Here is a 72,089-nt window from a genome sequence, read left to right as displayed (position 1 = left end):
AGTGATAAAACATTAGATATGTTGGGTTAAATAAAATATATATTAATTTCAACTGCTTCTTCTTACTTTTTTAATATGGCTGCTAGAAAATTTAAGATTCCATATGGGGATAGCATTTGTGGCTTACATTATACTTCTACTGGACAGCACAGTTCTAGACTAAGTTTCCTAGAGAGAGTAGGATGTCAGTCTTCTCACTCCCCAGAAGGAAAAAGACCATCATACATACTCAAACGCAAAAAAAAAAAAAAAAAAAAAAAAAAAAAAAAAGCAGATGCCAGAGCCAGGCAGCTTTGTGATGGCATGAGAGTCATTTTCTGGCCAGATGTCCATATTCATTTTTCCAGAGGTCTGAGGCCTGGGACTGCTGTCCGAGTCTAAAGAGTAATAAATAAACAGTGTGACTATTACCACAGCCTCAGGATCGCTGACCATCTTAAGCCCCAAGCAGGAAAAGTGCCAAGAAGTATTTATCATATTTTGATGTGTGAACAGGAAAAAAAAAAAAAAAAAAGGAAGTTCTTTAAGCAGGAGCTGTCATGATTTAACTTGTATTTTTCTATCATTGCAGGACTCATTCATATTAATGGTTTATTTGACCTGGTGTCTCTAAATGGGCTAGTAAGTATGGCTTAACTGATTCATTATCAGCTTTGGGTACCATTTGCAGTGATGATTAGGCCTAATTTCTTACCCAAACAAACAAAGTTTAAGATTAACATATAACCAAAGGAATCCCTGAAGACAAAAACTTTGACCATCACTTTGCCTCCTCATCCTAAGTAAACAGATTCTGCATACCAACCTAAGTGAGCCACGTGCACTCCTGGGTAGAAAAACGGTAGAGTTGGGAGGTGGAGGAGGATAGCCTGAAGGTGAATATGCCTTGTATCAACAGAAATTTCTTTGCTGTAATTAACTTAGCCCTCACTTACGTTACACTTACCCAAAATCTCAGGTGGTGTATTTGTTATCTATGGCTGTGTAACAAATTACCCCATAACTCAGCAGCCTGAAACAACACACATCTATTATCTCACAGCATCTGTGGGTCAGGAGTCCACATGTGGCTTAGCCACATCTTCCGTCTCACAGCTCTGCAGTCAAGGTCAACAGAGCAGTCATATAAAGTTTCAACCAGGGCAGGATCTGTTCCCAAGCTCACTCACATGGTAAATACTTTGCTGTATGTACCTATGTACATATGATAATGAGACAATTCTAACAAACATTGCTAGTACCTTTTCTAGTAACTGGACAAATGACTCACCCTGAATTTACATCTGCTCACCACTCCCCTTCCCTCCCTTGCTGCTCCCTCCTTTTCCCCACACAGGCCTTCAATCAAGGATAAATTTATTTTTATTTTATAAAAGACTGAGTCAGAAGCTTATGTAGAACCGGCCTCCCTGTATCACATGTGAGTTCTACAAAAAAAAGGAAAAAAAATGCTTGTAATACAATTCTTTGTGAGTTTTCACTTGAAATTGTACTAACAGATTAAAGACTAAAGAGGGAGCAGTCCCTTGCACAGCAGAATGTCAATGGCCTCTGGACACTAAGTCATCAATCTCTCCACAAACAGGTGTCCACCCTTTTGCCAACCAATTCATTCCACCCAAGAGATCGCCGGAAGAACAACTGGACTAAATGAGAAGCCGCAGCTTTTGAAATAACAAGGAAAGGCAAAGCCTCTTAGGACAAGATGTGTTTTATTTCTCCCATACTTTTCTGTTTGTTGAAGCTCATCAAATCCCTCCACCAGTCAAAGGACCATGGAGGTGGACCTGGGGATTTGCGGCAGCATCATTCAGGACAGACATCCTGCAGATGAGTAATGTGGCAAGTACAGCAGAAGGAAGTCTGGGCCCCAGGATGAGCCATGTATGGAAGTTTCTTCCCTAACCCACTGCCCCCACTCTGGCCCTTTTGCCCAATCATGAGGGAACTTCCACCAACATTTTCATTCCCCTGCCAATGGCTGTAACATCACATTTTAGTTTTACTGAAAAACTCATTTCTGTTTTATTTATAAAACCTACTAATTATTTCTTTGACTAATTAGGTAATAGATCTGATGGTCACATATAACCTTTTACTGATGACTCAGTCACCAGTGACCTCAGGACCACTGAGTGTGTGGGCCTACTTGTTCCTGGTCAAAACGGCCTCAAATTTTTGTGCCAGTATGCTCATGTACTACTTCCTATAGATTTGTGCCCGTCTCTCAGAACTGGGCTTTGGCAGTCATTTCCACATATGGTTAATCCACCTGACTAGAATTCTCTCCTGTATGCAACACACAGATATATATACTCTCACACACTTCTCATGAATGCAGTATTTCCCATCAGATGTGGGCTTAGGGTGAAATACACAACAACAACAACAACAAAAGATAACTATGCAAAATGAGTTTAAAGGTTCTAAAGATCTCACAGTCTCTCTCCTATGATTTTCCCATCTTTACCTTTATTATTAATTTGCATGGATTCTTACTTATAGTTAAATAGCTTTGCTCCTAATAGCAAAAATAGGTGAACTCCTATTAGGAGTTTTCCTAATAGGAAAAATGCTGAACTCTGGATACGTGATTAAAGTTCAATTTATCCCTTAATTTTATGTGTATCTAATAGAGGTTGGTGTGTGTAGGTGTGCTGCTTTGTGTTTCCTCTGCACATCTCCCACTCCATCATCTGGGATAGGAACACTGAAGACATTACTGACTCATCACCCTCCCTTACTCCTCACATCTGATCAGTCACCAAGACCTTATGATTTCACTTAGACTATTTCTCAGCTCCATCTCTCCTGGCATATTCTCTTGGCTACTGCTACATGTATTAGTTTGCTGGGCTGCTGTGATGTTTAATTTTATGTGTCAACTTGACAGTGTCATGGGGTGCCCAGATATTTGGTCGAGGACTATTCTGGGTGCGTCCCTGAGCATGTTTTTGGAGGAGGCTAACATTTGAATCGGTAAACCAAGTAAAGTGGACTTTCTTCCCCAGTATGAGTGGGCCTACCCCAATCAGTTCAAGGCCTAAATAGAACAGAAAGGACGACCTTTTCCCAAATACAATAGAAATCCTCCAGCCTAACTGATTGAAGTGAGACATCAGTTTTTCCCTGCCTTTGAACTTGAAATGAAACACCAGCTCTTCTTGGTTCTCAAGCCTACTGGCCTTGGACTATAACTTGTACCATCTGCTCTCCTGGTTCTTAAGCCCTTGGATTTAAACTGGAATTACACCATTGGCTCTGCTGGGTTAAGAACATCTTGGCCTCCATAATTATATGAATCAATTCCTTAAATAAGTTTAATGAGTAGATAGATATAAACAGACAGACTGATAGACATATCCTGTCAGTTCTGTTTCAATGGAGAACTCTGACTAATATAGCTGCCATGACAAAATACCACAGAATAGGTGGCTTAAACAACAGAGGTTTATTTTCTCACAATTTCGGAGGCTGGAAGTCCAAGATCAAGGTATCAGCAGGTTTGGTTTCTCTTGATGGCCACCTTCTCATTGTGTCCTCTGGGCATGCCCATGCCTGGTGTATCTCTTGGGTCCTAACCTCTTCTTCTTATAAAGACATCAGGCAGATTGAATTGGAACCTATCCTAACAGCCTCATTTAACTTAAGTACTTATTTAAAGACCATATCTCCAAATACACATTCTGAGGTGCTTGGAGTAGGGCCTCAACATAAGAAATTTGAAGAGACACAACTAAGTCCATAACGATATGGTTGTTGTCTTAGCTTACGGAAATAGTCTTCTATCATTTTTCCTTCCTCCACTGTTGCCACCTTCCATTCCATCTATTATTATTAGTTATACTTCTAAAATGCAAATCTGATCAGGCATTGTCTGTTTCATTTGGTCTCATACATCCTTAATGCTTCATTGCTTTTAGGACACAATTGAAAGTCTCTAGCCAGAAACTACCACCATATTCTGGGTCTTGTCCCTAACTACTCTTTTGTAGCTTCATCTCTCAACATTCTTGCTCACTTGCCCAATATCCTATTTGTAGTCACTCAAAACAACTCTCTGAAGAGAACATTTATTTTTCAACTATATCCTGAGATTTGCAGCCTCCCTGAATACATAGCTTCTGGCCATTGCTGCATAATTATCAGTGGATGTGAATCTTTTTTTCCAGACAGATTAAAACTCCAATATTGCTTTTTGTCCAAATAACGAACTGTACTAATTAGTTAACCCATTAAATATTTGTTGGGGACCTACTTTCAGTCTAGCCCTTTCCTAGGGACTAAACTTCTCTGTCTTGAGAGGTGGGAAGTATACATGATCTAAAAGAAATAATAATACAATTCATACTCTCTTGGCCTTCTCCCAAAGATGGCCAACAGAGATAACTCATTCAAATCTACTGATAAGGATTTGGTACAATCCAAGGTTTAAAATAAATTGAAAAACACTGTCTCATGGAATAGCAACTTTTCTTCCAGCAGAACACACACAACCAACCAGTAATAGCCAGCTCTTGTAGTCCAAGTCTTGCCACCTAGAAGTAACATCTAAAAATAACATGAGTGTGACAGTGTAAAGACTCAGACTGTTTATCAGGACAGTGATTTCAAAAGCTTCGTGTAGGTGGATTCATTGGACCAATAAGCCACCACTGCCATATTCTATAATAAAGTAATATAGATCCCAAAGAAACCTGGGGAGCTACATTTTGTGCATATGGTTATGTGAGTATGGGTGATGTACTTGGGGGATACCCACTACCTGAAATCTACACACTGAAACTTCCAGTACAACTTCAACACCTTAAGTTAAATTAAGGCAGCAAAATGCCATCAGTTAATTTCTCCTCCCCCGTCAAAACAAGCTACAATATCACTATTGTTAATTGTCTGAACAAGGTGTTTACATGGAGAAATAATACCATCAGAAAAGAGATCCACAGTGCTTCCTTGGATTTCCTATTTTAATTTTTTTTTTTAAGATGTTAAGGTCAGGTGAGTAACATCTCACCAAAAAGAAACAGCCTTTTTTTGAGTGTTAACTAATTGACCAACCTAAACAGAGCAATTGCAGGTTAGGGGTTCTATGGGGAGAAGATATATGCAAGGAGATGTGAAGAAGTGCTATTAATTGGTTAAATATTGCCATTATAAGGTGCAAGGGAGAACTGATGAAGTCATGGTAGAAAAAAAAATCTTACTAATAATTTCCAAGCTGTCAGCACAGAGACCGTAACTACCATATACAGAGAAAGTATGCACACATGATATATTAATTTCTGGGTGAACGACCAGACCACATAGCTCTGGGTGTTCTAAAATGTGAAGGCAATTGTCCTAGTATCGTTGAAGTGATAACTCATGTAATGTTGCCCTGTTAGGATGACGTTAATAGGGGCTGAAGTGGGAATAACATCTCCAGAGAGTTCCCCATGGTCCAAATGATGGTGGCGCCTGTGAATTTTTCTGGTCCATGGCTCAGCTACAGGGCCATGGTATTGAACCTTCTGTTTTGAATTCATCCAACCTTGAATATGAAATGATGGATCTCCTTAGATTTTAAGCCCCCGACACTTTATTCCATTAATAAATATTCATTTTCCTTTTCTCCCTCCAGTAGCATTTTCTCATCAATCATGGCTGAAGCCACAGCTGTGAAAGCCCTTTATCCGTTACTGTTCATCTCTACATGATTCTGTGCATCTTTCCAAAATTATGAAATTATCGAAAATTGGGTGCGAACCTTTTGTTTGGCGTGGTTTTTTAATCGCCATTGAGTCTGTGTTTATTCCCAGAATGAAACCACTTTGTTATTTTTTTCTTCATTTTCTTCCAGTACATGTATAAATCACTCCATTGGATTCTACTGTCTTGTAAAAATAAAAACGATCCCCAAATGTTCAAGAATTACTCAGGGACTATTCAGTGTTCAATATGTCAAAGCAGCCAAGACAGACAGTCAGGAAGAAGATTAGAATCAATGAAGAAAAATCCATCCCGGGCACAAGTCGTCCTGCTGCCAGCACTGTGGGGGAAAGGCCTGCTCATTCGGTGCTCTCATTACTGGGAGAAAAAGTCTTCAAGCATGAAACCGGGGAGGAGGCCACCAGCCCTGCTGCCTGAGTTCTTCGGACACATCCATGGTTTATTTTGTCAAAATGGATATTCCTATGGAGTGGCTGTCTGCTGCGCAGTTTTAAAGATCTCCTTTACCTCTCTGCTGCCTCCAGATAGGGAACAGTCACGTGGGCCCCAGCAGGGGCTCTGCCACAACCCAAAAAGCTGGGATACTGAGATCTCCACTTATTCCCTGCTGGTCACCGACATCAGAGGCTCTCTGCCTGGGGCAGACTTTCTGCTCACTTCTGCTGCCCTTCTCATCCTTCCATCCAGTGTTGGATATCATCTGGTCTCCTCCCACCCCATTCAAGCTCATTCCACAACTGGGGGCCTTTAAAAGGTTAACATCTGCCTGGATTTTAAGGATGAAAGCTGGCCCAGGTGTTGATAGAGTTGATAATCATAGACTAAAGCTGCAAAAAATGGGATCGATGAGCACATCGCAACCCGATATTTCATGAGCACCTTCTGTGGACATGGCCCTGTGCCAGGCTGCACATTTGCAAAAGCAGCTTCCGGAAACCATAGGGTTACTAGAAGGGTGAAGGCAGGAAAGAAGAGAAGCAAAGCAATTGGGGCAGAGTTGCTAAAGAAAGGAAACACTTGGAGAAATCTAGGAATATGCTAGAAAAGATGTCTGCTCCTAATGCATGTTAGACTCCCACGACTGCAAAAGGAATCTCAGCCTTAAATACTGACATTCCTCATCTGGAGGGGAAGTAAACTCATTTCTTCTGGATGAAAGACAGGAACTGCTTGAACCCCACTCCCAATCAAAAACCCTAAATTCTGAGGCACCTGGGTGGCTTAGTGGTTAAGCGTTCAACCTCTGCTCAGGTCATGATCTCATGGTCCTGAATTCAAGCCCCACATCGAGCTCCACACCAATAGTGCAGAAACTGCTTGGGATTCTTTCTCCCCCTTTCTCTCTGTTCCTACCCCCCCTCTTGGCATGAGTGCGCTCTGTCTCTCTCTCTCAAAATAATACATTAAAAAAAAAACCTCTTTAGAGCTGAGTGACAAGGGAGATGTATCATGTCAGCTTCCTCATTAACAAATTGGAAATGCAAGATGTAAGAGCAAGGAAGATAAAAAAACAAGCCCAAAGTTATGCATCCAAGTGGTCCTGTGACCAAGACTAGAAGCCACATCTCTGGGTTTTCATTCCTAGACTCTTTCCCCACATATCTTAAGTGGGGATGATATGGGCAATGGGTTTCTCCTTCCTAGTGAAGCTAAATGTTGAATACAGCTTCCATAAGCCTGAGAAATAGAGCCAGGATGGCTGCAGGACTTAGCCCGGAGAGCCCGTGGCATGTTATGGAAATACAAAGCTTTTAACCGAGACTGCCACAATTTTGTCTCAGGTGACACCAATACCTATTATGGCTTTGAGTACATGCCTTGCAGCTTTATCCTGCTTTCTGCACTTGTAAAATAAGACAGAGAACCTACTGCTCTTACAAAGATGTTGGATGACCAAATTAATGATTAATTATGAGTACACAGAATTTCATGGAGATTACTCTTCAGTTAACATTATTACTCTCAAAAAACCTGTTGTTATAATTATGTGTCCAACAAGTAGGACTAAATATTGAAAGTTTTTTTTTAACTTAAAAGATAACAAATATAATCTGAAGAAAACAAATGTAGTAAAAGCTCATAAAGCATTGTGCAGTTATGCTTTACATGCACAAATCTCCAATACCAGATGCCCAGTGAGACAGCTGCTGACAGGCTTTCAGTTCTCCACAGCACGGCCAACAAATACAGACTGCTGGCACCCTCCCCAACCAGCTATGAAGACACCAGAAGAGAAAAAAAGAAGCTTGTGTATTTAAGGGGGGGGGGGGTACTCAAAAATTAAAGTGTGTGTGAAGTTTCTGGGGAGACAGAAGATTGGTAGTTGAGTTTGGGCAGTGGCCTAACAAGGGGCAAGCCAGGACTCACTTAGGAAATATCTGATTTACCACTCTGAGTCCCAGTATGGCCCCAGCATATCATTTTTGGGCTTGTTTTAACACAAGGCTTAATATAAGAGTGCAGTTGTTTCTATCTCCCCAGTTAGCGTACCAGAGCCGGCCCGGGGTGGGGAATGCCCTACAGTAGGGAGCATGGGGAAATTCTCTGGGAAAGAGTACAAGGGATGATTAAACATAAATATCAACACCAGAGCCTCCACATCTTCCTAAACTCACAAAGAGGAAAAATCTAGGACCTAAGGCTTGCTCCTCCATACTAGTCAAGACAGCTGGTGGTCCCAAGGGTATTAAAGACAAGCTCATAGAGAAAAGTGAGGTATCTGAAGACAATATACACCATTAAAAAAAAGACAACAAATGGACCAACCAATAGCAAAAGATAGAATACACACCAAAAGGAAAACAGTTCTTAAATCTACTTGGACTTTATTTTCTTATAACAATGAGCTGATTTTTTTTTTGAAGCTTTACTAAATGATCTATTCATTCTTCCACTGGTTTGTGATGATATGTCTGTCATATACCAAGTTCAGACATATACGTGGATTAAAAAAACATTGTGAATGGCAATAGTACTAAGTTAACAGAGAAAATGTAGTAGAACATATATTTACGTAAGATTGGACAGGTATTTACCTTATAGTGAGAAAGGCTTTGTTAAACAAAACTCAAAATACATAAACCATGAGGGGAAAGCTAAACAGAAAAAGATTCCTGTACCTCAAATGTCACTCTGTGCAGAGCCAATAATAAGGAAAGCCTGGAAGAAGATATTAATAAGGAATTACTGTTTAGATGTATGAAGAATTTCTATAAATCATCTAGAAAAGATAATAAACCCAATACAATATAGACAAAGGATAAGACTAGGCAACTCAGAGGGGATCCAAAGACTAATAATAGATGCTCATAACCAGTAGTTATCAGTGAGTATCACTTTGCAAAACAAAACCTGATAAGTAGGAAAAACCAAATGTTGCAAATAGAAATATCCATGTACTGCTGGTGGCTTTCTGGAGAGCATCCGGACAAAACTTAGTGAAATTAAACATACACATAGACCATGGCCCCCAGTCATGCCATCCTTGAGTGGACACCCCAGAGTAACCCTCTCACAGACATTTATGAGGATGGCCACATTATTTGTGGCAGCAGGAAGTTGGAGGCAACCTAGATGCCCATGACCAGAGCATAGATACATGAAACGTGGTATAAGCCCACAGTGAAATACTCTGTCTGCAACAGCCAGAAATCGTCAACTAGTTTTGCATAGAATAACATGGGAGTAATAAGTAAAAAGAGAGGGACTTAATCAATGTTATTTATATGAATTAAATATACATAATAAAAGATTTTTTAAGCTACACAGCTTATATAAATTAATGTGGAAGTTGAATTGGGAGGACATACACTAAATACACTGGAGAGAGTGTATTTAGGGAGGAGGAAGGGGGACTGGAGTTAGAAAGGAAAGCAATTAAAATTAAATGCAACAGAAGAGGCACCTTTCCTGAATAACAGTACTACACTATTCACCTGTGCACATATTGCCTCATTGGTCCAGTAAAAACATGCAGAGTACCTTCCTGTGCCTTGTAAGAACGCTAGGATCCCATAGGTGGATGGCAGAAAGTTACCTGCCCACAAGGTACCTCACATTTGTGAACTGAGGAACAGAAGCACCAGTTGTTTGTAAATGTACTCTGGGCTTCTATGATTCTAAGAGAAATGAAGACGATGGTGATTACAACCAGGACGACATATCAGAAGTGACATATCCTAAGATTAATCACTCCCAAACCTCACCAGCATATATACTTAAATGAATTTAGGCAAACTGGATTTTGAAGCTTGGTAGATGTCCTCTGGAAACAGACTCATGGGAACATGGAAATTCCCTGCAGGAGGACCTCTAGTTATCTGGTGCCCAGCAGCATTTCTCAAGCCCTGCTCTGTCCCCCACATGCACACGGCACTCAGACAGCAGCAGATGTAGAAGACATAAAATACCACATGATCAGTTCATTCTCCCCAGTGTTATCCCTCATTAGATTTCTCCCCTGGAGCCAAAATACAGCCCAGGCCACTAGTGCTGGGCTGGGTTCTGTTTCCTAGGAGTAGATCCGTCTCTAACCCAGGTGGCCAAAGGCAAAAGATGAATTCCTTCTAAAAAGGAAAAGGGCTAGTCGGTTTAAAAGGAGTGCTCCACTCAACCCCTTGCCACGTGGGGTCCTACCTTCAAAGCTACTCAGGAGTAATGAGTTTTGATGACATCTTATCATGCAATCTGCATTTTCAGGACAAAGTGACAGCTTTGCAATGTCAGAAAGTGGCTCGGCCTGGAGTATGTGTGCCTGCTGGTACTAGAGGGGGTGGGGGGGTGGGGAATAGAGAGAAGTTAGAATGTCCTTGGGAGACAGCACCTAATCTCAAGTTTGGGGCTGAGATATCTCAGCCTTAAAGATCCTTCTCAGAACTTGAATTTTTCAGGAAAGGGGCTAATTTCCTTAAAGACTATGCCATTTGCTATTTTCACCTTTCATAGACATGAAATATCCTGGTTCCCTCATCTGTCCCACGCTCCTTCCTTCCTCCTTCTCACACATTTTCTGCTGCTTCTAGATAGGGGATACAATAAAAAACAAAAACAAAAACAAAAACAGACCAATGGATACTGGTTGAGGCTGCAGGTGGGCAAGGATGTCCAGAAGAAAACATGGACATTTTCTCAGGGTCAGTACCCAGGCACTTAAAACCTTCAAAGATTCTGAAACATCACAATACCTTCCAGTGTTGGCAAGGGTATGGGGAAGAGAGCCCTGTCACAGCAAATGGCAATGCATTTCAAGCATTTTATATATGTCCACAACCTCTGGACCAGTAATTGCTCTTATGGGAAATTATAGACAGGGAATTATCAGAAATATGGGGAAAGACTGACATTTAGGAATACTTAATGCAACATTTTGTGCATGACCCACATGCCATCTGAAGCCTCCCTGTCTTCTGAAAATTAAATAAAATCATCCCAAGACTCTATCTCGTAGCCTGTGGAAATTCCAGCGTCTTCCTCAAGATTTCTGATGATTCTCTGTGCATAATCTTCAAGTTCATGTAATGAGTGAACCCTAAATCTTCCCAGCATTAATCTAAATTCACAGCTTTATACGAACTGAGATCAGGGAATACATTCCCTTTCCTTGACATTCTCTCCAAAACAAACAGGTGGAATTTATATATGCTCAGTCTGCAGAGACGAATCAGGAAAATGGAGGGAACATATACCACAGGAATATAAAGATGTTAAGTTTTAAAACTAAAAAAAAAATGTTTTTTAATTCTCAAAAACTTTCTTCAGTGTCCCAATTCCCCTGTAACGTCACTCAACTTGCTGTCCTTTTGTTTGTTTGTTTGTTTTAATCTCTTTTCTCTCTCTCTCTCTCACTTCTCTGTTTACTCCAACCCCATATTTTACCTAACACCATAAACAGAGCAATGTAGTGCTCTCCTCTTTGCTATCTACAGATAGATCATGCCCTCATGGCCACACCAAAAAGCCTAAAGAGATATTTTTCTAAAGATGGTTAAGAACGATTTCCTTCCTAATAAGGACATGCAGACACTCTTTGTCAGCTGATGTTATCATGCTTCATGTGAAGTCTGGAACTGTGGCAATCATTTTGTAACCATGGGGAAAAAATGCAAGAGCCAAGAATGGAAGAGTACAAAGGGCTTGGGAGCTAAAAAATGTAACCCTAGAAGGAATTACTGCCATAATTCTTTTCATAAGAAATAATAAGCATTTCTGTGTTTATCATTATTTAAAACATTTTTAGACAAATGCATCAACTCAACTCTGACACGATGATCCCATAGGTTAAGGACTCAGTCCCACAGGACTGACTCCCCCCTTCAGACACCTGTTCAAGCCCTGGTTATCCTCTTGCTTCTGGCCACCTGGCTGTGGTGAGAAGTTACAGTGACCCCTCTTTAGGTTTGACTGATTTGCTAGAGTGGCTCATGGAAATGACAAAAACATTTCAACCTGGAAGCTCTCCAAATTTCTATTGGGATTTTATGGAGGATTCCTCATGTAGGTATGATTAATTATTAACTCTATTTCAAGCCCCTCTCCCTTCTCTGGACAAAGGCAGGGAGGGCTGAAAAGTCCAAGCTTTTAATCATGGCTTGGTTTTTTTCTGGTGAGCAGCCCCCATCCAGGAGCCCACTAAGAGTCACCTCATTAGAACAAAAGACACTGCTATCATGCCAGAAATCCCAAGGAATTTAGAAACTCTGTGTCAGGATCCAAGATCAAAGACCAAATATTAACACAAGAGATGCCCCTAGTGCTGTTATTACTTAAGAAGTTACCAGGGTTGGGGGAGTTCTGTCCCAGGAACTGGAGCAGAGACCAATACATGTATTTTTTATTATCTCACAAGCATACCTTTACTTGCAGCCAAAGGCTTCTTAATAGATGCATTATACATCACACTCTTAATATTGATAAGCCTCAGGGTTCCCATCTTTACTAAGGGAATAACAATAGTAATTTATTATATTCAGTTCTTATAGAGATATATTGATCTGATGTCTCCATATAGTAAATAACCTCTACATGTTGTACTTGTTATTCTTCCATTAATTAATTCATTCCCTGAATATTCTGTCCTAGATAGCATAATGACTACTAGAGGTTCTGAAATGCAAAAGGAAGATGCTTAAGATTTTTATCGTTTAGCACCTTTAATAACCTGGCTTTCCCAGCTTCTGTTTTTGACAAATCCCACCAAAAAACCTTTGCTATGAATCCACTATATTCACATGTTATTCACCTACGATACTGGACTCTTTCTTCATTCTTGTATGTTTGCTGCTCTTTCTGCCCTGCTCCTTCCTCCCACTCAGCAGGACCGAAGGAACTCAACCTTCGTTTCCTTACACACCTGCAGAATATACTGTTTATTTTGGTTTCCTCTGTGATCCATAAAATGTGTATATGCTTCCATCAGCACATTTTATGAATACAGATGGGAATTTGATGGTATTAAGGCAAGGGTCCAAAAAAGAAAAAAAAATGAATCTTACTAATCAGGGCTTCTGTCCAATGGTAACCCAGGCAGAGAGAGTCTGAAGGAACTGTAGCCATATGGGTAACAAAGTACTATTCTGCTGTTAGCTCAGAGAGTGTCCCAGGGCTGAATTCAGAGTTCGCTGTCCAGCGCTGAGCTCTCCTCAAAAGTGGGTTAGAGACGTGGGTTTGGTTCAAGCCTCCTAGTTCCTCCCTCCCACTTTTGTGAAGTCTAAACTTGGGCCTCCTAGCATCATCTTAGCAGCCATATAAAGACCAGACTAAGGAGAAAAAGGGATGGTTGGGCACCAAAGAAGTTGCCACTTCAGTTTGCAACTTCTATCGAATATGGCAGAATATAGTGAGAGCGATACAAGCTAGATCTTTCTTAAGGACAGGATCTATCCTGGTCTGGCAGCAGGATTAGGTGCCTGGAAAAATGATCAGCCATTTTAGCAACTTTTCCTTTCTCGGGATATTTCTGATGAAGGGAAAGGAGACTAAAGCTTCCTTTCCCAGTAGTATGTGTATGACTGCCTTTATAGATGTATGTGTTTGCTACTTGTAGTAAACTGTGTTCCTATTCAACAATATTTACTGCCTTCCCTATACCTTCCTGCTTTACTGCCTGTGGCTCTCTTTGGCCAGTGAAGTGTGTGCTTCTAACCAGATGACAATACTCGTGGTTGGAAGCTTCAAGGGTAACACTTGCTTCACCAAACTCTATTTTCCCACTATCAAGGTAACCAGCAATGATCTAGAAAGTAGCTGCTCCATCATCCTGGGCCCTGGGGTGAGGAAGGGAAGGACACAGAGCAGAGCTTCAGCCACCCATCAGCAGGTAAGTGGTGTGAGTGAGCAGTACAACAGGTGTTCTCAAAGTGACTAAGAAGTTCCAGATGTCTATTACAGCAGCACAACCTGGCCAGTGCTGGTGGCCCCGGGAGTCCCTCCAGGATTGAAAATATCACCTTGTCATCAGCCTAAAACAAAGCTCAGAACATATGCATGCTCAGTGGACTTGCTGAACAAACTGATGAATGTTTTTAATCAAAACTATCATTTTCTTCAGTGAGAGGCAATATAGCACAGCAAAGGAGATTAGACTTCAGAGTCTCAGAGACTCACTTTAAATCCCATTTTTGCCACATACCCGTTGTGAACCGTTAGGCAGCCCAACTTTCTAAGTCTTAATCTCCTCTTTTAAGAAGAAATTTGTTTGAAATGCCTTCCTTCAAGGGCTTCCTGTGAGTGTTAAATGAGATAACATCTATAAAGAACCTGGTATGTTGTCAGGACATCATAGATGCCTAATACCTTAAGTTTATTGTAAAAGTTATTGGCCAATTGGCCATTTTGGTTTTGTTGTTTTATTCAAAAATGGTACACTCAGTAGCAGTGGAGGTAACAATACATTACAGATACCTCTGCAAGATAATCAACAGTACTGAATAATTGACTGGTTGGGCAGGAATGAGAAAAAATAAGGAAGAGGAAAAATAGAGGTTAATTACCAGATTTGTGAAGGAGATGGGTGGGCACTGCTATCTGATCTAGATAGAGCAGACAGAACAGGTCCTATGTGACCGGGCTCGGTTGGCAGGACAGGTGTATGGGTTATAAATTCAATTTTAGGTTTCATGGGTTCCAGAGGGCTATGAGTCATCCACATAGAGTTGTTAAGTTGGTAACTAAATCCACAGGTCTGAAACTTAGGAAACATATAGGACTACACATATGTTTGTTAATTAAATGAATAGTTACATGCAGGTCAAGAGAGGTAAGTTACCACTAAATAACTTCTGCGGTAAGCATAATTCATATTTCATGTGTACATTTTTGCATAACCAATTGTCCATGGATAAAGGGATTAGCCTACTTTGCACCTGATTTGCATATGTCCTATTCTGAAGGGAAGAATTTTTTATTATTGTGAAATTTCAGGTTTACATTGAAGGAGACCCATGGCCATTTAACCAAATACAAAGATAGTTACTAAAGATAAACTATTTGGGGAAGTATGAAAGAACTAGCCTCATGAAGCAAAAATTTTCAGATGCTAATCCTTTGGTAGTGATGTTTGTGAGTTTTCAGAAGCATCTTAATCAGTACTAGTTATTAACCACAGATGGAGATGGTAGTTAGAAGATAAAGTGACTTTCCCCAAATCATTAATTCAACAACTATCTTGTTTTATTTTGTTTTGTCAACTCTAAGAAAGGCACTGCCCTGGTCCTATTGTGAGATGATAAATTAAAACCAGAGGTAGTTCTTCACTTTCATGGCTTCAAATGGGCTGATGATAAGGAGGATTACTACTACAGGGTGATCCAGGTTAGGCTCCATGGTTGGGGGAGTGGGGAACAGTCACTTCCAACTGAGCAGGCCAGGTGGGTCCATGTGGAGCCTGTGATTTTTGAGCTGCTTCTTAAAACTTAAACATCTGTATATGCGGGGAAAATGGTTTGAAGAAGCCATTGTAAAGGGGAGAATGACAGGAGCAAAGGTATGGAGGTGGGGAAGAGTCAGGTACTTATGCAGAAGAGGAAAAAACTCAATTTGATTATGATTGAATATTAAGTAGTGAGCAAGGGGACAGAAAATGTAGATGAGGGCCAGATGGTAAGGAATTCTGAATACTAGGCTAAGGAATGTGATCTTTATTCGATGTTAGATCCTAGGACTCCATTGTAAGAACTTGAGCAGAAGAGAGACTGACTCTTAGAGGGAATTTCCAAAGAATGATATCCGGGGACTTTCCTGGGGATAGTTTTTCTCATCATAAAGTCAGAGAAACAGTATTTACTGCACAAGGATGGTTTTAAATGAGATAACCTATATAATGTGTTGGTTGGTAATAGGTTCCCTTCCTATCCTCTTTCCTGAAAGTGACCTGATAATATCCACCTGCTCCTCATTAAGACCCCAAGGGCAGCAACTGCAACAACACAGAGATATTAACAAGGCCAGGTGCTATAAAGGCAGCTGGAGACCCACAAGCAGGGATTTAGCAGATAAAGTAAAGGCAAGCAATAAAAGGAGAAAAGGGGGAAGAAATGTTTGCCACAGGCTGTTGAAAAGAAATAAATTGGAAACCTGTTATGCATGTATCTGGGACACTGCTGTTACCTCGGGAAGGGAGGGGGGGCTTACAGAAGGAGCTCTGGTGGGTCCTAGAGCACCCAGGAAACCGGCCCCCCAGGCTGTGTGTGTGCATGCATCTGTGTGTATGTAGACGCTGCAGCCCATTCCAGCTGTACTGGCTGGCAGAAGGGAGCTAGAGCTAATCACCAGGATTGTTTCATTTAGGAAAATTGCTCTCATCAAGTTGCAATTGTGACATCATAGCAGAGCAGTGTCTGCAGGCAAACTGACATATGCAAAGTTCCAACAGGAAAATCTGAGGAGACACAGCAGGAGCCCTCAGGGCACCACTAACAAGAAATGTATAGAATGGAAACAGCTGAAGATGGGCCTTGCTGCTACAGGGTTAAGTTCTTACCTGTACAGAAAGCCCCCCCGAAGTAACCTCAGAGTGTGATCCAACTACCTACCTGCCCACTGAAGTATCATCATGTCAGCAGTGCCCATGGAACAATGTGTCCACTATTCAAGAATAGAACAAGAGGGACAGCACTTAACGTTTGCTCTCCAAGGTGACCAGAGTCTAGACAGAGAGAGACAATATGTCCTCTATGAGCTATGAAGTCTCCATGAAATATGCAGACATATACTAAGGGATGGTGATGCTCCGAGGAGCCATATATAATCAATCTGCTATAATCAGGGAGTTTCCTGGAAGAGGCATACGTGAGCTGAAGCTCAAAGAATAACAGGAAAACAACAGGGAAGCCAGCCAGGGTTGATAACATGAAGGGGACAACATAAGGGTAGGTAATTAACAATGGCAAAACTAACTCAAAGACAATGACTCTGCTCCTCCTGCTTAATGCCTTCACATGTGTGACCTGCAAAACATCTACAGAGAAGTTTTAAAGTCATGACTCACTGCCCTTCTTCCGAGCACATCTCCTCCAGAGCAGACACCCACCCTTCTGGAGGACCCTGTGAGGCAAACCTTGTGCCTGACTCTTGAAAAGCATCCAGCTTAGGTGTCTCCTAAGCAGCCATGAATCATCCCAGCTCCATACCAGAGATCTTGGGCAAAGAATTTTAGTTCTTCTAAAGAGCTGTATATGACAATGCAAGCTCCAGAGGGTAAGGATGTTATTAAACGAATAAATGAATGAACAGGATAGGTAAACCTTCCAAAAGAACTTAAGCTGGGGCCCCATACATATCCTAGTGAGAAGTGTTGGTAAACTGTTTACACATATAAATATCTGTTGAATTACTGAGTTAAATAAGGCAAGAATCAATTACTGAATGAGTAACTAAATGAAGGCAAGCATATGCTACTTTTAAAACTATCAGAGTTTTGATCCCTGAGGAAAGTCTTCCTGAAGGCAGGTGCTGGGCAAGCTTTACAAGAGCTTAAGTTTCTAGTTCCCCTCTCAGGGCACCTAACCCCATTCATACCCCCACCCCAACTGCCTGTGTACACACAACCCACCTTATACCAGGTTGCATGAAACCTAGTAACTCACCTAGTGAGCTTTTACATACATCAAAGCCAGCGCATTTTATAGATGAGAAAAATGATACTGATCCAGATCAAATCTGAGTTGCAATAAATTTAGGATTCTAGGATTCTCCTACCATAGGTTTTATTCTGAGACCCTGGGAAGATGGCGACTATTTTCTTATCACCAAAACATACTGACTGTGCCCATTCTTCACAATGACCCCAGTCAAATCCCCAGGGAGTAGCTTTCAACTCAACCAACCAGCCCACCAGCATACTTGGACAAGCTCAAGGTTTTTGTGGCATTTCATTTATTTAAGCTATATAAAGTATATACTTTGATGTGGGTCCTAGTGGTAGATAGTTATTCTCCTCCATTCATAAACCAGGGTTTAAAATGCTGAAGAAACACTCTTCCTTTAGTGTCCTTAACTTTCCACTGAGAGTTTTGTTTAGCTCATAAATCTCAAGCCTCAGTCTTGGTCTTCTGGATATGAGCAGACTCTTTCCCTGGAAACTTATATCCTGTCTGAGAAATAAGCACAGCCCTATGCTAGGGAGCAACATAAAAATGAGCTCATCCCAGCAGAGAAAGATTGGCCTATTAGACATTCATCTCAGCCTTAGCCACAGGCAGAGCAGGAGGCAAGCAGAGTGCCAACTGCTATTGAAGTCAATGATGAGACATGGTTGCCGTGTCCAAGAGGTGACTCTGGTAAGGCAGAGGGTGGCAGGAGGGCTGGGAGGTGGGCTGGCTGCCTGGAGCGCTCAGGCATAATTTCCTTTACCTTCATGCTGTCACTCACAGTCCTTTATATAGCACCAATGTCATGCCACATCAGCTGCACCTGTGCCCCTGTGATGACTTTCAAACTCAGATAAATCCCATCAACAGACATCAGGATGATGGGCACAATGGAACACCCTAGTGATTGATCTGTTTGTTTCCATCCTACGGCTGTGGACCTATTAAATAAACACTGGTGTTTTTGAAGGAAAAGCAGGAGAAATGACTATTGGGTGGCTTTTATATTTCTTGTTCTGTTTGGATGTTGCTGTTGTTGTTTGCTCTTTGGATTTTTTTTGGGGGGGTGTGAATGATTCTTTTCAGACAAATAAATCTGGACATAAGCAGCAGGACTTTATTTGCCAGCTCGAATTCCTTAGTGAATATACTCCACAGCTGGCACGATGTCAATGATTAGCTGATTTCCCTGCATTTTGATTGAGCAAAATTCTGCTCAGTGGCCAAGTTATACATGAGAAGTAGAGGGGCCACATGATCTTCCCCAGAGACCTTGCCCCTGAATGCTCCCAAGGCCAGTCCTCTCATGTCAGGCTGGTGGAGAGAATCTAGGATGACGCACACTTTTTTCCTCATTTTGCACAAAGTAAACTAGGGTTTGAGGGCAATATTATGCCTTCTGTTGCATAATCCATTACATTTTGGGTTGATTTCCAAAGGAAATAATTTTTTTATTAAGTGTTTTAAGTTTATTTATTTATTTTTGGGGGAGGAGCAGAGAGGGAGAGAGAGGGAGAATCCCAAGCAGGCTGCACACCATCAGCACAGAGACCTATGCAGGGCTCAGACTCACAAACTACAAGATCATGACCTGAGCTGAAATCAAGAGTCAGATGCTTAGCCAAATGAGCTACCCAGGCACACGATCAAAAGGAAATTATTTATAAAAAAATGTTTATAGTATTTCAAATATATAGTTAGAAGCATTAAGAAACTCTAGACCATAAAAATCCACCCTCCTCAAATCTTTTTAAGTGTTTTTTTTTTCTAGTTTTTAAAATCCTGACCAAAAAATAAAAAAAAAATCTATTCAGAATCTGAGAGTCCCTTTTCTTATCTGTTCACCCAAGAGAGTTCCTTAATTAGTATGTTACTATTTCTTTACCTGTAAAATGCAAATGATGTCACTAAGGATATCATAAAAGGAGTGACTCCAAAGCTATTTCAAGAATCACTTCAGGGGTGCCTGGGTGGCTCAGTCAGCTGAGCATCCGACTTCAGCTCAGGTCATGATCTCTGGGTCTGTGAGTTTGAGCCCTGCGTCAGGCTCTGTGCTGACAGCTCAGAGCCTGGAGCCTGCTTCGGATTCTGTGCCTCCCTCTCTCTCTGACCCTCCCCCATTCATGCTCTGTCTCTCTCTGTGTCAAAAATAAATAAACATTAAAAAAAAAAAGAATCACTTCTTCATTACAGCCTCCCAAGAACACTGTGCCTTGGAGAACCATGATATCAACACTGGGTATGTGAGAACCTGGAGTACCACAAGTCAACTCTGTCTTCTGCATCCTCCCCACCAGGCCCTGAACGGAATGACCTGAGAAACAATGGGGAAGGAACCTGCATGTCCTTGCAGGAATTAGTAGATTCTCAAAGGTAAGGTGGTGACTCCCAGATTCTGCTCATCAGTTCTCCTACGATCAGTCTAAAATGAAGGCATAAGAATTTGGAACATAAGTCAGTCTGTGCATTGTGAGAAAACTCCCTCCAGTTTTCTAAGTTTCGTTGAGAAATGTGTGAATAAGGGCAAGTGACAGCACGACACCCGCCTACACTGCTCCCTATCTATAGTTGTGCAACTCGAGGTGTGGTCTGTGCACCAGGGCCAGTGTGTAAGCGTCCTGTCAATGATCTGCAAGGAGATCAATACAGACATTAGAAGTAAACATGTCAATACCTGTGTAGCAATTTGGCGTTGTCAAAACTTCCAAGGAAGGAATCTACAGGCTCATCTATTTTGAACAGTGTGCAGATTAATCTGGAAGTTGTCCAACTTGGATGTCAAATCACATTGGTCACCTGTACTAGGATACACCTATTCATGACTGACTGGAAGTCAAAAATGCTATATACAGACAATAGGTACGTAGGTAGGTAAGTAGGAAAAATGAACAGGCCCTTTGCCATAGACAGTCTGAGAAGCACAACGTATCATATTCACCAAACTTATAAATTTCTCATTCATTGTCTTTTCTGATAGGTTGATTATAAGCTTCATGAGGGCAGAAACTGTGCCTGCCTTCTTCAATGCTCCACCACCAAAACCTAGCACAATTCCTGGTTTGTTGAATGAATGAATGAATGAATGTTTAGGATTCTGTCTCCCTCCAGTTTGGCAGCTATTAAATATCAAGAGAAAATGACCACAGTGTATTTGTCAAGTCAAGTCACAAGCTCTCACTCTCCCCACTTAGCCAGTCTTCAATGTTAGGATAAGGAGACAGGAGACTCCAGAATACACCTCCAAATGTATAAACCACATCTCTAGAGAAATACAATTCCCTCTATAGCTTCCATTTCATCACCACCTCTTCAGGAGCACAGCTGAAAAAGTAGAGTATAAGTGACATTTCTTGTTATAAAGTACTTATTGTTTGGAAGTTGTCCGTGTCCCATAAACATGCCATGGGGTCTTGGTAGGCTCCAGAGAGTAAATGAGGCTAAAGTTCAAAGGCTGCTGACATTACCAAAAAAACCCACAAAAGTCATGGTCTCATTTCCCCAGAGGATACAGGAGAGACATACCACATTCAGCATATTGTAATATTTTGATTTAAAATATATTTTGTTGACAAGTAGTAAAAAGAGAAGCATTAGGTTGGAATCCACAGTGGCTCCCACCTGAGGTCACACAGGCCCCTCAGGGGAACTGGGAAGGGGGTGGATGTTCCAGTTATCTGTTGCTGCATAGCAAAGTCCTCCTAATTAAAATGACATAAAAAGAAAAAAAACCACCATGTTGTTATGCTCATAGATTTTGAGGAATCAGGAATTCAGATAGTATATGGTTGTCTCTGCTCCACAACACTTGAGATTCTAGCTAGAAAGATTCAAATAGCTAAGAAGTTCTCAAATAACTGAAGACCAGAATCATGGAGATGTTTTCACTCATAGGTTTCGTACCTGAGCCAGCATGACTCAAAAGCTGGACTTGGCTGGGGCTGTCAGCCAAAGCAACTCTATGGATACATGGTCTCTCCCTAGGGACTGGGCTTCCTCACAGCATGGCAGTCCCAGTAGCCAATCTCTCATATGATGTCCCAGCCCTCCAAGATTAAGACTTCCTGAAAACAAAGGGGAAACTACCTTGCCTTTTAGGACCAAACTTCAGAGGTCACATGATGTCACTGTGGCTGAACTGTATTGGCACAAAAAGGCGCAGGCACACCCAGCTTCAAGGGGACATATGTAGACCCCACCTCCTGATGGGAGAAGTGTCAAAGAATGAACAGCCATATTTTAAAACCTCTCCAGTGTAGAAAACTTCTGAGACTTTAGTGATTAACAGCCAGGGATGCTGAAGGTACTACCGAGCGAGCATGTGAGAGTTTTGCACCTCAAAGAACTAACCTTCCCAGGATGTCAGGATGCCTGTCCCTACAAACTCCAGATCCTTAGATTTAGAAAGCTAGAGGGGCACCTGGGTGGTTCAGTCCCTTAAGTGTCCAACTTCGGCTCAGGTCATAACCTCACAGTTTGAGCCCCATGCCCGGCTCTGTGCCGACAGCTCAGAGCCTGGAGCCTGCTTTGGCTTCTGTGTGTGTGTCTCTCTCTCTCTGCCCCTCCCCTGCTCATGCTCTCTCTCTCGCTCTCTCTCCCTTTCAAAAATAAACATTAAAAAAATTTTTTTAAGAAAGCTAGAGAGCAGCCATTTCACCCAAGACCACCATCCCTCAACCTATCTGTTTTGCCCAAGAGGAAACTGAAGCCTGGGGTTGATCGGTTGAATTTAGACTCCAGACCTCCTTCTTCTTCCAAGTTAGGTAGTCCTAAACCCTCTCTGAGGTGACATACTTTCTCCAAGTAAATCCATGTTAAAATTCCTAGTGTATAAAATCATTAAAAGATATTAAAACTGGTAGTGAATATATGATGAGTAACAAGATATTTACATGGTTTCTTTTTTAAATTTTTTTAACGTTTATTTATTTTTGAGACAGAGAGAGACAGAACATGAACAAGGGAGGAGCAGAGAGAGAGGGAGACACAGAATCTGAAACAGGTTCCAGGCCCTGAGCTGCCAGCACAGAGCCCAACACGGGGCCCGAACTCACGGACCGTGAGATCATGACCTGAGCCGAAGTCGGACGCTTAACCGACCAAGCCACCCAGGCGCCCCAAGATATTTACATGGTTTCAAAGTAGCCAAACACACATCATTTACTAATAGGCAAAAAGAGGAATTTTACAATGGAAAAATCTGGTGGACACCACCCTAACCCAGTGATCAAAGTGACAAATGAGCATCACTTGACTCCTGAGAGGAGGCGCTGAGAAGGCATAACATCACTTCTATGACATTCCTGCACAAAATAAACAAACTACATCTAATGATGATTGAGGAACATTCTACAAATAATTGGTCTGTTTTTCAAAATGTGAAAGATCATGAAAGACAGTCTCCTTCCTTGCAAGTAATGTTTTAAAGAGACTGTATTGATACACACACATACACACACACACACACACACACACACACAAAGGAGAATGATAAAGTAAATGGATATAGTATAAACAGTTGGAAAATTTGAAAATGTTCCTGTACTCTTCTTGCAACTTTTATGTAAGTTTTGTATACGCTTGAAATTATATCAAAATAAAAAGTTACACAATCAGCAACAATAAAACACATGTTTGTAAATCTCGAGGTGGCGTTCTTCCAGGCTACTGCGATGAATTCCATTCCTTAGCTCCCCAGGCAGTAATGGTTTAAACAAACCACAATGTCCTGAGCTCTGCCCTCACACACTTACACAGTAGCTCTCTTTGGTCACTGAGGCTTCAGGGAAGATATCAACCACAGTACTTCAGGACACAAATGGGCCCGACTTATTGATCTCTTAGGTCATGTCTTACTTAGGTTACAGGTAAAATTGCTTTAATGAAGAGACCCCAAATCCAGAGGCTTAAATAAAATAGAACTTCACTTCTCTCTCATCAAACAGTCCAGAAAGGTTGGGCAGCTCTGCCATCCTCAATTTGAAGCCTCCGTCTCTGTCCAAAGGAGCAGCTTCAATTGCCATTTCCCAGCCAGAGGGGAGAGGAAAAGAAAGAGTGAAAGACACACAGCTTCATTATACTCAGTCTGGAAGTTTGCATACATCACTTCCATTATCACTTTCTTGGCCAAAATTTAATTACATGCCACAGCTAGACTGTAGGGAGGCTGAGTAATCAGCCTCTAACTGGGTGGATGTGGGCCATGTTCCCAGCTAAAACTCAGGGTGGGGGCAATGTTGTATTATTAAGAGGAAGAGAGTAAGAAAAGATAATGGTCGGTAATTAGAGACTCTGCCCAGGGAACAGAGATTGGAGGGCTTCTACAGGACTAGCAGAGCATCTCACTGATATTTCCAACAGGGGTATGGGTTTCTGGGGGAGGTGGGAAATTCATTGAAGACATTGGTCTCCCAAAATAGGCACTGTCCTGGTTGGTGACCATTTGAATAAATTATTTAAGTTGCTATAACATTTCCAGAGACCCAAGGTGTTCTATTCTGGAGACAAAGACCAATCAAGACTTTCTCTGCCATGGAGAGTTAAGATCGCCATGGTCAAATTATTTTCATTCTGTCGATAAAATAAAAGGTCTTTACAAAAACAAAGTTGCTCTCTTTCATCCCTGGATTCACATCTGCATGCACACATACGTGCACACTCAACACAAGGTTGTTCCAAGATACTCAGAGTCCTCTCTTTGGGATACTCTTCATTGATTAGGAGCACTAGGAATATTTATACTGCCTACTCTCACTTACTTTATATGATTACTAAATGGTTTCTGTAAAATAACAGGCGAATTGCTCAACATTGCTTTTTAAGGGACTATGTCTTGACTTGTCAAATTTATGAGTGGCTAAATTGCTTTATGCACATCTGAAAAAATTACTTATCCCAGAACAGGCAAGCTAACACATTTGTATTCAAGTTGATTAGAGCTTTGTTTCATTTCTGAGTATTTTTTTTCTCAACATAACATTCCAGAATGTGACTTTTTCTTCACTCCTTTTTTCTCCTATCTCTGTAGGATGCAGGCATGTCCACGGGCAGACTACAATGGGCTCTGCCTTTTCTGTCCAGCTTCACTGTACCCTAAGGAGGCTGAGAGGAAGCTAACAAGAGTATAGGAGGGTACTGTCTGCTTTACTAGAATCCCCAGTTGGGGGCCACCCAGTTGGTTCACTCGTTTGAGCTTCCAACTTCAGCTCAGGCTCATGGTCTCATGGTTCCTGAGTTCAAGCCCTATATCAGCCTAGCTGCTGTCAGCACTGAGCCTGCTTCAGATCCTCTGTCCCCCTCTCTCTGTGCCCCTCCCCCACTTGTGATCCCTCTCTCTCCCTCTCTCTCTCTCTCTTAAAAAATTTAAAAAAAAATTAATTAAAAAAATCTCCAGTTGGCCATTTGAACCTGAAGATGTGTGGATCACCAAGGCATATTAGTCATAGAGCCTGATGAAAAGACAGGGACATTTATGCACCGGGAAACCAAAGATCTGAAAGCCTCCAAAGTGCCACAAAGAGGCTTTGAAAGTCACTGTGGTTCCCCACAGACCAACTTTGTGACTCTTCTTATGCCCCAGATCTGGAAATAGTGACCCCTTCTCCCTGCTGGTAACTTGTCCCAATGTCTAGCTAGGACCACCTACCTCCCTGTGACTGCCTCTTCAGCCATTCCTTCTGCATTGATCCAGTCACAGCCCCAGACCAAGGACTTTCAGAAAGGCTATCAACCCTGGCCTGTGCCACAGACTTCTCCATGTCAAGAGCAGGGGCATCCCTAGATCTAACTGCCAGCTGCATGGCCTTAGCATACCTGCCCACTCTGCTTTTCTTTCTTCTTTTTTTTAAGTTTATTTATTTTGAGAGAGAATGCATGCATGTGCATGAGCTGGGGAGGGGCAAAGAGAGAGGGAGAGAATTCCAAGCAGGCTCCACATTGTCAGTGCGGAGCCCAATGCAAGGGCTCAATCTCATGAAACAGGAGATCACGACCTGAGCTGAAATCAAGAGTCAGACGCTTAACCAACTGAGCCACCCAGGCACCCTCCACTGCTTTTCAATGCCCCATCTTCAACCAGGGATTGTCAGTGGAAGCCACAGAGGGCAGTCAAATGAAGAGGTAGCATCATGTAGAGGTTACAAGCGTGGTGTTGGAGTAGGATTGCCTGGGTTTGCATCCTGGTTCTGCCTCTTTCTAATCCTGTGACCTACGCCAAGGATGCCTCTCTGCCACAGTTTTCTTATTAAAATCTGATTGATAACATTACCTCCTTCACAAGATAGTGTACATTTAAATTACTTAATATATGCAAATCACTTAGAGCCATGCCTGACATAATTAAGCCTTGATAAGCATTAGCTATCACCGTCATTATTATTGTTACTATTATTATGGAATCTGACAATTAGAAGATCATTAATGACCTTGTCCAAAGCAATTTCAGTAAACCAGTGGGAACATATAGGTCAGTGTGATGTGGACAGATGAATGCATGGCAGGTGAGAAAGTAGAAACATGGTATTTGGTCATGAGGAGGAGAACAGATAAAAGATAACTAAGGAAGGGCCAAAAAGGAATCAATTCATTCTTTCACCACAGAATACTCTGACAGAAAAATTGTTACAAGGCTTTGGTGATTCTGATGAAATCATATAAATTTAAATCAATCTATTAAGAGCAATGAAAATACTAATCATAACTTAAGCAAAATGCTTCAAACTTTACAGAATATGTATATCTCACTTTATTCTCTTTTTTTTTCAAATCCAAGTTATTTAACATATAGTGTAATAATGGTTTTGGGAGTGGAATTTAGTGATTCATCACTTACATAGAATACCCAGGGCTCATTGCAATGAATGTGCTCCTTACTGCCCATCATCCATTTAGCCCATCAGCCTACCCAATACTCCTCCATCACTCTATTCTTAAGTCTGAGGATACAGGGGAGTCTCCTTGATGCCATTTACACAAGAGAATCAAGTCTTGGGTGATATGCCCTGTCCCAAGCCATGCACCCATCTTGGGTAACCCTCTCTTTCCTCTCTAGATTATTAATATTGCAGAAATGCTTATGTCTGTTACCCCACTGCTCACAAACCTCAGAGAATCTCTAGTAATGAGAGCAGGTGCATTTTCTGAGTTTGGAAGAAAAGAGCAGCAGCAATTTGCCAACAGTCTGCTTGCCCAAGCTTTTTAACTCAGGGGGTGTCCCGTAACAGAATCTCCCACATTATTCCTTCTTGCTGACCCAGGGTCATAAGAGCAGGAGTATTTCCTCACAGTCTGGCCCCCCCATGCAGAACCCCACCATCCTCCTCTTCTGTTCACTTTGTTCTTTTTCCACTGGGGCCCAGCACCTGAGCTGATGGCGAAAGACCCTCCTTTGCACTCCAGAAGGCTGAGCACCGGGGCACTCTCTCAGGATCTCACCACCACCACCCTATAAGGGGTTTGCACCTCTATGTTGGACTCTGAACTGGGGAACGTTCTGCCTCCTTGCAGACCTCTAACTTCCTGTAGCAACAGGCCTCACACCTGTCTCCGGATATCTTGCTCCCTGCTCTGCTTCCTCTGGTGATCTGTACAAAGCCCTATTGACTTAACAGTGCGTGTTCCCTTCGGCATTTCTCCTCCTTGCAACTCCCTGGGGTCTCTCTGTCTAAATGTAAGAGGTTCTGTGCTGATAGACAACACTGGCCAAGACAAACTTGGCAGCAATTGGTGTTTACAAGGTCACTCTGGGGACCCATCCAGCCAAGCAGGGCTGGGGCAGGGGATGCCGGCTGCCCCGAGAGGCCCTCCCATCTCTAAGTGTGGGTCTGACGCTTGCTCACCCAGGACTTTGGCTTATCAAGCATGATACATTGCAGAGCACTTCAGTCTCCTTACTCTTTCTCCATTCATGACAGAGCTGCCCTTTAAAAGCTCTCCTTGGATATTTGAAGCATTTTAAATGTTTTGTTGTAAAGAGTTTTGGCTCTTTGCTTTACATTTCTCTGGACACAAGCAGCAGATTTAAAACTACATTTAAATACATTGGGGAGTAGGAAGGGGTTGTAAAATTCAGAGCTTCCATTAAAGAAATCCTCTAAATGTAATTTCCTTTATTAGGAAAAGGGAGATGTCACAGAATTAAGAGGGTAGATGCATTAGATGACTATTGCTGCTATAACAAATTATGACAAACTTAAAAAAACACAATCCTATTATCTCAGAAGTCTGAGGCATGTCTCAGGAGGCTAGAACAAAGAAGTAGGCAGGGCCTCATTCCTTTATGAAGGCTCTGGGAGAGAATCTTGCCTTTTCTAGCTTCTAGAGGTTGCTCATAGTCCTTGACTCGTGGCATGGTCCAACCTCAGAGCCAGCAATGGCACACTGAGTTCTTCTGATATTGAATTTCTGTGAGCTTCTCCACAGGCACATTTCCTTCCGACTCACTCTCTCCCACCTTTAAGGACCCTTCTGATTATCTTGGGCCCACCAGGATAATTCTCTATTTTAAGATAAGGTGATTAGCAACATTAATTCCATCTGCAACCTTAATTTCTTTTTGCCATGTAATGTATGTTCACAGATTCTAAGGATTTGGATATGGACATCTTTGGGGAAAGGAGGCTGCCTAACACAATAGGTATAATTGGAGATATGCTGGGCTTACAGTTTTAGTGAGCTTGGCATTGAACCTGATATTGGGAAGACAATTGCAGGGTAGTCTGAATGATCCCCACCTCCTCCCAGCCACCCACATCCAAAAAGGGTCTGCTGAGGTTCTAGCCACATATGCTAATCAAGACTCAGGTCCCAGGGATACAAGCCAGAGAGCAGTGTCCTTTTGATGTGGAGACAGTTCTGGTGACTAACCATTATAGAAATCATGGAAGAGCAATCTCTCTGAACTGCTCTCCCTCAAACAACTACTCGCTTAATGAATCCTCTCCGTGTCTTGGGTAAATCACACTGGCTGAGGGCACCGTGCACTGAAGGCTCTCTGCTAGTTGGCTAATTTCTGATATACACAAACACTGTCAGTTCCACCAATGGAGCTGGATGCTCAGCCATGTCAATTGCGATTGCACCCCAACCTATTTATGCCAGCCTATGGTCTGGTAATAATGTAATGTAACTAAATGTCACATAAACCAGTGAAAGATAAACACAAACAGCGTTGTTTTATGCATACCAACTGGAATGCTGTAGAAAGACTCGATAAAGATGAGTGACTTCCACGGCAACCACAAAAAAAGAGGCAGGCAAATTAGTTGGCAAAACAACTATAAAAGATAGGGAATAAAATCATAAAAGTTTCAGAGGATTTTGCCAAAAAAACAGAGACAGAGCCAACAGTGGGAAACTAGAGACCATGCAGAAACAAGTGCAGCGGGAGCACAGTGGGGGAAGCACAGTGGGGTGCTCCAGGGAGCACCCCTGGAGCTCTAAACAAGCAGTGAAAGGGGTCCTAGCCTTGCTCTATTGGCTGCAGAATGGGTGAGTGAGGTCTGACTGATGTGCAAATCCCATGTAGGCACCGGAAGATTCATTTAAGGAAGGCTTGCAAAGTGTGCACAGATAAGAGGATTATTTCTAAAAGGCAAAGCAAGGTGAGGGGCACCTCCCCTTCTCAGTCACAGCAGTGGCTGGTCCTTCAAATCCTCTCTGCCTTTCTGCCTGGAAGTAGAAGGAATTATTGGAAACTCCACTCTGTCTGCAAAGCCTGTGTGTGATCCCAGGCTGACAGATGGGGCCATTGAAATAATGCTTCTCTGAGAAAGTACTTCCAGAAAATCCCAGCTCTTTGCTTGGTAACCTCACCCCTTTGAAGACAGTTATTAATTTGGGGGAATATCAAAGAGCGTCTGGTGACACATCTTCTGACCTCGTCCTCCTTCTTGCTCATGAGCATGTCCCAAGAAGAAAATAAATACTTTCTTTAGTCATAGCCTTAAAGCCTTTAATGGGCCTTGTGCCCATATGCACAAAGAAGTCAGACCCAAATGAATTCAAGACAGCGGAGGAAGACGAACCCAGAGCCCTAGGGTCACATTTTCCCTGCCTTTCCTTTCTCTGTGGGTTTCTATCAGTCAGAATGCAGTCTGCCATCTGTGAGCCTGGGGTCCACGGCTGCTCTAGAAGGAAGAGTTGGGTCACTGGATAAGCTTGAATTCTGGTACATATGTGCAGATGCCAAGCAAAATGTATTGAATCCATACGGATTCTACAAAATCCAAAACATATAGAATCTAGCCCTTTTCAGCCCCAGTCCTAAGGGAGAAAGACAAATGTAATTGCATGGAGATAGGTCCACATACAGATATCTTCATATAATTTCAAGAACAGAAAATAAAGCAGTACACTTATAATTAAAGCATGATGATTGAAGATCAAATGGAGAAGGAACTAGTGTAAATGATATAAACATTCCATATACCGAACAAATCAACAAATGATATTTGAAATTAGTAAATCATTTCTAGGTTACCACTGGGAGAATTAGAGATAGAAATACTGAAAAGAAGATGCACGACAGGGAAGGAGCGTGTACTGACTGAATTTGCATGGAAATAGTAAACGGTCCAGCAAAACGTGCTTTAAACTTTTACAAATGTGTCCACGTAGAGAAGGAGGTGGAAGGTGGTTGAGAAGAGAGTATGTTACTCCTGGCTTTGCCTGACCTCTGTACTGTACCCACTGAAACTAAAAACTGGAAAATTGGAAATAAGTGTTTATGCACTTAGAAAGTAAAATATTATGAAACTATTCAAAATGTCACTGTTGTGGAAGACTAATGGCATGGAAGATGTTCATAATATGTGGCCAAACTTTTATGGCCATTGTGGCCATTGGCAAGAATCTGAAAACGATTTGAAGTTCACACATGGGCAAAATAAACCTGACCACATTCAAATAAATTGTTTGATTCATGGCCTGATAGATGTTTCAAATCACTTGTTTTATAAGTTATAAAATGTCTTAAAAACTTGTTGGAAACAATCAAGTTAAAACAAAAGTATAAAAATTGTAGCAAAGTACCCACATTGTTGATCCCCGAGTGATAACATTCTAGTGTACAGTCTTTCGGATATTTATCTACAGGTTTATAAATTTTCACTATATATATATATATATATATATATATATACACACACACACACATATATATACATACCTATATATACATATGTATACATACACATATACATATACATATACATACATATATATACATATATACATATATATGCATATACACACACATACATATAGACACACACATATGATTCCATTAAACAAAATAGAATAATACAATTCCTACTATTCCACAAAAACAGTAAGAATGCTTCAAAGATATTTGTGTCGTTCTTGCACAAGGACCTTGGTAATTTTTTCTGTACCCTTCTAGGTTTATAACATGAACTGCCATATAGTGAAGATAGTGTTTAAAATATTATCAAAATTATAAAAACTTTTGAATTTAAAATGAGTTCAAAGACAATTAGCTTAAAAAGCCCAAAAGGCTTTATTGAGTTAACAATAAGTTTAAAAAATGAAATTAATTTTAAAGCATTGATTTTTTTTTCCTAAAAGAGTAAGACATTTAAATTGTTTTTTAATTCAGTGTTTCAACTCAAGAAATAGAAATTAACTCAATTTAGCTTTTCTATAGTGTTTGCAAATAGGTCTTAATATTCATATGGCCTAAACAGCACAGCATGTCAATTCCTGGTTGTTAGCTTTTCCCCAAAAAGCTGAATTCAGCAGTCAGCAGGCTTGCCTTGGACAACGTTGCTTGGGAGATCGGTGGTAAGGGAGGAGTGCCATTTAGTGTTTGAAAGACCTAAAGCATCATTGAAAGTGATGGTTCTATGCATACATCCCTTTAAAAGGATGACATTGAAGTGTTAGGCTAACCTTTGGCCTAGGTTAACCTAGTTTTGGAAAAGCTTCAATCACCAGCTCTAACTATTGCCACCCCCCGAAAGGCTGCCATCCTGGCTTCAGTATCTACTATCTTGTGTGCTTCCCCTTGATGCACAAGAGGAACTGGGTCCAGTGGCCCCTCTGGGACTGACAGATTATGACCTTCTGTGAGAAGAGGAAGGGCCATGCTCCTAAATGAGACAGCAGAGTGGGGAACCCAGGCTTCTGATTGGGTAATGTGATTCGCAGAAGCATTTATTAAACCTCCCTGATGTGTACGGCAATGCACTGTAAAGCACATCCATCAGTGAATCGGGTTTTTGTGTTCTAAGCCTAGGGCCTTCTAGGTAATAATTAGATGATCTTAGGTAATTGATCTAACCTCAAAGTGACTCAGTACCTTAAATGCAAAGTGGGGACAATAAATACTACCTGGGTAATATACTTTTTTTTTTTAATGCTATCTTGACCCAGTTTTGAGGCCCAGGCTAGAGGCTAGTCAGTTCCCATTCTTTTATTTTTTTTTTAATGTTTATTTATTTGAGAGAGAGGGACAGAGAAAGGAAGAGCAAAGGAAGAAGGGGTAGAGAAACAGAGGGAAAGAGAGAATCCCTAGCAGGCTCTGCACCATCAGCCCAGAGCCTGAGGCAGAGCTCGATCTCTGGAACCATGAGCTCATGGTCTGAGCTGAAATCAAGAGTCGGAGGCTGAACTGACTTAGCCACCCAGGTGCCCCATCAGTTCCTTTTCTTGAGAAGTCAGTTGAGTCCACACCCCAACCACCTCCCTTATCAAGCACTCATACTCCTGGCCCTTATAACTCACCTGATTCCAGGGTGAGTAACAGGGCCAGGTAACAGACAACCCTTTAATAGCCCTTATGACCCAGATCCTGTTGAAAGATTTTAAATTAGGCAATTCTAAATCTGCTTGCCTCTCCTTGCTCTTTCCTTCCTGTAAAAATCACAAGGTGCTTGCCCACCATTCCCTTCCCTCCCTCTCCTTGGTGACAGACCTTCATGCTTCCCCTGACTGGTCCTGCATGGCATGCTGTATTCTGCCCAGGGAATCATCAGCACAACAAAACTGAAAAATTCTTTCTTGTTTCTCTCCTTTGATGTGTGTCTGGACTCACCATAATTCGCCCAAGGCAATATGGTTAAAAGAGCCTGCCCTGCGTAACTCACACAGTGATTTGGAGACACATTAAGATAATGGATATGAAAGCACTTGAACAGGTGGAGGGATTACAGGCATGTAATACGGCCTGAAGTGCTCTCTTCAGTGGTGGAGAGAAGCATAATGTCAGGTGACAGATGAACGCTTCGGTAGACATCATTAGTGCTCATCAGTATTGTATTCTCTCCTCACTGGGCACACTAGACACCATATCTCCTAGCTCTCTTGCACCTGAACAAATCCAAGTGACTATTTCTGGCCAAAGGTTATGAGTGGAAATGACATGTTTCATTTCCAAACTGAGGCAAGGGAAAACCTTGCAAGATATTCTAACTGTATTTCCATTCAGCATTGAGTATGGGAACCATGCCTAAAGATTGCAGAACCACAAGATCTAATAGCCTAGATCACTGACTCAGTACATGCTTGGGAGCCCCTGAAGGTTAAGACGACCTCTAGCAAATTTTACTTGAGTGAGAAATAGATTTAGACTATATTCTGCTGGAATTTGGGGTATTTTATAGATATTTAAAAACTAGGGGTGCCTGGGTGGCTCATTCAGTTAAGCGTCCAACTTCAGCTCAGGTCATGATCTGACAGTTTGTGAGTTAGAGCTCCGCATCGGGCTCTGTGCTGACAGCTCGGAGCCTGGAGCCTGCTTTGGATTCTATGTCTCCCTCTCTCTCTGCCTCTCCCCTGCTCATGCTCTGTCTTTCTCTGTCTCGAAAATAAAAATAAAACATTTAAAAACTAATACACACACACACACACACACACACACTAAGAATAGCCATATGGCTATAAATTTAACAACTTAAATAAGAAACTTTTTTAAAAACACAATTTACCAAAAGAGCAGAAAAAAAAATGGGAAATCTGAATAGCAATAGGTCTATTAAAACAATTGAACTTTAAATTTTTTTTTTAATTTTTTTAATGTTTATTTTTGAGAGAGACAGAGCACGAATGGGGGAGGGGCAGAGAGAGAGAGAGGGAGACAGAGAATCTGAAGCAGGCTCCAGGCTCAGAGCTGTCAGCATAAAGCCCAATGTGAGGCTCAAACTCATGAACCATGAGATCATGACCTGAGCTGAAGTCCAGTGCTTCACCAACTTAGCCACCCAGGTGCCCCTGAACAACCGAACTTTTAATTAAAAACCTCTTAGTAACAAAAACTTGAAGCATGGTGTCTTCACTGGTGAAGCCTATCAAACATTTAAGAAAAAAATAATACCATTCCTACACCAAGACCCTTTCTCTAAAGAGAAAAATGTAAGAATATTTTCCAATTCTTTTTCATGTTATTTGGCTCTTCCTCACTGCTAGCTCATTTGTTTTCAATTTTTCTTGTTTTCTTGTTTTTTTTTTTTAATTTTTAATTCCAGTGTAGTTTGCATACAGTGTTATACTATTTCAGGTGTACAATATAGTGATTCAGCAGGTTCCATACATTAATTAGTCAGCACTTATCAAGATACGTGTACTTTTAATCCCCTTTGCTCTTTCACCAATCCCCCTACCCACCTTCCCTCTGGTAACCATCAGTTTGTTCTCTATAGTTCATAGTCTATTGTGGGGTTTTTTTTGGGGGGGGGGGAGGAGCTTGTTTTTTTTTTCCTTTGTTTTTTTTTTCTCAAATTCTACATATGAATGAAATCATCTGGTATTTGTCTTTTTCTGGTTGGCTTATTTCCCTTATTAGCATCATACTCTCTAGATCCATCCATGTTGTTGCAAATGGAAAGACCACATTCTTTTTTATAGCTGAGTAATAGTTCTTTTGTATAAGTATATATATCCCACTTCTTTAGCCATTTATCTATTGATGGAAATCTGGACTTTTACCACAGTTTGGCTATTATAAATAATGCTGCAACAAGCTTAGGGGTGCATATATCCTTTTGAATTAGTGTTTCATATTCTTTGGGTAAATACCCAGTAGTGAAGTTATTGGATCATATAGTACTTCCATTTTCAACTTTTTCAGGAATCTCCATACTGTCTTTCATAGGGGCCGCACCAGTTTGCATTCCCACCAACAGTTCATAAGGGTTCCTTTTTCTCCACATCCTCACCAACATTTGTTGTTTCTTGAGTTTTTCATTTTAGTCATTTTGACAGGTGTGAGATAATATCTTATTGTAGTTGTGATTTGCATGTCCCTGATGATGAGTGATGTTGAACATCTTTTTGTGTGTCTGTTGGCCATCTGTACATCTTCTTTGGAGAAATGTCTGTTCATGTCCTCTGCCCATTTTTTAATTAGATTATTTGTTTTTGTGGTATTGAGTCTATAAGTTCTTTATAGATTTTGGATACTAACCATTTATCAGATATGTCATTGCAAATATCTTCTCCCATTCAGTATTCTGTCTTTTAGTTTTGTTGGTTGTTTTCTTTCCTGTGCTGAAGAATTTTTTAACTTTAATTTATTTATTTTTGAGAGAGACAGAGAGCCAGGGAGGGGCAGAGAGAGAGAGAGAGAAACAGAAAGAGAAATCCAAGCAGGCCCCATATTCAGCAAAGAGCCCAATGTGGGGCTTAATCTCACAACCACAAGATCACAACCTGAGATGATATCAATAGTTGGACACTTAACTGACTGAGCCACCCAGGTACTCCAGGATATTTTATTTTGATGAAGTCCAAATAGTTTATTTTTTGTTTTTGTTTCCCTTGCCTCAGGAGAAATATCTAGAAAGATGTTGCAATTACTGATGCCAAAATTACTGCCTATGATCTCTTCTAGGATCATTATGGTTTCAGGTCTCCCATTTACATCCTTAATCCATTTTGAGTTTATTTTTATATATGGTGTGAGAAAGTAGTTCAGTTTCATTCTTTTGCATATAGCTGTCCAGTTTTCCCAACATTATTTGTTGAAGACACTGTCTTTTCCCCATTAGATAGTCTTTCCTCCTTTGTTAAGGATTAATTGACCATATAATTGTGAGTTTATTTCTGGGCTTCCTATTTTGTCCTATTGATGTATGTATCTATTGTTGTGCCAGTACCGTACTGTTTTGATCACTACAACTTTGTAATATAACTTAAAGTCTGGAATTGTGGTGACTCTAGTTTTGTTTTTCTTTTTCAAGATTGCTTTAGCTATTCAGAGACTTTTGGGTTCCATACAAATTTTAGGATTTTTTTTTGTCTAGTTCTGTGAAAAATACCGTTGCTATTTTGATAGAGATTCCATTAAATCTGTAGATTGCTTTGGGTAGTAAGACATTAAAAAATATTTGTTCTTACAATATGAGCATGAAATATATTTCCATTTCTTTGTGTCATCTTCAATTTCTTTCATCAGTTCATCATAGTTTTCATAGTACAGGTCTTTTACCTCTTTGGTTAAGTTTATCCCTAAGTATTTTTCTCTCTTTTGTGAAATTATCAATGGGATTGTTTTATCAATTTCTCTTTCTGCTGCTTCATTATTAGTGAATAGAAGTGCAACAGATTTCCTACATATTGACTTTATATGCTGCAACTTTACTGAATTCATTTATCCATTCTAGCAGGTTTTTGGTGGAATCTCTAGGGTTTTCTATATACAGTATCATATCATCTGCAAATAGTGAAAATTTTACTTCTTCCTTGACATATTTTGCAATTTATTTTATGAGGCTGGTATTATCCTGATACCAAAACAACTAGACAAAGATAGTATAAGAACACTGGGGTGCCTGGGTGGCTCAGTGTGTTGAGCATCTGACTTTGGCTCAGGTCATGATCTCCCAGTTCGTGGGCTTGAGCCCCGCATTAGGCTCTGTGCTGACAGCTCAGAGCCTGGATCCTGCTTCAGATTCTGTGTCTCCCTCTCTGTCTGCTCCTCCCCCTCTCATGCTCTGTCTCTCTCTCCTTCAAAAATAAATAAACAAAAAATTTTTAAATGAAAAATTAAAAAAGAAAAAAACTGAAGACTGTCATGAATATAGAGGCAAAATTCCTTAACAAAATATTAGCATATCAAATATAGAAATGTATAAGAAGAATAATATACCAAGACAAAGTGGGACCTATTCAAGTATTAGAAAATTATCATAAAATTTCAAAACCAATCAATATGGTTTACCATATTAAAAAAAATAGTGGAGAAAAAAAACATATGATCCTATCAATAGATATAACAAAATCATTTGACAAAATTTAACACCTATTCTCTTCCTTTAACTTAGTAAAGAGTATCTATGAAAAATCTATAGTTAACACAATGTTTAATTGTAACAACAAATATATTTAACTATTTCCCCTTAGGGACAAAAAGAAGGCAAGGATGTTTTCTCTCACTACTACGATTTAGCACTGTACTCAAAGGTCTAAGCCAGCTGAATAAGGATAGCAAAAAAGGCATACAGATTAAGAGAAAGAATAAAAATGCTTTTATTCAAAGATAAAGAAATTTTATATGAAGAAATTCTAATACATCTAGAGAAAAATTTATTTATTTATTTATTTATTTATTTATTTATTTATTTATTTATTTTAAGAGAGAGAGAGAGAAAGAAGGAACATGAATGGGGGAGAGGGGAAGAAGGAGACAGAGACTCTTAAGCAGGCTCCACGTTCAGTGCTGGGCAATGTGAGGCTCAATCTCACCATTGTGGGATCATGATCTGAGCCAAAATCAAGAGTTGGAGACTCACCCAACAGAGCCACCCAGGCACCCATTAGAGAAAACCTTAGAGCTAATAATGAGTTGAACTGAGTTTCAGGAAACAAGATACAAAAATCAATTATATACTAAGAAAAAAAATTAAAAATTGAATTGAAAATAATACTATTTAGAATAGCATCCAAAATTGAATACTTAGGAATAAATCTAACAAAACATATGCAAGTTTTATTTATTTAATACTATAAAACTTTGCTGAGAACAAAATGGGGGCACCTGGGTGGCTCAGTCTGTTAAGCATCCAACTCTTAATTTTGGTTCAGGTCATGATCTCACAATCCTTGAGAGCCCCACATAAGGCTCTCTCTCAAAATAAATAAATAAACCTTAAAAAAATACTTAAAAAAGAAGAGAAATGGAAGAATTATAGAAATTGGTTTCAAGATCTATAAAGTCCTAGTAAGACACAAATATAAGCAAATAGATCAATGGGAACATATTCAGAGTCTCAACATAGACCTGTACACATACGATCAATGGGTTTTCAGAGGCCAAGATATTTCAATGGGAAAAGATAGTCTTTTCAACAAAAAGTGCTGGAAAACTGGGTATCTATATAAAATAAAACCTGACCATTACTTCATACCATACATAAAAATTAACTTAAAATAATTATAGGCTTAAATGTGAAAAGTGAAAACTCTAAAAGTTTAGAAGAATGCACAGGAAAAATCTTTGTGGCCTTCAGATAGACAAATATTTCTTAGATTGAAGAGAAAAACACAAGTCATAAAAGAAAACACTGCTGGGACGCCTGGGTGGCGCAGTCGGTTAAGTGTCCGACTTCAGTCAGGTCACGATCTCGCGGTCCGGGAGTTCGAGCCCCGTGTCAGGCTCTGGGCTGATGGCTCGGAGCCTGGAGCCTGTTTCCGATTCTGTGTCTCCCTCTCTCTCTGCCCCTCCCCCGTTCCTGCTCTGTCTCTCTCTGTCCCAAAAATAAATAAACGTTGAAAAAAAATTTAAAAAAAAAAAAAAGAAAACACTGCTATACTGGACTTCATCAAAATTTAAAAATTGATTCCCTGAAAGGCAGTAAATAAAAGGATGACCGTCTGTGATATTACATTTGAATACATGTATCTGAAAAATGATTTGTATCTTACAACCCAACCCTATGAAGACACATCCAATTTTTAAAATGGACAAAATAGTTAAACAGAAAGATTAGAAAAAATGTTATATAAGCACCTTACAATATGCCCCAAACCATTAGTCTTTAGGAAATGCAAATAAAAACTATTGCATGCAATGGGATGGCCAGAATTTTCAAAATACTGGCAATTCCTAGTGTTCGTCAGAATGTGGAGTAACTGGAACTCTCATATAGGAGTATACCACTTTGGTAAATAATGGATTAGTTTCCTAAAAGTTCAGCATAGCTTTACCATGTTGACCAGCAATTCTACTCCTAGATAGTTACCCAAGAGAAATGAAAACATATATTCACAAAAAAAAATGTATTCAAAAATGTTCTTATAGCTTTATTCATAATAGCCCCAAACTGGCATCCACCCCAATATCCATCAACAGGTGAATAGATAAACAAATTGTGTTTTATCTATACAATAAATACTACCTTCTTATAAAAAGGACTAACTACTGATACATGCATCAAAAAGGATATATCTGGGGGCATCTGGGGGCATCTGGGTGGCTCAGTTGGTTAAGCATCCTACTTTGGCTCGGGTCATGATATCATGGCTCATGAGTTCGAGCCCCACATTGGGCTCTATGCTGACAGCTCAGAGCCTGGAGCCTGCTTCAGGTTCCATGTATCCCTGTCTCTCCCTGCCCCTCCCCCGCTCATGCTCTGTCTCTCTCTCTCTCCTTCAAAATAAATAAACATTAAAAACAAATTTTTTAAAAAGCATATATCTCAAAAACATTATTCTAAGAAGGAAAAAAAGTGCAGAGCACGTACTATATGATTCCACCTATGCAACTTCTACAACATGGAAATCAAATCTACAATCACATAAAAATCAATGATTACCTGGGCCAAATATCAAATATGTGGTCATAGGGATGAGCTACAAAAGATAGAAAGGAACTTTCTGGAATGATAGAAATATCTATCCTTATAGTGCTTGTGGTTACATGAGTGTCCATATTTACCCAAGCTCAATGAATTGGACACTTATAATAGTTAAATCTTCATTATGTAAATCGCATCTCAACAAAGTTTACTTAATTTTTATTTTTTAAAAATTTTTTTAAATGTTTATTTATTTTTGAGAGAGAGAGAGACAGAGAGAGACAGAGCTGGGGAGGAACAGAGAGAGAGGGAGACACAGAATCTGAAACAGGCTCCAGGCTCTGAACTGTCAGCACAGGGCCCGACGCGGGGCCTGAACTCACAAACCGTGAGATCATGACCTGAGCCGAAGCTGGGTGCTCAACCGACTGAGCCACCCAGGCACCCCTTACTTAATTTTTAAAAAAGGTAATCAGTGGAAGGTACAGGAGGTTTGTCAATATGAAAACAAACAGGACCTGAAATGTACTTTGAACCCATATTTCATGATAGCAATATAGAAAAAAAGGACTCTAATCATGTTCAGATGCCTGTATCCATCTCTGAGTAATGTGATTATAGAAGGAAGTTAGCATGCATGTCCTAGCTGTCCCTTTAAAAGAATGATCTGAAATAGGAATATCAAAGGATGCCTGTGAAACAAAAACTTAAACATCTTCTTTTCCTTAATCAACACAGACTTTCCGGAAGCAACAAAGAACTTGAAGAAAGATGCATCTTCCTTCACTGGCACCACCCAATCCCTTCAATAAAACAAAATCAAAAGAAATCAAAAGGAGAGGATAAAGACCTGCATTAGAATCACATCTCCTCTACCTACCAGCCTTGTGATTTTGGCAAGTTACTTAGCCTTTTCCAGACTTGCTTTTCTCATCTGTTAAACGAGGACCAGAAAGTATAAATGACAGCTTCTTTGCAAATATTAATGGAATACCATATGGAAAATGCTTAGCAATGCTTGAAATATAATATACCTGCAGTAAATAGTAGTTAGGAGAAAAAAGAAAGGTAGCTCTTATTGTGTGACTTATGTTTTATATCAACATGTGTTCCCTAGAATTCCTGGTGTTTCCACAATGCCTCTAAAAGAACCATAACTTCTGCTGTTAGAATATATTCAAATTCTTTAAGAAGAAATAATATACAAATGTTTTATGTACTGTGTTATAGCTTTTCCCTTTGTTTGTTATTTGTTTCTTCTGTAGGAAAACTGATGGAAATGCAAAAGGAATGTATAGATGATTAATTTCAAAAACCTAGGGAAGCCTGAGGTTTAAATTCAGTTTAAATTCAGTCTAGATTTACTTTCTTCTGCAAACTTTGGAAGGCAATGATGTCACCACTTGGAGTATGAGAAAGTAGGATGCTCTTATCTGAACTGTGGATGATGAGACAGGAGCAAATCCACATCTGTAGGTCTTATACAATGGCTGTCCATCCTCAGAGCTGAAATCCTACCCATCATTCAGGCTTATTCAACAATTTATTTACAGTTTCTAAATTTATTGAAATCTGTTCAACTGTTTTCAGGCAACAAACAGATGGAGTTTAGGATTGGTGAATTCAAATCATCAAGCTCACAAACTGGGAGAAGATGGACTGGGTCTAAGAACAGACTGCATTGTTGAAGACAAAATGAAAGGGTAACCTTTATACACCAGCATTTCACTGCTAGGAAGTTCCAAACTGATGAAAACAGTTGGCTGTCCATCTGGAAAAGGTATTTAAAAATTAACTGAAATTCAGAGTGCTATTTTAAGGTAGCAATTGCTTTCTATAGATGCCCATTCTGTTCCAATGAAAATATGACATTGGAATCTGTTAAAAGATAAACTGAGGCATATTAAAAATTTTAAGGGTTTATCTGAGCAAAAACCGATTCCAACTGGGTAGCATCAAATCGAAAGTGGTGGAAAGCGCCCCCGCCCCCAGACAAGAACTCTGGGTGAGACTTTTATAAAGAATAAAGAAAAGGCAGAAGCAAAGGAAACTATTGATTGACTACTGATTAAAGCCTACTTGGCTGTGTGTGATTCATTGTCCATAGGTTCCAGTTTTATAACCTTGATGTATTTACAGGTTTAGAATTTGATGTGTTTACATAGGCTGCCATGGCATTACAGCCACATCAGTCTAACGGCCTCCTTGTTTAATTAATTTAAATCTCAATAACCTCAATGCTGAGATATCTTCTGCAACTCTAAAAGATACCATTGAATCATTTTAAAATTTAGAAAGTTTGAAGGTGGTAATGAATGTCAGCAATCTATGATGACTTGAGACTATGAAAATGCCAGATGTTAGGCCATAAGATGTATATGACTGAATTTAGCAAATTTTTCTTTTTGCACAATTCAAAGATTTTAATAAAGTATTCTAATCAATAGTAAAATGCCTGACCAAAGCTATTAGCCTCAGCATTAGAAGGCTAAAAGGCAATACTATCCCAATTTTATCATAACTGCTAAGACGGCATGGCAACAATTAGCCTGGAAATATGGCTAAATTACTTAAGTCTTATCCTGAATAAACCAGGGTTCAGATGTACCAGTGTCCAGAATTAAAATCACAATACCATATTAGAAGTCTACAGCTGGTTGATAAATCCTTTTGGGAATCTTGCTCAGCCCCAAAAATATGCAAGTTCATAATCTTGGCCAGAGACTTACATGTCACTGGAACAACATCGGAGTAGTGTAATCTCTCCCTTGACTACAAGCTATCCCTTTATTCATTAGCCAGATGCTAACTATAAGAAAGGTGAGGCAGACACAGAGCTCACCAAGACATCCAGGGTTCCTCTACACATCACAGCCTCCCTTGCAGTTGGGTTGGGGCCACATAACTGGGTTATGAATAACAGAATACAAGTGGATGTGATAAACCACTTCCTGGCTTGACTATTTAAAACCTCTCATCATGGGATCCAGCCTTTTCTTTCCTTTCCGAGGCAGTGAACGAAGTCACCATGTAGCTACTGGATAGGAGCAACCTAGGGCTCAGAACTCACTGTTTGCAGGAGAGACACAGGAGAAATGCCCCAGACATACTGGGTGTCATGTCAGAGAGCTACAAACATTCTCCTTTCTGGTACTGTGGTTAAGCCAGTGGGATTTGGGATTTACTTCTTACTGCCGCAAAGACTACCATACATATCCTGACGACCATAAAGCCAATAAAAAGGACCTTTCTGTTTTGACTATAACACAACAGAAAATACCCTTGGTTTCATTCATGCCTGATAGGTCCCTGAGAGATTTCTATTACAAAAGATAACTTTGCTTGATATTCAACCAAGAAGAGGGCTCAGACGTGTAAAAGAGTCATCTCAGCCACTTTCCAAAATTAAGAATCACATAAGCCTCCATTTGTGCAGCAACATCAGCTTTTCATAATGCTTTCACTCACGTACAACCTTCACAACAGCCCGACAACTCTCCTTTGTTTTAAGTGTATAAAATCCCAACCTCATGACTGAACAAAGTGAGTAACAGCAGGATTTTAAGTGCGGAGTCCAGCCACCCAGCTAGGCAGAGCACAGATGAGACAGGCCGCTGCCTTTAGTCCTCTGTAATCAAGAAATGCTCCCAGCTTTCAGCCTTGTTGCAGATTTTTACAAGCTCCTCTCTTAATAACCTTTCTCCATTGCATTCCTGACTTATTACCTCCCTGGCTCCCAGCACTCTTATTTATATGCAGACTCATTCCAGCTTTGCATCCCAATGTTTATGCTGTGTTTATGGTGTTGTCTCCTAACTAGAGTCCATTATCTGCTGAAACAAGAAGGGATGTTCGTGAATAAAACACAGCTTGCCTGTGGCTACCGGACCAGCAGAGCCCATTGCAGGGGGCAAAGATGTATCTCTGCTGATAGGGAGTAACCTGCTGCTTTCCCATGAGCTTCCCCTTGGGTGGCTCCAAGAGGAGGAGGAGGAGGAGGAGGAGGAGGAGAGGGCTGAGAGCATGTGACCTACTTCAGGGAACAAGCCAGCTGTCTTTCAAAGCCTCACTCCCAGGAAGCTCTGCCCCCGAGGTAGATGAGCCCCTGCTCAGCTACTGATAGACTCCACGTCAGCAAGGTTGCATTTGTAGTCAAATTGACTTAAACAGGAAAAAGGAAGACTATATATGATGGTGGCTGGAAGATACTTGGCCCTAACCAACGACTGAGAGGATTTAATGAAGCTCAAAGCCAGGTTCAGAAGCTGTCTCTCTGCTTCCTGCCTGGCCCACTGTCTGGCCCCTTTGGAATAACAAGGAGAGGTTCCTGGCTTAGGCGGCATGTAGGAGGGCCTGGGAGGACAGGCGGAGCACAGCTGAGCCACTCTCACCAAAAGTCACAGGCCAGGTTCAGCCCTCATCCCTTCTGCCCGCTAGTAACGGCCATAGTGGAAAGTGGTGAAATGTAGGTTAATGTAGGTGAGATGCACAGCGTGCTGGCTCTGAAGTCAGACAATTATGATTTCAAACTCTGGCTCAGTACCTGAGAGCTGGGTGACCTTGGCTAAGTGACTTAACCTCTCTATGACTTGATTTTCTCATGGAGAAAATGGGAAATAAGAATAACTACCTCTGCTGAGTTGTTTTAAGGATAAGGAATCGTGTATGCAAGCATTCATGTATGTATAGAGGGCCTGGTGTGGCATAAACACTGGCATATGATTGGCCCTCTGGTAAATGGTAGCTTTCCCTAATTGTTTTTATAATTATGATTATTAAATGGAAAACTACTTGTGCTCTTGCTCTCATCCACCTCTCACCATCTCTATGAAACCATATGTGTAATGCCAATCCCTCTTCATATGGAACAGAAACAGGCACAGTGCCCTGGGCCTACTTAGTAGATACATATATTTGTTGAACGGAATTGAATTGAACTGAACTGTGCCCAAAATTTTACATCCATAGGCGACTTCCTTGGTTTGCTTCTTTGGCTTTGATATTCCTCTAAAAATTAAGCTTGGCTTACTCCTGCCTAGAGCTCCTGAGTGATTTGGCTGCAGTTATAAAGTGTTTGTGATTTTTAGTGTATGAAACATTTCATATTTGGTCATGTGCTTTCACATAATTATATTAATACTATGGTGCAATTAAAAAAAAAAAAACAAGAACAAAACTGTTGGATCACATTTCTGTCTATAGGCTGCACGTTTTGGATTTGTCTTCTGCAAAAAAGTAGGAGAGACCCACAAAAAGTCTTCAGAATTCTAGGTGACAGTTTAATTTTACAGAATATCGGGGTCATGTCTTCTGAGTTCATCACAGAGTCTTGAGATGGGAAGGGAACTTAGAGGTCATCTGTCCCTGCCCCCACCCCAGGCCACGTCCGCCGACTCACATTGAAACTGTGAACAGCACCGGCTCCACAGGCACTGGCACTGACCCCAGTGCACACTGCCAGGCCCTGGGGCAGCAGGTGCCCACAACTAAGGAGGGGCATATAGGCCAATAAAGATTGTGTTGACCACTGCACACCGCGGAGCCTTGCCTGGTCTTTTCCATCTTACAAAATTCAACAGGAAGATGCGAGGCTTATTGAAGGACGCATTCTCAAGGCCCACAGCTCTAGAGTGTGAGCCCATTTGTATGGGCCCATATGCACATCTCTAGACCTGGATCAAGCTAACTCATTATCACAGGGATGACACACAGGGGCACAATGCATTTCACATACAACCTTCTATTCCGTTATTCCTAGAGGTCACTTATTAAGTTTTTTAAGAATGCCTGCCTTTTCTATGAACCTAGACTTCACTTAGTGCATACTTCCTTCATGAAAATGTATATCCAGGCCTTCATTTGTCATGTTTCTTTTACATCCTTGGCAGTGAGGAGGTGCAGGTGGAGAAAAACCTGCAAATTCAGGTAGTCTATGATCCGGTCCAGGCAGTGATGGGTGAGTGCCTGGGCCTCGGTCGTGTCCCTTCAGGTGAAGGTGCCACAGAGCTGGGCTTTGGTGGGGATAGCGCCTTCCTTCTCTGCATGCCTAAAGCTCTATTTTACATTTTAAATCACTGTTGTGTCATAGGGTTACATTCTGATAGCAGCCAAGTAGTTAAGTTCAGATTCTTTTCCTCTGAACAGTAAATAGTTTACTTTTCAAATAGCATAATTTTTGAAGTTTTTATTCCTCACCATCACTGTGTTAAGAAAGCTGTCAAGTTTTGTAATTTCATGGAGAAGTGTGAAGTGGCCTTTGTAAGCTCCAGAGGAACCCTCTGAGGCCTGACATTCTAAACATGATGGCTCTATTTACATATATATTGTCCTTCCAAGGGAAGGCTGGAGGTCCGGATTTGGGATTACTGTCTTAGACAGCTTCTGCTTTGTCATAGGGGCCTTGTCTCTCTTATATTCATGTATACATTCATTCATTCACTCGCTCATTTATTTATTCATTGAAAAGAGTTTATCATTTTATCTTTGATATCTGGGAAGGCTGGGGCTTCTGTTCTGCTATTAAGGAGGGCAATAGGAGTCAGGAGTCAGAGCCTCCTAGAAGAGAGCCCAAGCACCCACAGAGATAAGCAACGTGTATTCTGAGAGATTTTGATCCCACCCAAAGAGCTTTCAGTCAAATCAAGAAATTGTATCTGCTGTTCGCCTGTGTTTCTATGTCTTAAACTATGAATATCTGAGCCCCTTCCAGAGGCCTTCTCAAGAAAACCGACTTGCAGGGTACCTGGATGGCTCAGTTGGTTTAGCGTCCAACTTCAGCTCAGGTCATGATCTCATGGTTCATGGGTTCGAGCCCTGCATCAGGCTCTGTGCTGACAGCTAGGAGCCAGGAGCCTGCTTCCGATTCTGTGTCTCCCTCTCTCCCTCTGCCCCTCCTGGCTCATGCTCACTCTCTCTCTCAATAATAAATAAACTTAAAAAAAACCCAAAAAACAGAAAACCACTTTGCATTTATCCTTGAGCTGGGTTTTGGTTTTGCCTTCTACCTCTGCTCTCCTTGGCTTGACTTCTCTGCACCTGGTTCATTAGGTCTTGCCTAAAAGGTCAAGGAAGCTCCAGGCGGTCCTCACTCCAGAAATGGAGCTGAGAAGGCAGCAGGATTTCAGGGAGTACCAGCCCTGGGAAGAAAAAGTAACACCTGTGTCCAGTACATACCACAGCTGGCAATAACTCCAGCAGCATCTGCTTCAGTGACATTTAACACAGTGGTCCAAGCTGTAACAATGTTATGCACTCTGGGCTAGGAGCACCCTTACATCAACCCACAAGATGCTCATAAGCACCCTGAGAGGCAGCTTCAGCATCCCCTCTTCACAGATGGAAAAACCGAGAGTGCCAAGGTTACATAGACTGCCCAAGTCCCTCCTAATTAGCAAGTGGCTGAGTTAGCAATTCGAAATAACCATTGGTTAACACTGCCTGCTACAAGCAGTGCCCATGTTAGAAAGGCCAAAGAATGAGGTCAAGGACATGACTGGAATTTTTAAGCTTTGGTAATTTTCCCATATTTGTTACTTATTTCCTCCTTATACTTCCCTGTAGCAATAGAAAGAGTAAAACAATCTGGAAGAGATGGTGCCTCCCACATTGAAGAATCCTAAGGGATATACTGGGGATAAGGACAGTAAAAAAAAAAAAAAAGGAAACAAAGGTAGACTAAGTTGATGGGCCCTACTTCAAGGAAGAAAGTATCATGAGGCATGGAATAAGAATTTCTAGGATGTAACAAAGTCTCTAGGTTTCCCTACTAATGCCTGAAAGTTTTACTAATGCCGAGCCTTACTATGTAAAGAGTAAGAAGCCTAAACCAAACTATAAATTATGGATTTATTCATTGCTTTCTGTCACTTGACCTACTTAGTTCTCCTTAATCAGGAATATATACATAGTCATGCACCTAAGAATGGACACACAAATTAAGATAAGGAAAGATGATTAGGAAAGTGTCTGGCTGGTATTTATTCAATCCCTTTATTCAGTGAATGAATAGATACTGAGTCCCACTGCTGTGCTAGATGCCAGAATCAGCAATGAGAGAACAGAGAGGTATAAATCACAATGTTCTTGTCCTTGAGGAAGGTGTCTGGTATCTAGGCAGAAAAAGTATACCAATGCAATTCTCACAGATGGGAGCAGAGAAAGCCAGAATGCCAGCACATTCCATGGAGGAAAAACTAGGGACAGGTGATCAAAGCCTGCCATCTCTCCATGATAATGAGAAAGCAGCATGGAGGGCCAGTTCAGCATGGAGGGGAGGACCTGCCCCACAGGTCCGCAGATGGGGTAAGATTTATATTCCCAAAACAATCAGGTCATATATGTACTGGGCAATTGTGTTAACTTTTATGTCTTTTTATTTTAAATAACATAAAATGACAATGGAGAGCTGAGGCCTGGCCAAGACTTTACTAGCATGATAATATTTTATGTTTAATATCAAAGGCTGGGAAAGAATATATCAAGGGTTGGGGGGAGGGAAGGGAATTCCAAGTGGAGGAAAGAGTACAGCAAAGAAGGTGAGGGAGAGCAAGGCAATTTATCCTCCTGAAACTCAGGGGTGGGCCTTCCTTCCACTCAGGGTCCCTTCAAATAAAGAAAGATTCTATCAAGGAAGTGGCATCTCCAGGTGTGTCCCCTCCAATAATACTGACTATAAAATACATGTTATTTTTCCTTTGCATAAGACTGTACACCAACCACCGAGTTCCCAAAGGTGGAATTTAAATAATTTATTTTTAGAGTATTTGTGGAGCTCTTATAATCCTGGCCCTATGTGGGTAAGTACTGTTGGGGGAAAAAATCTGGGTAGGGGTGTCAGAGCTGATGTTCTATTTCATACGGCATCAAGCTAATGGTCCAGTAATGTAGGCAGAAGACACTTAGATTTCTGAAAACAAGGCAGTGGGTAATGGATGTGAAGTAGTTAAGACAAGCCAGGTCTTTAAGAGAGCCAAAGTTGGAGGTATTGAAAGCACTCTTTCTTTGCCAAATAAATTAGATGACTTGGCAGATGAGGCACAGAAGAGTGTCAGGCATTTCAGGGAGACAACGTGTTGTGTGGCAATGCAAACATCTGCAGTGTGGAGAAAATTTGGGGATGAGAATTATGAAGTATATATTAGGGACTCCTGGGAAAAAAAGTAATTATAGCCTGATTCTAAAGGACCTTAAAAGCTAGGCTAAGCTCAACTTTTAGTAGACAATGGGAAGCCACTGAATTTTCTTGAGCCAGGCAGCAGCTTAAGATTAATCCTTCAGGGAGCACAGAATAAACTGGTATGCCCAGATCAGAGAGGAGAATGTCCGGTTGAACCACCATCATCTAAGCATGAGTTGATGAGAACTGGACCAGAGTCCTGGTTGTTGACACAGGGACAGAGAGGTGATTAGTGGCTATGATTTACAGGGTGCATGAAATACTGAATGAAATAAAAAGGATGAAGAAACGTATAATGTTATGGAAAAGGTACTGAGGTGAAATGAATATCCTTAACAATTGTTTATAATACTAAGCATGACTTAAAAGAGTTCTGGGGAGTGCTATTTGGAAGAACTGGAGAAACCACTAACAAGTTACATACATAACTCTACAGGATAACTGTTGCCTTGCTACCAAAACCACTTGGGGATGGGGGTGGAGGGTAACACTGACTACTTCCCTTTCCTCAAACCACCCAGTTATCTCTGTCCCTCCACACCTGCCAGGACAGAAGGCCAAAGAAAAGCTGAGCAATCTGTGGGATGCCATCCAATGTATGGTTCATTCAGGGCAGCCAGGAAAGTGTGAGACAACATACCTGCTCATCCCAAACTTGTCCCTAAACAGGAAGGGAAAAGATCTCAGTGCTCTCCAGGGCTCTATATGAAAGCAGGTAGGAAATACTTTGAAAAGGGGGGAGTAGAGGGTTAGGGCAAAGGAGCATTGTGGTTCACACTGCTTCCTGGTGCTTCATTTTCCTCATCTTGGCTATTTGGAGCTCTGCTGAAGCCCTCAGGGATGGCATAGGATGCCAATGCTCCAGGAGGAGTGCCCTGGGAAACCAGAGCACATTTCTGAGAAAAGTAGGTCCTACTCTCCATAACTCTTCAGCTGCCACCTTCCCAAAGGCCAGCGTCCCAAAACAACCACGGAAGAATGTTATTGCTCCCAGGAAGACTGCAGGAGGCCCTGCCCTTTGAAGCTGAGCACAGCGATTTGTGCTGAGCCAGCCGCCCGCCCTCGTGCAGTTAAACTCTTGTCCCTATTTTCAGCAGGAGCAGCATGCCTCTGTCTTGCATGGAGCCAGTCAACTCCAGACCCAGAGCCCTTCAGTAGCTTCCTGCCTCCTTCCAAGTCATGGAGACTTATTGACTTCAGAGTGATTCCGTAAAACTATTCTGAAGTCAATGAACCTAAGGGTCTAAATAGTCAAATAACAGAGAAGGTTCTGTAAGTGGTTCTTTGCCATGTGCTTCAAGAGATAATAAGACATCAGTCTTCAGATGGTTTTCCAATGACCTAGCACGGTATGTCTGCAGTATCTCCATCATACATGAGCAGCAGCCTCTCTGAAGACTAGACTGGAAAGCAAAGGTTAAGAAGATCACATCAGGAGCCAAACATTCTTGGAAGCTGATGCTTCTCTACAGACTATTGATATTCAAATCCCACCAAGTGTGTGCCCTATTTTAACTGGACCACCTCAGTTAATGAATGCATCTGTTAACTTATTTAGGAGTGGGTTTTCTTTGAACTATGACAGATTCAATTTCCCCCGAGGTGTACCATTCCAAGATCAATGAAGACCTGTGACTTATATTTATATGCAATTCAGTGGGAGAGAAAGGGATTTGTGAATTCTTGCGCCTAGGGATATAATATTAGCTACCTTCAACTCATTAATTAATTATTGCCATTAAATGAATGCTTACTTCTTGCAGGATACTAATCTAAGTACCAGGGAATTAAATAGACAGATAGATGGGTAGACAGATAGATAGATACACACACACACACACACAACCAATCTTGGTCTTCAACAGGTGCAAATAATCCTGCAATCTTACAAGAGATAAGGATCAGACAAGGAAAGTGTAAGTGTGACACAAGAGCAATAGGAAAAGCAATGTGCAATAATGACAATAATGATAGCAATAATAATTTCAAAAATGCATATATAGCAGTCTGAGTAAGTGAGCACTCTTCAAAGTATCGTAGGTATGACAATCCAATTAATCCCCTCAACAGCCCTGTTGGGTTGTATTGTTGGGCAACACATATTTCCATTTCCAGATAAGAAAACTTAGCTCACAGAAGTTAATTAATTTATGTAAGGTCATAGAGATAGGGCTCGGTTCGATCTAAGGCTATACAGTTTAGTGCCAAGTGCCATGCCCTGAAACACTGTGCTACCAGATTTCAGAGTTAGTCAACTGTAGCATGGTGCAGAATGTTCAGGAAGGCTTCTTGTGGGAACTAGGTTGTAAGCTGGCCTGGAAAGATGAGCTAGAACTCAGAAGTGTGAAGAGGAAAGGAACAGAGCATTCTAGGTAAGATGAACAATCTGAGCCAAGCTTGAGAGGCAGGAATAGCTGTGGAGGAGAGAAATGGCACAGTGATTAAGTGTGTGGTCCTTGGAGCCAGAGGCTGCTGCTTCAAACCCTGGCAGCCCCCCTTACTAGCTCTGTGACTTTGGACAAGTTCCCTAGCCTCTCTGTTGTGTCCTAGGTTTCTTATGGTAAAGTGAACATAAAAATAGTGCGGAAGAGCAGATTGGTAAATATTTGTACACCCACTTAGAACAGCCCCTGACACATAATAAGTGTCACACGAGGCATTTCTGCGTCACGGGCACTGAGAGCCAGGCTTAGCTAAAAGGATAAGTGATATTTAACTGCTTGCCAGCCTGTGTCTTCCCCTTATCACTCTCCCCTTTTCAGACCACCTCCTCGACACCCCAGCATAATTTTTGCCTGGGTATAGAATTAAAGGAAAGCTCCTGGCCAAACCCTGTTATAAAGGACACCAGTGCAATTGCCGTCAAAATAACCACAAACATTTACCCAGAGCCTGTAAGTGAAAAGCACTTTTAGGTGTACTCAATAATTTAGGGAGAAAAAAAAGGAAGAAGAAATTGCAGTTTGAATGCCTCCAGGTGGAACCAGTTGCACTGAAAGCCCACGGCTATGTCGGGCCCATGGCTGGCTGCAGTGCAGTGCACATGGGGCTGACTCCAATGCCCAGAGCAGCCACGGGAGTGAGGGAAGGAGTCAAGGAGGTCAGGAGCCCTTACTAGCTCATTAGTGCTATCTGGATTTAAAAGAGAGATTCCCAAATCCCAGGAGGTGGCTCACTGCTTGGAACAAAACCCAATGCATTAACATCCTGGTATTCCAAAACGATCCCCGAAGCCCCGCAGTTACGCTGATGGAATGTGATTTATACAGAGGCAAGTGCTGCCAAGGCCCAGACTGGGGAGGCAGCCGAGCAAGGGAACCGCTGAGAATGCTATGAATTTCTCTATTTGCGAACCTCCCAATTAAATAGAAGTGCACCTCAGGGGTCGTGGGTGCCCAAAACCAGGCCTCTGCTATTGTGTGCCTGTGGACTGCAGGCCTAGTCACTACATCGGACCTCTGCATCTCGGCTGGGCTCCCGAAAGTGCCACAGTGGCCATCTGCAAAAGCCTACTCTCTGAGCTTGCTGCCTTCGGCCTGAAGGTTACCCCAAGAGATGGTCCTAGACCCAGCTCAAAAGCTGCTTTGGTTTCTTTTGGGAGGATAGAGGTGAGGGCACGGGATAGGAACACGCAGGTGAAATAGAGACACAATTCACACAACAAAAAATGCCCATATGCACAACTTCTAGAATTCTCTCCAGCTCAGGAATATTATGAGTTAGGCTCTCCCTTACAGTCTTCCACGGCACTGATGGCTACCACTGTAGCCTGGAGAGTGACAAAGCAGAAATGGGTCAGGGGCACACTCTCTGGAGTCCGACAGGCCATGGTTTGCATTCATAGCCCTACCAAATTAGAAAACTGTTCACGCATATTCCCAAGAGGCATATTCTCGAATGCCCTACCGGAGGGTGTGTTCAATTAGCAAATGACCACTATTTTCAACATTCAACCAGTCAGTGTATCAGCCTGGACAGGCCAATTGCTGCGCAAACCACCTCTACCTCTCAGAGGCTTAGCTCAGTGCAGGTTTATTTCTCACTCTTGTCACAGTCAGATGTGGGGGCCCTGCTCCACATGGTCACTGAGGGATCCAGGCTTCTCAGATAAGGCAGCTCCCGCCAATTCCTAGGACCTCAGCGTTTTACACTGGCAGACAAGGTAAAAATGGAGCAGCTAGGAGCCAAATTTGGAAGTGACACACATCACTCCCACCCACATTCCGTTGTCACATGGAGTGCATTTCTATGAAGGGACGGTAGGAAAGCAGCATCTATTTCTGTGTATAGGAGGAAAGGGAATTAATGGAGCTTGCTAAACACTTCTGCTGTCTGCAGAATCAGGGAGGCTTCCTGGAGGAGTAATACCCGAGCTCCCTGAGAATGTGCCTTCTTGCAGCCTCCCCTGTCTCTGGCTGGAAGTAACCTCAGAGGTCATTTCAGCCACTATCTCCCAGTCCAGCAAAGCACAGAGCTGGGTGCACGGTAATTGCTTGGACAACATTTGGTGTTTGATCTGAAATGGGATCTAGAGGAGCGCAGCAGACAGAGGGGCTGAGGGTGGATGCTGGGCCCAGGGTCCAGAGCCAGAGCATCGATACCACCTGAGTGCGAGTCAGAGGGACCCCGGGAGGGTCCCCACAAATTAACTCCACTAGTGGGTGGGCAGAGGGTCAACCAGAGAATGTGTCTGGCTCTTTGCAGCTGTTGTATACGTTTGCAAAACCTCCCAGACCGTGTAAATACCTAGACAGCTTCTGCTGAACACCATGTGTATTTGACAGCCATTTGACTTGCTTTCACTAAAAAACATCCAGAATATATAATCCAAAATAAATATATATAAATACTCATTTATAATTATCCCGCTGTTACTCCCTCATATATGGAGTGAAAAGATTCCCAATCTTGCAGTTAAAAAAACCCAATAAATCATTTTCAATGATAAACTGTGTGTGTCATTCTTGTAGTTAGAGGCTTAGGGTTCCAATGGCTATCAGAGGTCACTTGACCCTTTTCCCATTTTCCCAGAAAGATCCCAGCTTGTTTTTAGGACTTCATAAAAGGAGAAAGCACAGAACATCATTGCCTGAGAATCCCTGGGCTGTTCCACTCCGCTAAGGCTCACCAAGAGAGACTGCTTGCACACACAGAGCTGTCAACAAGATTGGGAGTCCCCTGTTCCTCACCTGGCCCTAACTCCCTCTGCACTTCCCCTGCTTGAGACTACCAGCCCCAGAGTTAGTACACTCAGGCTGCCAGAACAAAATGTCACAGACTGGGGGGCTTCAATGATGGAAATGTATTTTCTCGCAGTTCTGGAGGCTAAAAGCCCAACCTCGAGGGCCAGCGGGACTGGTCTCATGTGTTTGTCTCCTCAACTTGCTTACGACACCTTCTCACTGTGTCATCACACAGCCTCTTCTCTGCGCACATGCGGAGGGAGAGAGCTCTGGGTTCTCTTTTCTTATATGGACACAAGTCCTATCAGATTAGGGCCCCACCCCAGTGACCTCAGGAAACCTTAATTCCCTCCTTACAGGACCTATCTCCAAAGCAGTCACATTGGGTGATAAGGCTTTGCCAGGTGAGCCTTGGAGGGACACAGTTCAGTCCATAACAGCCCCCCACTCCAAGGGACCAGCCTGAACCCTGACTCGGTTGTGCAGAGCAGTGTGGAGTTGGTCCCACTAGTCTCACGCTCCTCTGCCCCATGGCTCAGTCAGTGGCTGAGATCTGCGTGTTGCCTCCCAGGGATCGCCCCTTCAGATCGTCCTGGGTCCCTTCCTCCCTCCTCAGAGATCTAATCCTACACCCCTGGATGTCCAGAGACAGTCCTTCCTGAGGATCTGCAAAGTAACTTTGGTGAGAGCCTGCTTCCTTTGTCTTCCACCCACTGTCAGGCTGTTTCAGAATGTCAGCCTTCCCTGGACCACACGCTGTCTGTAGTCAGGGTAGGATGATACAAATTAGATTCCTGAGTCATAATCTTATTCATTCATGGGGGTCATTCATTCATCCAGCAGATTTGGGCTGGTTTGGGGGGACTCTCCTGCCTGCGTGAGTTGCACGGCTATTGTTTTAGCTGTATTCAGAGACGGGGGGACCGGACATGACCCCTGACCTTCCTGAGGAGCATGAGGCCATCTCACAGGACATGTAGAAATCACAGTAGAATCTCCTTAGTTTGAGATCAATCCTGGGGCTGTGGGGTGGAAGGTAAGGAAGGAAGGAGCCCGGAACAGGACACCAGGACTCTGGTTCCTGCTCTACCATCTATTCTGTGTGCCTTGGGGTGAATGACAGCCCCTGTGTGAGCCTCTGTCTCCTGACCTATTGTCTGGGAATGTGAACTAAATGTTATCTCCAGGCTCCCTCCTATCTGCATGTCCTGCTATGCCAATCCTTTCTTTTTTTCTTCCTGGCCTGGGCCATGCAGGAATATCTATTACAGAAGGCTTCCTGCACTCCACTAAGATTCCTTGGGAATGTCCTAATCAGGCTCACTCCCCTAGATTTCCCTGGATACAACTGTGGCCCACGCACCTTCATGTCAGGGACCCGTCTCATTTTCCAGGTCCAAGAAGATGAATGCTCAGCAGGTGCACCAAGGGAATGGAGTATTTCTTCGAGGAAGTTAATAAGATTGTATATTTTAGCCTTGGGGCACTGGAGAAGGGAAAGAAAAATTCCCTGAAACAACATGTCTCTTGTTTAATAAAGTTTTATTATTATTATATATGAGTGTGTGAGAATGAGAAATCCATATCAGTTCTTTGCCATCACAGCTTTATTGGTGCTGAGCTTAAAAAATCAGTTTGGTGACTAACAGAATAAAGAACTGACTGACCAGTGATTTTCAATATGTGGCTCTTTCAAGAAGCAATCTAATAGAGTAAGAGCTTATTGAAAAGTGTAGATGATGTGGAAATGAGTTACACAGAGGGGTGGCCTGTCCTGGTGTGCACCTTGGGAAGGACAGGCATATATGACAGGTGACAGGGGCCTCTTTGATTGCTGGCTACACTAGCTCAGTCAACACTCCTGCTTTAGGAAGTAAAATTAAGCTTATGGCTTAATTTTTCTCTGACTCCTATCTCCCAGTCCTTGTTTTGAACCTCCTTAAACTGAGAGCACCTTACTACCACAGGAAACTCTTTTGTTCAGGCAGGCAGGCCTCGGGCTTCTGTGTGTGTGTGTGTGTGTGTGTGTGTGTGTGTGTACATGCCTATGTGCATCTGTGTGTACCTGTGTGTACATTGAGCCTAGGTGTCTGTCCCCAGGGCTTATGGTCTCAGCCTGGGCTCTCCCTGGAGGATAGCAGACCCTGCTTCTCGTTGGAGCTCATTGAGGGATAGAACAACCATGACCTACCCTAGGGACTCTACAACTCCCTACATCCAGATCTATACCAAGGTTTTCCCCGGCCTAAGGACAGTGGTTAACACCTCTTTAGTAAACACCAAAATCTGTTTGGGCCCTGGGGTGGGCCTCTTTACCCTTAATCTCCTGAGCTTCCTTGGTACTATCCACAGCCACTAACTTTTGAATCCCTGAACCAAAGTATTTTAAATTTGGCTTTTCTGAGCAGAGCAGAAGATAGGATTTTCTTTCCGTGTTCAAGTAGTACTTTGTGGCCAGGTGGCAGAGCTGAGCCAAACTCAGCAGCCATGTTCCAGGAGTCCACGATGGCAGCAGGGCTGGGCTGGTGAGGTGGAGGTCATATGATGCAGTGCGTCCGTCTGCTGGGGCCGCCATAACAAACTACCCCAGGACGGGCACTGTAAACAGCAAGAGTTTATTTTGGTGGCTTCTTCCAAGGCCTCTGTCCTTGACTTGTAGATGGCTACCTTTCTCCCTGTGCCTTCACATCGCCTTCCCTCTGTCCTTATCTGTATCCTAATTTCCTCTTCTTCCAAGGATTCTAGTCAGATTGGAGTAAGGTACATCCTAATGAATTAATTTTAACTTAATTACCTCTCTAAAGACTGCGTCCAAGTACAGTCACACTCTGGGGTACTGGGGTTAGGACTTCAATACATGAATTTGGGAGAGACACAATTCAGCTCATAAAACATGTGACAAAGGAACAGAAGCTGTGTGAGATAAGCACCAGGGATTGAGAAGCAGAATGTGTCTTTGCTGTTGTCAGCATTCTCTCTGAGCTGGAGTGCAGCCCCTGCCCCGCCGCCCAGTTCTCAGGTGCCCAGGGTCCCCAGCATCCCTGGGGTCCCTCCCTCTACACCTTTTCTTGCAGCACGAGAGGTGCAATGATTGATGAGGCATATAAGGTGGGCCCACACAAGCCACAGGGGAATAAGCCTCTAATAATGGAATTATAAATATTAACCACAGAAAATAGATACTGTGTTTAATAAAGGAGATATCCATGTACAAGAAGAGATCATGCATGGGAAGCAGCCACTCTTCCTGCCTCAACCCAAGTCTGGGACACAACTTGTTTAGTCCCTGCATATCTGAATCAGCTGCCTGTGGCCCTGCTGTCCTTCTTTCTCCAGCAGGAAAGAATGAGAAACTGGAACCCCCAAAGCATCGAAAGAGCAAGTAGAGTCAACAGAGAGCTGTTTGGATCTGAACAGCTATTTTTCCTGGTTGGACATTAGAAACCGAGGTTCTATCTCCCAGAGAAAGAGTGGGTATTGGATTAGTGACATTCTGGGAGGGGCACTGAGCCTCTGGCAGGGAGATGTAGACCAGAATTACTTTGGGGAACGACATGCAGGGATGCATCATGGTTCTGCAGATTTAAGTGTCTGTCCCAGACCTCAGAGCTACTCTGTTGAGCTGAGGCTTTAGGTAGAGGGGAGGATTGACCCTCCAATGGGGCAGATGGTGCTCCTTTCATCTAGAGCTTTTATCCAGCCAGGGAGCCATCTGCAGTCTAGGCTGAGTTTTCTGTGGGGCACCAATGAGGAGAGCAACACGACAGTGGAGGTGGCCTTATCCATCTCTCTTTCCTGCTCCCTCCATCCTCTGTCTTCAGGCTATGTGTCCTGGGGATAACTATTAACAGCTCCAGGTCTTCTAATTTTTTTGCATTGAGTTTTCATTACACTTTAAACATCACCACGGATGGAATTAATGAGCAGAGGCCTGCTGGATATTCAGCCAGAATTCTCAGAACCCCAACGGTCTTGACTCTGAGAGCTTAGGACCACTTGTCACTTAAGTGATCCATAATTTTGTTTCTGATTAGTTCTGAGTAGTACCCTCAGTTGCTCTGGGAACCCCTTAGCCTTCTGTCTGACCATGAGCATGTTTGACTTTCTGCTCTTTGTCTTATGGACTTGATTCAAGTCCAGAGGGTCCCTCAGAGGTGGGAGTTTATGACTCCAAAGGACATGAGCAGCTAAGAAGGCCACCCTTTTTGCAGGACTATCTTCACAGGAAGAAAAGCCAAACTCTCTGCATAGATAAGCAGAAAAATCCTTTGGCTCTGAAAACTTTCCTCCTGTGTTCTCAGTGCCTGGAATTCTATTACTGGAACTTGACTCCTTTGTAAAATGCAAAGACATCTAGGAAGAGTGAAAAACTTACATTATCAATAAGAATTTGAGGTCTGAGGGCATGACTTAAATGCCTTTCCTTATATATTACTTTTTTTTTCCTGCCCAGGACTCTCAGAAGGTTAAGTCATTCCATATAATCAAGGAGTTCAGATTGCTGAAGATTTACCTCTTATAAGTCTAATTTCAACAATATGAACTAGTTTGGATAGAAATCCCATCTAAAATGTTTCAGGCTGTGCTACCTTCTTAAATACAACCTACCAAATGCATAAAACACTTTCTTGATAGTTCAAGGTCATCATTATGAACTCCCATTGCTGCCCCCTGTGCTGATTCTCTCCGGCTTCATCGCAGGGTCCTGGGCTGTTGCAATGGCGGTCCTTCCCTTTCCTTTTAAGTTTTCTGTCTTCTCTCTCTCATATAAGCCATTTTTGCTCTCTTTCTGCTCAAGCTGAAGTGTTGCCTTAGGCATTTGTTCTCTTTTCTAACCTATCCTTTTAATCACCTGGGGGGAGGAAATAAGATACCCAAGCTTTGGGGAGATCTGTGAGTAAAAGAAGAGTAGACAGGCTTTGAATAAGAATTTTTCCCATAGACTAGGGCAAGAACTTTATTACAGGATTTACTAATTCTTACTACACAGATACTTTGGCTTTTTCTCTGATTTTCAGCTATTATCTGGATAAGTGAAGTGACCAGATACCCTGCTGCATGATAGGGGAATTACGTTTCTTTAGAAAGTTAGGGATAGAGATGCCTGCCTTGAGCATAAGGGAATGAGCACCTTTTATAGATGCCACTGCTCACACTTGCTTCTGTCTCATCAGCAAGCCTGTCCCTCTGCAACAAGTTTCCTCAAAGTAAATTATTGTCCAAACTGGCATACTTTTGAGAACAAAAGAATGCACTATCAATATTTATTTCAAGACAGCAGGACTACCCTAGGCAAATCAAGACCTAGGGTCTCCTAATTTCTAGGACAAACTCTAGCAATATCAGCTGGCATAGAGAAATAAAAATGTAGTGGATTTACTGCAGGGCTGTATGTTCATCATGGCCACAATCACAGACTTTTCTTGAGCAACTTCCCCATTGCGATTTAAATTTACAGGCCATAGACTCTGGCCAATGGCATAGAATGTCTGACATCTTAACAAAGCTAATACAAAGATTTAATTATTCCTTTTGGACTTAATATGCTAATCCTTCTGCTTCCAAATACTACTAAGTTTCTTGGGCTGGCAAATTAAATGTGTTTCTGGATTATTTTTCTTGAAATATCTTTTATAATGAGTTTATGGACCAGTGGTTTGTTTGGGCTGAAATATTACAATCATTAGATCAGATGGTGTGTGTAAAGTTCTTAGTCTAGTATCTGGAACATAGGAAGTACTCAGTTAATATTAACTAAAGCAAACACATGTACTTGTGAGTACACACACACACACACACACACACACACACACATATAATTCTGCTTTTAAACTAAAGCACAATATGGAAATGTGTGTCAATACTTAAAATATCCTTTGGCCTAGATATCCAGCTTCTAAGAATTTGTCCTAAGGAGAAACATGTTTATCACAATGTTGTTTACAATACTGAAAAATTGGAATAACCCAAATCTATCAATAGAGCATTAGTTAAAAGAATAACAAGGCATTTATACAATAGAATATGATATACAGCTCTTAAAAATAATGAAGAAGAATTTTATTTATTGATGTGAAAATGTCAATGATATATTATCAAATAAAAATGCAACTTACAAAGCAGTATTTATGGTGTGATTTTTTTTTGGTCAAAAAATAAAAAGAAGGCAGAAAAGACATCAAAAAAATCTCCTAAAAATATATACTGAAGTTATATGCCTTTTTAAATCTTTTTTTAGTTATTACCTCTGAACTATGGGATAGCTGGTCATCTCAGTTTTCTTCTCTTGAATGTTTAGAATTTTGTTTCTTATATATACATATACAAATACATATACATATACACATTTATGAAGGAAAATTCAGAACTTTCAAGGAAGAAGAAAATTAAGATGACCAGGTATCACATAATCATACATATTACATATAGCTATATATGCATATATACATGTGTATATAACTTTCATAATCAGAATAAAGTAATATGACTATTTGAAAATAACCCTCAGCTCAGATCCCAGCCCCTCTGAGTGGTGCCCCCAATCTCTCCAGTGTTCAGTGGCACTGCTCCTCTGTGCCCTCATAATTCCCTGTATATATAATTTTCCTTGCATTTATCTGCCTTATAGTTTACTTATTATATACATCAGCCTCATCAACAAGACCATGTAAATTTGAGGGCAAGCCATTTACCTGACTCATCTTTGACTTTCCCTTATATCCCACCTAGCTTATAATTTATGCTCAGTCTATGTTTGTTTAATGAACCAATGCATATGTGAATGGGCCCCGTGGCTTCTAGAACTAACCCAGTCTTCAAAGTCTCATAGGATAAAAAGTAGAAGTAATATTCCACCAGCCTTCATAATCTGGCTGCATCACATGAGACCTTCAGTCTGGGATCCCCTGAAGGGGTCCCCCCGCCCAGGGACGCAGCAAGGGTTCAGTATGTGTTTGTTGAAAGAGAGAATAAAATATTGAATGGGAGACAATGAACAGAAGTGATTATAACAGCACCAGCTCCATCCTCTACAGAGGATCTAGGAACAGTGGGCACCAGGACCTGAACATTGCCCCAAAATTGGAAGACAGAAGTGTGGTGGAAGCTTAGAGATCATTTAATCCATCTTCCTCATTTCACAGGTGAGGAGACATGGCCCAAAGAGGAGAATGATCTCCCTGAAGACACAGGACAGGTTAGCAGGTGGAATCTGAGCTAGAACTCAGAGCACTCACCATCTGGCTTGGGGCCGCTTCCCTGCAAAGCGGCCTTCCCTCAGCCACAGCCTCAGGTTTCTGTTATTTCTGCTACTTTTCTAGCTGGACAAAGAGAAGGCAAAATCAAGATGTTCGCTATTCATCTCTGTGGCTTGTTTGTTTTTTTCCTTCTTGCATCCACTCTATATGCCGTTTGAACCGGACCCCTTCCCAGAGCAATGCCCCTCTGCCGGCAACCCGCATGCATCTGGAGACCTGGCCGCCCTGGGTGCTGAATCTCACCTACCAGGATTTTGTTCTGTTGAACAAAAGCAAATCCTGTATCAGGCAACAAATAACTTTCCAATTCTTGAATAATTGAAAGGCTGGGCCCCAAACCGCAGCAGGCTAGGCACTGATTAGAAATGCAGAACTGAGGAGTCAGCAGCCAGCATCGCCCCTGGGAGCCTGGGACACTCCCCAGGGAAACCGCCTCCCTCAGGTCTGTTATCAGGGCCGAGGCGTGTGTGGGACAGACAGAAGAATTCTGCAAGCCTCAGCTTCTTCATATCCCCTCTGTCCCTGCCACCAAACTAACCTATGTGGTAAAAGCAATGGAAAACCTGGATCACTTAATGGCGTGCATCCCCAAGCTGTGATAACTGATCAAAGGAATTGAAAGTAGGAATCCAACAACTATCTTCACACTCTTTCCAGATGGGCCACTGGGGAGGATGAGGCCATTTCTCAGCTCACGCCTGATTCCTGAGAAAATGTGGGCCTCCTTTTCATTTCTAGGATCTTCTCTTCCAGGTCAGATGAGGAAAACAAAATGCAGGTCACACTGACCTCACTTTGCAGCCTTTACGTCTTATAACCACCCCATAGGAGAATACAGAGAGTTCCTTTATATGTGGGAGAATCTGGGAGAACAAGGAGGGGACCCAGGACTTCTGGCCACCAGCTTGCGCTTGTGTTACCCTCGGGGCCAGCCGCCTCTAGTCTTAAACGCCTCCTGCCCATGTTCAATGCTACAGCCACAACCGTCTCTGCAAACTTCAAATATGATCATATCATTCCCCTGTTCAAATCTAAACTTCGTCAAGTGTCTCCTGTCACTTTGGGGACAGAGACCAAAGTCCTGAAGAGGGCTTTCCAGGGCTTCCCGTTCCAGTCTGTCTGCCTCCATGCTCTCATCAAGCACTGTGTTTCCTGCCACGGTCGCACCCTCAGCCACAGCCACCTTGGCCTTCCTTGTGTCCTCGGAGGTGCCGTGCTCTGTGGCTCTGAGCCTTCACATGTGTGTCCACCAGGCCTGGAACATTCTCTGCTAATGAGCTTTTTTCCTTACCACTCAAGGCTTTGATCCCTAAGGATCACTAATCCCCGAGGTGGTGAGTTCTCTGAGGTATTCATCCCCATGGTGCCCTTTACTTCCCCTTATGATCTCCCTCATGATCACACTCCCATGGCCATTTATCCCATCAGGCAGTGAACTTCACACTCCCGCAGGATCACAACTCTCCAGTTCATATCTATGAACCAACATCTCTTAGGACGTCTGGCTCAGAGGAGGGCTTGGTAAATATTCGTTGCATGAACAACTAAACAAACGACTGAGTAAAAAGCAAAAACCAGAAACAGAATCAAAATCAGACCATGAAAAAATCCTTACTATCTTTTCCTTCCCGCTTTGTTATTTTTTTAATGAATATTTATTTAGTATCTGTTATGTGCCAGGACCTGCTCTAGGCACAGAGAAAAAAATATAAAACAGTGAAGACAGGCAAAAATCCCTCCACTCATGGGGTGGCTTTTGCTTTAATTAAAGGAGACAGTTTAGAAGAAAATAAAATGTATAGTTTGTTATATGGTGCTTGGCACCATTATCAGGGCAGTATGGGGAGGAAGCAAGAGATATTCACCCATCAGTGCTGACTACAGCTAGCTAAAACCAAATCTCATGCTACCTCAGAGGTCCCCGCAGCCTGTAGTCCTCTAAATTTCTTTTCTTTTTTCTCGAATTCCCCTAATGGTGTACATTTAATTAGCTTTCTATTTTAATGCTATTTTAGCTCATTCTGAAATGATATATGGGTCAGGCATCATTTTGTTCCCATGAAATGATCTCTCGATAAATTCCTAAGTGGAGAATTATTTAATCAAAATGTACATTTTTAAGATCTCATGAAGTGTTTCCATTTTAAATAATTTTAGAAACTTCTAAGGCCATTTTAGCAAAAGTAAGTGTACCACTTTCATCATAATCATTGACAGGCCTGAGAACTATTGTTTTTTGTTTGTTTACTGTTGTTATTTTAGTAGATGTGAAAATGGCATTTCAAGGTTATATTCATTTGTACTTCTTTGATTCTCCCGTTTTTATTTTTAAAATCTGATTACCTGAATACAAAGCAGTGCTTCCTCTCTTTGCGGAAACGTATGACTGTTTTTACCAAACCTGAGGTCTCTGTATTTTTGATAAAAGATCAGCGAATGCATTTAAGACCAAGTCCAGGAAATAGATTCCACAAAATGATCAGACTGTTCCATTAGCATGACTGGATCATGAAAACTACCAGACCTGAAATATGGAAAAGACTGATAGGTCTACCATGCTGGCATCTTGTCAAATACCAAATACTTAAAGTATCAAATACTTAGGACAAATAAGCAATAATCACATACAGTACTAAAGACTAAAGTTACCAGACTAAAGACCAACCATACCTTTTGACCAATTGAAGAGTGGCCTTCAATGGTAATGTTTTTTTGTCTTTTATCTGCCTTTGCTGAGTAAAGATTTGGGGGTTTACATCCTGGAGGCTTGATTATTCAGATTATTTCTGTGTGGCTGAATCAATTAGTAAGTCAAGGCGTTTTTTTAGTTACCATTTCATTTTAAAAATTATACTTAAGGGCTACTTAGATCACTTAGGACCTTACCTCATTCTTAAGATTATCATCGATGCATAGTTTTTAAACTTGAACATAGTCAAATGGCTTCTAATTTTCACTTTCAAAGATAGTAATTGGAAATTTCAACTGCTAATTTACATTTGCTGTCAAATCTGAGACATTCTATACAATTTATGTTTTTCTTATTGTCTGCCATATTTTCTACTTTTTCTATCAGCTAGATATTGTGTCTTTTGGTTTCAACTGGATTTCATGTATTTATGTTCCTTTCTTTAGAAAAGTGTGGCATATGGGGTGCCTGGGTGGTTCATTCAGTTAAGTGTTCAACTTTGGCTCAGGTCATGATCTCACAGTTCATGAGTTCTAGCCCCACATTGGGCTCTGCACTATCAGTGCAGACCCTGCTTGGGATATTCTCTCTTTCTCCCTCTCTCTTCTCCTCCTCCTCCTCCTCCTCCTCTTCTTCCTCCTCCTCCTCCTCCTCCCCCACTTGTGCTTTCTCTCTCAAAATAAATAAATAAACTTTAACAAATAAATTAAAAAATTAAAGAGTGTGGCATAATTTACATTTAATGACTATTTTCAATGTGCAGTGCTATGAGCTTGACACATCTAGTTGCAAATAATGTGACAGCTACCAGAATCAAGATGTAGAAACACTTCATGACCTTCAAAAATGTCCTTATACCCCTTTCCAATTAACCTCTTCCTCTGTTTTCTACCCCTGGAAACTACTGATCTGTTTTGCCTTTTCCAGAATATCAAGTAAATGGAAGCATATAGTACACAGCCTTTTGAGTCTGGCTTCTTTCATTTAGCAGAATGCATTAGAGATTCATCCAGGGTTTTGCAGGTATCAGTACTTTATTCCTTTTTATTGCCAAACAGTATTCCTTTACATGGATGTGCCACAGTTTGTGTATCCATTTGTTACTCAAAGCACATAGGAGTTGTTTCCCTACAGGCAACTTGTGAATAAAGCTGCTATAAACATTCAGGTACAGGTCTTTGTATGATCATAAGTTTTCATTTCCTTTGGGTACACAAATATCGAGGAGTGGCAATTCTGGGTGTACGATAACTTATATGAAATTGCCAAATTACTCTACATTTTGCATTCCTGCCAGCAATTATATGAGAGTCCCAGTCACTTTATAGGCTTATTAGTTCTTGCATTGTCTGATATTCTTATTTTAGCCTTTGTGTTAGGTGTGTACCAGTATCACACTGTGATTTCAATTCCCATTTTTCTGATGGCTAACGAAGATGGGCAACGTTCCACAGGCTTACTAGCTATCCATACTTTGTGGTAGAGTGTCCCTTCACATATTTTCCATGTTTAATTGGGTTGGATGTTCCCTCATTATTGAATTTGCAGAGCAATTTATATATTCTGGATACGAGACCTTTGTATTTGGCCAATATTTGCTCTCAGTCCATGGTGTGTCTTTTCATTTTCTTAACAGTATCATTTGCAAAGCAGAAGTTTTTAATTGTGAAGAAGTCCAATTTATATTCCTTTTAACTGTGTGTGTGTGTGTGTGTGTGTTGTATACCTCATACCCCCATCAGTGACCACTGTTCAGCAGGTACGTTTTGGCCTATTTTTACTAAGCACATCCAGCTGCCACCGTATCTCCTTAGCATGACAGGAACAAGCGTGAAGACATGGAATGAATATTGAACGAAGAGTCAAGATGTCTAGACTCCTGGTTATGTCGTCAGTTTGCTCTTGACCTTGAGTTTACTATTTAAATTCTTTAGGCTCCATTTCTTCATCTGCACATTAAAATAAGACCCACCTCACTCATTTCAGAAATGGTGAGGATAAAGTGAGATGAAAGATACGAAAGTGCTTGCAGTGTTGCCAAAAGGACTGCACATGCATAAGACGGCCCTAAGGTAACATTATTTTTCCCCTAATAATTTCCCATCAACTTTGGAAGACACACTCAGACCCCACGTTACAAAGGCACTTCTATAACTACAAATATAAATCTCTAGTGTCCTTCATGTCCCCAGTGCTTCTCTTTCACTCTAGCACATCCTTCGGCAACTTTGAAATTTCTTTTCACGCTTTATATCAAATCTCTTTTTTTTCATTACATATATTAAACACTCGATAATCTTCAGATTTCATTTCTGAAATTTATAATGTTTAAGTTTTCAGAAATAAATCAAATAAAAACCAGCAATAGAATTGATTAAGATTCTTTCCTTTGGACATCTGGCAGAAACATCTTCTTTCATGAAACAGTGGTGTTATTCAACAATGGAGCGTGATTTTTTTTTCTTCTCTTTCTCAAGGAAAGGAACTGAAGTACAGCAGAATATTAGACATTCTCTAGGAAATGTGTGGTCCTTCTAGTAAAACTAGATAAAGAAAAGGATATTTCTGTGGGCAGGAATATTTGTGGCTAGGAATTACAGCTGTGAGGATCTAAAAATTGAAACCATCTAGGAAAGGAATCAATTTTTAAAAAGATTTAGTCTGTATAACCATTGAGAGTTGATAATCTGTCATATTCATGAAGTTTTTAATATGTTTGTTTAACATTTTGGATTTCTTTTAAAAAAATAAAAAGGCTTCTTTATAAGTTATGGAACTAATTTTAGTAAAATGGCTCTTAGCCTATTTTGGGAAATAGGTAAATCTTACACTGTACTCCTATAATAGCCAAATATCTCAAATCCAGGATAATTGTTTTCAAATGAAGGTCAAATCATGTCACTGTTCTGGTCAATGGCTTTGCCATCTCACTCAGAGTGGCGGCCAAAGTCCCTACATGGGCCCATCTGTGGCACCCTCCCCACCTCGCCAATGCCATCTCCTGTCACTCTCCCCTCTTCCTGCCCCACTCCAGTTGACTTGCCTTCTGTTCCTTGTTCATTTTAGCCCTTGTGTGCTCACTGGTGTCTTTTGCCTGCAGATCTCTCTCCTCAGTTATCACATAGCTCATTCTCGGTCCAGGACCAGCTAGGTAGTCTGTTTGGTCCAGTATAAAATGAAAATGTATTTTGTTAAATCATTAAGAATCTCAGGATGGTGACAGTAGAGAATTGAACCAAGTGTAATGCCCTATACCATTACATAGACAGTATATCCATGATGTCTGCCCTGCCTGTCTCCTTGTTCCCTCCATATCTTTGTTCCAAAGTTACCTTATGGTAGAGAACTTGTCCTTCTGTCCATCTGTCCATTCTATAGAAATAGCTACCCCTGGTACCTTTGGTTCGTTCTTTCTTTCTTTCTTTCTTTCTTTCTTTCCTTCCTTCCTTCCTTCCTTCCTTCCTTCCTTCCTTCCTTCCTTTTTTTCTTCCTTCTCCCCCCTCTCTCTCTCACTATTATGTATCTTTCCAAGTGGAATATAAAGTCCATACATGCTGTATCACTTGGAGCATAGAACACGCTCAGCACATGGTAACTGCTCAAATATTTGCTGACTGAATGAACAAATGAGTGAATGAGAAGTAATGAAAATCTAAAACCATATGAATGAAAAGAGAAGAAAAGCAATCAAGAGACACATCAGATTTTCAGACACTGGATGCAGAATCTATGTTTGAATGCCTGGGGAGGAGTCCAGATTTGAAAATTCTAATTTGGGAATGTAGAGAGTAGATTCAGCCTCATCTTTACCACTGACTGGTTGTGTGACTTTCAACAGGGTTCTTGAACCCTCTGACTCCCACATCAGCACCAGTGCAGTGAGGAGCCTCCCAGCACTTCATTCCACAGCTTTATAGAATAGTCTCAAAATCTCAAACGAGACAGCGTAATATAATAATCTTGCCAATTGAAGATCTTTTCTGTACATATGGGTCAAGATAAAAATGAAGCTCTCTTTTTTGTGAAGATGAAGGTTGACAGGTTTCCAGTCTTCCCCTTCAATGTGAAGGTCTAATTATAGATATAGATGGGATATCCACATATACCATATTATAAACTACGGCCACACGAAACCATTTTTCCTGAGGGGAAAAAATGACTCCACTTTGGTAATAACTAGAATTCTTATAAATAGCTTATTATGCATCAGTTTGGGTCACTTGACCATTTAAATTCTTAAACTGGTCACACTAACCTGAGTTTATTTGGGCCCATGGATTGTCAGATGTTAGTCCCTTAAAAAGAAATAAAGGGGTACCTGGGTGGCTCAGTAGGTTGAGTATCTGACTTTGGCTCAGGTCATGATCTCACGGTTCGTGGGTTCAAGCCCCACATTGGGCTTTGTGCTGACAGCACAGAGCCTGCTTCAGATTCTCTGTCTCCCTCTTTCTGCCCCTCCCCTGCTCTTTCGGTCTCCCTTTCTCTCTGCCCCTCCCCGACTCTCTCTTTCTCTCTCTCTCTCTCAAAAAGTAAATCAACATTTAAAAAAATAAAAATAAAAAGAGATAGAAAGCTATGTGTGGAGGCCCCTGAGCTTCAGTTTCCTCACTGCTGGTTGGGACATTCCAGGTGTCTATTGCTGAATACATTGTGGAAAACAGAATCTTCGTTTAATATGCCAAGCTCCCCTTTTTATTTATTAACTCTAAAAATCATGAATAAATGTTCTGATCATAAATTCTCCTGACAGAGATGATTTAAAAAAACACACACTAAAAAAAAAAAAACAACCAAAAAAACCATAACATTAAAATGCCTTCTGGCTTCGTATGTGTCTGTGTTGAAAAATATTTGTTTTCTAAATCTCAGCCTCTCTCCTTTTTGGTCAATAACTGTGCACAGTATTTGCTTTGTAGTTTGTGTTTCATGTCCATTTTGCTTGAGATACTGTCCTGTGTCCTTTTTATTCTTCTGAGTCATTTTTCCTCTGCTTATTACACTTTTTAGCAAAGAAGTAAACCAATATTTTCCCCCCAGAATCCACATTAATCCTTCCCACCAAAAGATTTCTGGTGTCGCTTTTATCACTATTTTAAAATAATCCCCATATTATATCTGATGGAATGAGAGCAAGATGGACCCCAATCACATAAAAATAGAGGCAAAACAAACCAAAAAGTTAAACCCAATGCAGATTCTATGCACAAGGTTACAGATTTGGTCAACTGAGTAGGAAGGAAGGGCTTGGGAGTTGTATAAATCTCAGTATAGGGTCAGAGCAGGACTTGATGCTGAAGCCTCAACATCCTGATTATAAACCCTATTTCTAGGGGCAAGGATTCTAGCTCCTTACTGGACACCCCCAGTTACAACATTAGGGAAATGTGGACGCAGGGAGCTTACCTGATCATCAGAAAGGCAGGTTAGGCAGAAAAGAGCTTAGTGAATTAAAGATAAGTTATAGTTGAATGTCTTTTTGCTCAAACAGAAAGGACAATGTAAGAAAAAAAGTCATATTTACACATTATTCCCAAGTATGTTACCAGCATGCAAGGAGTGTCTCAGAAGCATGGCAGTTCCAGAATGTCCCATGGAATGCACATATAGATTCAAGAATATCCAGGATGATATATGATATCTGTCTTTCTCTGACTGACTTATTTCACCTAGCATAATACCCTCCAGTTCCATCCACGTTGTGCAAATGGCAAATTTCACTCTTTCTCATTGCCAAGTAGTATTTGATTACATATATAAACCACGTCTTCTTTACCCATTCATCAGCTGATGGAGATTTGGGCTTTTTCCATAATTTGGCTATTGTTGACATCACTGCTGTAAACATTGGGGTACATGTGCCCCTACAAATCGGCACTCCTGTATCCCTTGGATAAATTCCTAGTAGTGCTATTGCTGGATCAAAGGGTAATTCTATTTTTACTTTTTTGAGGAACCTTCACACTGTTTTGCAGAGTGGCTGCACCAGTTTGTTTTCACTCATATGTGGAATTTGAGAAACTTAACAGAAGGCCATGGGGGAAGGGAAGGGGAAAAAAATAGTTTCAGACAGAGAGGGAGGGAAGCAAACCATAAGAGACTCTTAAATACAGAGAACAAACTGAGGGTTGATTGGGGGGGGGGGGTGGCAGGAGGGAGGGGAAAATGGGTGATGGGCTTTGAGGAGGGCCTTTGTTGGGATGAGCACTGGGTATTGTATGTAATCAATGAATCATGGAAATCTACTCTCAAAACCAAGAGCACACTGTATTCACTGTATGTTAGCTACTTGACAATAAATTATATTTAAAAAAAAAAAAAAGAATGTCAGGGATGATTCCCTGTCCATGAAGGAAATCTCCTCTTTCTCTCCCTCCTAAAGGTTAAATAAAAGCATAAGAACTCTTCCTACAATAGAAAAGTGAAAGACCACCTGGTGTAGAAGAGAAAACTCTCCACAGTAGGAACTGGAAGATCTGTTTCCAATCCCAGCCATTTCATGAACCAGCTTAAGTAAGTTTCTCTCAGCCCCTCCAGACCAGCCCTCTGTCAACTCAACACTGTGGGTGGGGGTGACCCAGCTGACATCAGGTAGAACAAGAGGATCGCTCAGCTGAGGCCTTCTTGAATTTTTGGCCCATAACACTATGGCGTACAATCAAATCACTGCCACTTGAAGCTACCAAAGTTTGGAGTCACTTGGTACACAGTAAGAGGTAACTGAAACTGAATTTTGTGCTAGAAGTGGGATGCTTTTGCAACCTAGCCCTAAAGCACGTGGCGTTGGCTTTGGAGCCTCAGAGTGAGTGAAAGGCAAAAGAGCTGGAGGCAACTATTGGTAAAGAGTCAAAGGACAGTGGGAGAATGTTTTTGGAGGCTGGAGAAAAGATGCAGTGTAGAAAGTTTAGTGAAACCATTGCCTGTAGTAATGTAGCAAATAGAAAAAAGTATCTAAGGATCTGGCTGAAGAGATTTCCAGACAGCACATCAAAAGTAGCAACTGTTTTCTCTTGACTCTCTGTGATAAAATACTGATGGAGAGGAATGAGATTACACAGTAAAATGTTGAGTCTCAAGCAGAATTTAGAGGGAATATAAATAAGGCAGGACTTGTTGTTCTCAAAACAAAAATGTTTCCCAGACCCAGCATCTCTGGATGGTGAAATAATCTCGAAGTAAAAGGTGTTTCTGTAAGGTGTTTCTATAAGACCTTTATTGAGACCCAGTAAGATTTAAGGGTTTGCCTTGCAGGACTTCTAAGATTCTTAAGGATATACCAATACCTAATGGACCCTTTCAAAGAGAGAGAGAGAGAGAGAGAGAGAGAGAGAGAGAGAGAGAAGTCTTTAAGAATCTTAAGAGTAAAATATTGTAAAATATCTCATATAGCTAAAAAGGCATCAAAAATCTTGAAGGCTTTCCACAACTCCCTGTGTCACAACAAACCAGAGAGGAGCTTATCAGGAAGATAATTTTGAGTGTGACTTTTATTTAATGGAATGAACTTCCAATATAGCCATTTAATGGAATGAACACCCAATAAAATTGTACTACAGAAGCAGTTAGCTAGAGAGATCATCCAAAATGAAAAGACACCTCTGTACCCACAAAGGAAGCAGACTACGAAAACTCAGCTGAAAACATAGGCCATTCATTGTGTAAAAGAAAAGATGACTCAAGGTAAAACTAAGAGCCCAAAGAACAGGGATAGGAGCCAAGGAGAATCATTCCCAGGGAGGAAGACTGGCCCCATCAGGGAAATGGCAATATAGACCCAGGTTTATTTTGTAATTAGCTGGATTTCTGAATAGGTCTAGACCAGTGACTGCTATGTGCCTCCCATTTTCACCTGTTTGGATGAGAACGTCTATTGTATTTATACTATCCCTGTATCACCATTGTCTATTGGCTACAAAGTGGCAGATAACTTGTCTCTTTATTTAACATGTCTTCCCACAAGACAAACCACACTCAAAGAACCACCCTGAGGCATCTCATTAGTTTCTAGACTTTTTTATATAACAAGACCCTGGGCTTCAGCCTAAGCCTGCTGCTAGAAGGGAATGAGAATTTTGAGAGTTTGGGGAGGTGGTAAATGTATTTTCAAGTGGAGGAAATATAAATGCTTGTGATAGACAAAGGACATTCACAATTTGTTTGATATGCTTCCCCTTGAAGAGTGTGGTCTAATATTCATCCTTTTTAATCTGAGCTGGCCTGGTTGACTTGTTTGACCATGGAATGCAGCAGA

General features: G+C 41.4%; 2 long non-coding RNA genes and 1 other non-coding gene across 3 annotated transcripts; 2 read left to right on the top strand and 1 right to left on the bottom strand.

The window, feature by feature from the left end:
• Positions 1–16,581: 16,581 nt before the first annotated feature.
• On the top strand, positions 16,582–40,432 carry LOC122497406. The gene is made up of 3 exons (XR_006301101.1): positions 16,582–17,400; positions 19,986–20,165; positions 40,277–40,432. It is a non-coding gene; the product is annotated as an uncharacterized LOC122497406 (long non-coding RNA).
• On the bottom strand, positions 31,112–31,216 carry LOC122467403. The gene has a single exon (XR_006292935.1). It is a non-coding gene; the product is annotated as a U6 spliceosomal RNA (small nuclear RNA).
• Positions 40,433–41,133: 701 nt separating the features above from the next.
• LOC122497407 lies at positions 41,134–50,266 on the top strand. The gene is made up of 2 exons (XR_006301102.1): positions 41,134–41,318; positions 49,808–50,266. It is a non-coding gene; the product is annotated as an uncharacterized LOC122497407 (long non-coding RNA).
• Positions 50,267–72,089: the final 21,823 nt, after the last annotated feature.

Source organism: Prionailurus bengalensis, chromosome A3 (genome assembly GCF_016509475.1).
Source record: "Prionailurus bengalensis isolate Pbe53 chromosome A3, Fcat_Pben_1.1_paternal_pri, whole genome shotgun sequence".
Lineage (NCBI taxonomy): Eukaryota > Metazoa > Chordata > Mammalia > Carnivora > Felidae > Prionailurus > Prionailurus bengalensis.
Note: the sequence above shows the minus strand (reverse complement) of the source record. Positions and strands in the feature narration are given on the sequence as shown.